The sequence below is a fragment of the Tasmannia lanceolata genome, unplaced genomic scaffold (assembly GCF_043159265.1).
Source record: "Tasmannia lanceolata isolate RefF3 unplaced genomic scaffold, GAP_Taslan_0.1 ptg000012l, whole genome shotgun sequence".
Taxonomy (NCBI): domain Eukaryota; kingdom Viridiplantae; phylum Streptophyta; class Magnoliopsida; order Canellales; family Winteraceae; genus Tasmannia; species Tasmannia lanceolata.
The window spans coordinates 22,760,144-22,832,232 of NW_027518689.1; the positions used below are offsets into that span (position 1 = coordinate 22,760,144).

General features: G+C 39.8%; 1 protein-coding gene across 1 annotated transcript; it reads right to left on the bottom strand.

The window, feature by feature from the left end:
- Window positions 1-36,598: 36,598 nt before the first annotated feature.
- LOC143888638 (uncharacterized) lies at window positions 36,599-57,411 on the bottom strand. The gene is made up of 2 exons (XM_077393076.1): window positions 57,039-57,411; window positions 36,599-36,654 (listed from the first exon to the last, which is right to left on the bottom strand). The coding sequence occupies exons 1-2, from the start codon at window positions 57,409-57,411 to the stop codon at window positions 36,599-36,601; spliced, it is 429 nt and encodes a 142-aa protein (XP_077249191.1).
- Window positions 57,412-72,089: the final 14,678 nt, after the last annotated feature.

Sequence of the window (72,089 nt, forward strand, 5' to 3'; positions counted from 1 at the left end):
ACAATCTCTTGGGGAATTTGTACCCACAAATGTGCACAGATGCCCAAAACCCGACCCTTCTTCTCATTTTGGTCCCACTCCCTCAGGAATTTTTGAGATTAATTTTGGAATATTTTGGGACTCGGAATTTGGGAATTTTATTAGATTTTTGAAGTTCTTATTCGATTTTGGGGATTTTAGGGTCCGGTCAAAATGGGGTGTCTACAGCAGCTTGCGGAAAAGTTCCCAGCTTGCGAATACCCCTGAAGGCTACATCGGGTTAATGATAATCCTAAGAAAGGAGAAAAAATCAAATTGGTTGATTTGAAATTCTTGAAAAATGCCAATTTAGCTATATAGAGCTACAACCTCTTCTTTTGATAACAAGCTCTGCTTGAAAGGATTATCATGTTTTTAAAGTTCTCCCCAGCAGAGTTGCGAGTCTGTGGGAGCCGGTTTTTTCCCGTGTTTGCACAGGACGACAGGGGATCACCACAATCGGGTTTTCAGTAGGGGGTGTTATTTGATCTGCGCTACTTACGAACTCGGGACCGTAGTCCTAACTTCGCAAGTTAGAGAAACTCAGAGTTTCCACCTAGGTTAGGGCCTAGGACCCGTGACTATGCTTCCAAGGAAATGAATAACGACTCGAATTTTGTTGGAAGAATAGTAATCAGGGGTTCCTTGCTCTGGGCCTAAAACCTTATATTTTACTCTGTTTGCTTAAGGCATGGTCCTTACAGATATCCGGGTAAGGGTTGTGGTTAGAATTGGGGAAGGTTTTAGGCACCCCTCTGGCCCGGTTTAATCCGGTCTCTTAACTTAGATTGGCATTTTGGAAGAATTTGAAGTGAAATAATTTGATTTTATTTTCCTTGTTAGGTTATGCTTAATTCCGAATGTAAATGTAATGAATTTACAAAAAAAAAGAAAAGAAGCGATAGTTAACTTGATCGGTATTGTAAGTTGTATACGGCTCCCGAAGGAACTCGCAACTACTCACGATCAGGTTAACTTACATCAAACGGAAAATGACTGTACAGAAAGTAAAGCAAAAGAAAGATAGCAGGGTTTATATAAGTTCGCCGTGGACCGGAGAACTTATTCACCACCACATACCTTACTTTTGTAAAGCAGTAAAGTACAGAAAGTAAAAAGCAAGTCGGAGGGATTTACGTCGCAAGGTATCGGCCGTAGCGGAACCACTCTTGTGACATCACAACCTCGTACCTTACTTGTGCGGAAAGCTGTAAATTGCAGAAAGTAAAAGTAAGTCGGAGAGATTTTTGTCTCGAGCGCTCGGCCGTAGCGGAACAAGTCTCTTTCACATCTCAACCTCGTACCTTACTTGTGCAGAAAGCAGTAAATTGCAGAAAGCAGTAAATGGGGAGGTAGGGGGCTTGATATCAAGATTGATGAAACCCACCCTACCCGATTTGTAAATACCCCAACAGGAAAAGTAAATGTATTACATTTTTTAGATTTGTATCGTAAGTTGCTTTCGGCAGAGCCTGATTTATCAACTTACTTTACGACAGAAAAGTAAATGGATTACATTCTTACCATTGGAGAGTTGGGCAGCGTAACCGCGCTTGTTTGATTAGAGGCCTCCGAGACTGCGGAGAAATCGGCGGCGCAACGGCACTGTATTGATGTGGAAGCTATGGGTTTGCCTAGATTTCGGTAGAACAACGGCGCTGCTATTGAAAAGCAGCTCGTAGTTCTGTGAAATTCGACAGAACAACGGCGCAAAAAGGGGATGTTTTGCGTGTCCTCAAGCAAATAAAAAGAAAATAAACAAAAATTAGAAACTAAACAAAAATGACCTAGCTCACTTTCGTAGGAATCACGATTGCACTTAGCATGTGCAACAAGCCTTTGAACCCTAGGTTACCCTAGTGGACGAGTTGTGTCTCGTGAGTGTTTGCAGTGAATATACACACAAAATTCCAAAAAGAAACTTTTCTTTTCAAAATCCCACTGTGGATAAAGCCAAAAAATTTCTAATTCTTTTTCTTTGATAAATTACTCAAAATAGAAGAACAAGAATACCCCCATACTTAAACTTTGCATCCCATCCCAATTGAAAAAATTAGAAAAATATTTTAATCAAAGAATCCTCTTTTGAATTTATCCTACTCTTCTCCCTTAAATTTGATTCTAATGTAATCATACCATAAAAAAAATTTGATTTCGAAACTTAATAGAAAAGTTGCTAATTTATATGGTCCACCACACTTTCCACTTTTTCCATACTTTCTAAGAATAGAACTCACTTTTTTTTTTGTAATCCTCTACTGCTTTTGGCGTGAATGACATTCAGGGCATGCACCAGACACCTAGGCGACTAAGCAGTGTCCGACTAATATTTGATTTGCATATGTCATAGACATTGATGCATATGAGTTCAAGCTTTACCTTTGATTATGTGCAATGCTTTGATTTATTAAGCTTTCTAATTGACCCATGTATCAAGTTTTCAGTCAGTTGCTCTCAAGCCAGTTGGCTTTAAGGAACTAGGCATAAAAACCCTTCATATTTAATAGCTCAAGTAAAAAAGGTTACAAATCAAAACTATAATCAAAAGGTAAACTTTCTAAAAATATTTCTTTTTTTTAACATTTCTTTCCTTTTTCACCATACCATATAAAAAGCAAGTTTCTATTTCTATTTCTTATTCAAATCCTTTTAAAAGAAAGATTCCAAAAGAAAATGAAACTAAGAAAAGAAAGTATTCTCTCTAAATTTTTCGGATTCTAAAATTGAAATATCTACTAACTTTATTTCTTAAAATAGGAAAACAACTTTCTTTTTAAGAATACCAAGTTCTTTCCAATTTGAGAAAAATTACCAAAAACAAAAAGAAAAGAAACTTTCTAACTTTAAACCATAGAAAAGAATATAAAAGGAAAGTTTCTAAAAGCTACCCCCCATACTTGAATTATGCATTATCCTCAATGCATGCAAAAATAGAAATAAAGACATGAGGACCAAAAATAGAAAGGAGGGTACATACTGTATTTTCTTAGGTAGGATTCGAATAGGAAGGTTCATGGAGATCCATGACCTCTTCCATATCCGGCTTTGACAACTCAATAAACGGCTTTAATCTTTAACCATTAACTTTAAAAATCTCACCATTGCTTTGATTTAGAACCTCGACCGCACCATGAGAGAAAACTTTGTTAACCACATATGGTCCATCCCAACGGGATCTTGACTTACCTGGAAAGATATGCAATCTTGAATTGTAGAGAAGCACTTTTTCACCCTCTTGAAACGATTTTCTCAAAATATGTGTGGGCCCCGATCCCGCGAGAGGGGTGAGGCGCTCAAGCCGCCACGCTCTCTTTTGGTCTCTCGTACCCACGCGAATGGCGTGTGCTTTTTATTATTGATTTTAATTACCCAACCAAACAGGCAGCAACCAAGCCATAGGGTGCAAAACAAACGTGCAACCCAGTACCCATAAGGGCAGGGGTAAGCCACCGAGCCTAGCAAGGTGTGATTTAATTCGTCTTTTCCGTGAACTTGGGATCACTAAGGCAATCTGAATTCCACACAAAAGAGAGTGACAGAGTCGCCACCTAGATGAGGGATCTAGGACCCATAATTGACCAGAAATCTAGACTCGTTACCTGGCTACGAGAATGGAAGGTATGGGGAGTTACCACCACATGCACCATTCCTGCCCGATAATCGGTCTTCAATTTCAAAAGTTAACTCTTTTGAATTTCTTTTAAATGGCTCATTTAACTATATATTAATGTGCGAACTACATGACATGCATCCTAAGATCTAATTTCAATGTAATTCTTAAATGTGTATCTTGATTTTCTTAATTTGTTTGATTTCAATCTAAGTGAAAGTTCTCCTAAAATGCTAATTTGAGGGAAATCCTACATATTTTAATTAAGAATTTATAAGAAAACTAATATACAAAATCCCACCATTTGTGTGTGGGGCGACTCGTGATTGGTATTCCATCAAGCATCCAAGTTGCCTACGTACCCAAGCCTCACTGGGATCAGAGTCGACGTAGTTCGGTGCACCTACACTAAGCTATTTATGCCTAACTTATCTAGGACACTGATCTAGACTGTTTTGACTGTTTCAACAGTTTTAAGAGAAATTATTTAGTTCAAGTTGAATATTTTATTATCCTAAGACTTCATCTAAGATGCTATATGACCCTATCTAAGTGCAAGTTGTCCCTTAGACTAATGTAGGTTAACCTACATCCTAAGTAACTAGGCTTGTCCTATGGGATAAAAGGATAAGTAGTGTAACTAGATCTATGACTCAATTGCTAATAATAGCAATCAGTCGTGATGAGGCTGAACTCCCTAACTTTAGGACACCCTAAAACCTAGAATATAACATGACACAAGTGTTCCTAAATGGGGCTCTAATGGTTCCTACGATGGGAAGCCGTAATCCAACGGTTCCAAAGACATGGAGTGAGTTAGTTCAATTTGTTGAACTTGATGATTTTTGATTTCAAGGATTTTTGATTCCTAAACATCTAAGGAATGCCAAAGGTTCTATGGTTCGCAAGTTTCAGCCTTGAATCGCAACCATGGAAGGGAATCGTGTTCTCGACCCTCGTATAATTTAGCACATAAGTTATAGTATATTATTGCCTGGCATATTTCTCAGGATTTCCGTGGACAGTGGACCTCGGAGCCAATAACATACTATAATTTACCCACTCTAATTATGCTAGATCAATCGCAATTAGTATACGATTATGGTTATGATCTCGCATTCTAAATTATCCTAGCATCTTATTTTACAAAGGAAATCTATTACTCCTAAGATTTCTGTTTCAGATAGCTTAGTGATTGAATACATTATGAAAAATTAGAGTTCTCTGAAAATTTTCAAGGTGCTTTGAATTAATTTGGATTTTTAAATGAATTTATCACAATTGGATCAGATTAATGATTTTAGAAAGAAGCCTATAGCTAATTAAGTTATCTATTCCAGAAATTTTAAAATATGATGTATTCTTGAAAAATATACTCTGCTTTAATTTTCCATGATTTTAAAGATTGAAATTCGATTTTTAATTGATTTTCTACTTTCGGGTCAGATTGATGACATTACACTAACAAATATAGTAAATGAATTCCAAATCCAACCAAACTTTTACTGGACCATTCTCGGACAAATTAAAAATTATGAGAAAACAGTCAGACATTATTTCGATAATTATCTAGTTTTAACAGATATATTCATATTCTGGTGAGAGCAATTAAAAATCAATATAAAATATTAAAATATACCCAAAATTTCCGAGAAATTCATAATATGATTCTGACTGGTCAGTCATCTTTCACCAAATTTCAGCTCTTAAGGAATTTGTTTAATGATATGTCCTTCATATACATGAAAATTAGTGATTTTATCAAAACAATTCCAGTAGAAATAATAAATCAACTCCAAATCTTTTGAAAATTTTTGTATGATATTTAAACATCAAAAATCTATTAAGGACCAAATTTCAATCAGTTTTGAATTGTTTTATTATATGAACGAGTTTTAGAACCATCAAAATCCTATTTTCGGGTATTATTTAAACGAATTTTCGAGCCATCGAAACAAATGAAATCTACTGGAATTTTTAAATCTTTGGTGTTCTTTTAACCTCATTAAGACTCAGAAAACATAGCTTCACGAAGAAAACCTTGGTTTTAAAACACTCACTTTGTAAAAACGATTCAAAAGCCACTAGACATCCAAATCAGTTAAACATCCAATTTTCTCATATAATGATTCATTTTTTTACCAAAATCAATAATCAAATAAACTGACCCACCAAAATCATATTAGATCATTCATGGTAGCTTTTACGAAAATCATGAAAAAAATAAAGAAGAAACGGCCCTAAGCATGCTTTTCAACCTTTGATATTATAAAAATGGAGGAACCTACCGTTGATCGCGCTCCTTGTCTCTAGGGTGCGTAAATCCGAGGTATACGCTTTGTCGCACCCTTTTATATGATCTAAAAAAAAAACCTTTGATGAAGTTGCGAACCGAAGCTATGTACGAAGACCCGCAGAAAGATAGCCGACTTGGCACAATGAAGAGATAACTCCTCCAAGAGAGAATGAGTGAATCTCTTTTTCCTTTATCCACCAAATAATAGAGAAGGTTGCACTAATGAGAGGATTCAAGATGAGAGAATGAGAGAGAGAGAGAGAGAGAGAGAGAGAGAGAGAGAGTGGTAGTAGAATTTGGAGGAAGATGAGAGAGGGTTGGGCAGCCACAAAGAGATGGACGTCCCTCCCTTTCCACCCTCGGTTTCTCTTCTTTTTTCCCTTTTTTTTTCCTCTTTTCTCTGCCCGACCAATCGTCCCTCTTTATAAATCATGATAAAGGAGCCAGAGTTGCTTCTTTCGGATTCCTTCTTGAAGTATTTTTTTCACAACATTCTATTCCCCAAAAATATTACCTTTCCTCTTTCTAGAATGCATAGAAGGTGTGAGTGAAAATTTAGAAAGTTCAATTCGTATCATCCACTCCTCACAAAAAAAGTGACTGAATCCCCTTTTATTATTATTCTGTTTCTTTTAAACACAAACTCTCCTTTTGATACAAAGAAAGATATTTTTAGAGCATTGACCTTGGATCCAATTGGTTAGCTAAAAGAATCCTCTTTCTTTTTCTTGGGAAACGAATCTTTCTTATAAGACAAAAGAGGGATAAGTTGATATTCTTGGGCTCATCAAAAGAGAGAAAGTTGCCTCTTTTATTAACATTAAAGACAGTAACAATGTCATTTTTAGACACCCAAAACATGACATGTTGCTATTGATAGAATACATGGGAATAAGAGAGCATATTTCTAAATATTAAGGATAGCAGGGGGGGTTTCTAATGTTGTTTAAGGAAAGAAGTTGTTATCAATTCCTCAAAGAGAGAGTGACGATTTTTTTTTAGATGGCCAGATGTACTTACAGAAAGCATAAGGGTCGGTTTCTAAATTGCACACTATAAGAATTGAATAGGCCACACTCAGAGTGTTGACCTAATCCCATAAAAGATGAATTTAATCTTTCAACGTAGTGGACCTCATGCCATTTCATAACTTTCCAATAAAGGCCAACTACATGAACGTGAGATAGTATCAGCGGGACCGTACCATGCACATGGTAAGCATAATAACACATGAATCCACCCTATGTAGATCGTTTTCACTGTGGGTTATGTCAAAATAATAGAAAACACAAGTGGCTAACATATGCTAATGAATGATCAATCAGTGGGCCCTCACGTATGAAATAAGTGATCCACCGATCAATGACCACATTGTCGAGCAGCTCATATAAACACAGTCCATCCACATTAAAAAAAATTTATCCGAAACTTTCTTTGTGATTAAAATTTGCACTAGTAGAAAATGATATGCCCCGCTCCATAGGATGATCTAAACTGCACATTTTAGTGGCCTTCAATGTAAATTAGTCATGCCCCCTTAAATCCTTTGCATTGGATGATCCGAATCACCCGATTGACAAGCCTCAATATAAATTGGTTGTACTCCCTAAATTATTTCTATGAGTTGATCCGAACTGTCTAAATGACAGACAACAATGCGAATTGGTTGCACACCCCAAAGTCATTTCTATAAGCAATTCGAATCATTCATTTGCGAGACCACAACGGGATGCCCACAGAAATTAACCCCATATGATCCGAACCATAGATTCATTAGGATACATCAAAGAGAGTTTCCCCCTCACGACCAACTTCAAGTATTGGATCCAAGTAAGCCAAAACTCATTTCTTTCCCAAAACACTGCGCGGGCCCACCCGATTAACTCTGCCCAAAGAAAATTATCCCAAAGCTCTCTCTTATTTAGATTCCCGTGAATAACCCTTCTCAACACCCGACGAAAAAAATGCAAAACACGGCGGAAAAGATTGAAAAGATTGTAAGAGATGGACACGAAAATAAGAACACTAGAAAACAGGTAGAAAGACACTAACCACTTCATTGATTAAAGCGGAGCAAAATGGGGGTGTCTACAATATATTTGTCATGAAAAGCTTTTGTCTTCTCTTTGTAGATTTTTGCATTCTCATAAGCATCATTCCGCAACTCTTCCAACTCGGCAAGTTGAAGTCTTCTATGATTACCTGCATCAGACAAATCAAAATTTAGTTTCTTAATTTGCCAAAAAACTTTATGTTCTAATTCAACCGGGAGGTGACAAGCTTTTCCATATACAAGGCGGTAAGGAGACTGACCAAGATCAGTCTTGAATGCCGTCCTATGAGCCCACAAGGCATCCACTAATCTAATGGACCAATCTTTGTGGTTTGGATTCACTGTCTTCTCCAAAATTTGCTTAATTTGCCTATTTGAAATCTCCACTTGTCCACTCGTTTGAGGATGATAAGGGGTGGCCAACTTATGAGTAATACCATATTTCTTCATAAGAGCTTCAAACGGTATATTACAAAAGTGCTTACCCCTATCACTAATGATGGCACGAGGTATACCGAAGCGCGAAAAAAATATTTTCTTTAAGAAACTTGACCACTACCTTGTGGTCATTGGATTTGCAAGCAATGGCTTCAATCCATTTTGACACGTAATCTACACCTAACAAAATATACAAGTTTCCAAAAGAGTTGGAAAACGGACCCATATAATCAATACCCCACACATCGAAGATTTCTACCACTAAAATCGGGTTGAGGGGCATCATATTTCGCTTTGTAACTCTTCCTAAGGATTGACATGACCTACAAGCTTGACAAAAATCAAAAGAATCCCTAAAGAGACTAGGTCAATAGAAACCACATTGTAAAACTTTGTGCCCGGTTTTCTTTGCACTAAAGTGGCCTCCACAGGCTTGATCATGGCAAAAAGATAGAATCGATTGGTGCTCATCAGGGAAGTTTTCATTAATTGGACCTTTCATTAATCGATTGATCCGAACAAGTTTTGAACAAATAAGGATCATCCCAAAAGAAATACTTTACCTGTGAGTGAAACCGGTATTTGTCTTGGTTGGACCAATGATCCGGTATAGCACCTGTAATCAAGTAATTCACAATATCCGCATACCATGGCTCACTAGAAATAGCAAACAATTGCTCATCAGGGAAGTTTTCATTAATTGGACCTTCGTTATTCTTTGCATTAGGAAGTCGAGACAAGTAATCAGCAGCCAAGTTTTTCGTACCCTTTTTATCTCTAATCTCCAAATCAAACTCTTGAAGAAGTAAAACCCACCTAATGAGGCGAGCTTTAGCATCATTCTTTCCAACAAGATACTTGATTGCCGAATGGTCGGTATAAATTATCACATGCGATCCAATCAAGTAGGACCGAAACTTCTCTAATGCAAACACAACCGCTAAGAATTCTTTTTCCGTCGTGGTGTAGTTGAGTTGTGCATCATTGAGAGTCCTACTTGCATAATAGATTACATGCGGTAATTTATTGAATCTTTGACCCAACACGGCTCCTATTGCAAAGTCGGAAGCATCACACATAATTTCAAATGGTTCGGTCCAATTGGGTGCTTGAATGATGTGAGCCGTAGTTAACTCCTTTTTCAAACACTCAAAAGAATCGAAGCATTCTTTGAAAAACTCAAACTTTTGATCCTTTGCTAACAAATTGGTTAAAGGCCTAGGAATTTTAGAAAAGTCTTTTATGAAGCGTCGGTAAAAACCCGCATGGCCCAAAAATGATCAAATATCCTTCACACTTGTGGGCGGTGGAAGATAGACAATGAGATCCACCTTGGCTTTATCTACCTTAATCCCTTCTTTGGAAATCACATGTTGTAAGACCAATTTTAAGTGATGTAAACACTCGGTATATGTGGAGCCATGAATAGAAAAATCATCCATAAAAACCTCTAAAAAAGTCTCCACCATATCCAAAAAGATACTCATCATGCATCTTTGGAAAGTTGCTGGTGCATTGCATAACCCAAAAGGCATGCGTCTATAAGCAAACGTTCCAAAGAGGCATGTGAATGTTGTTTTCTCTTGATCTTCAGGAGCTATGGAAATTTGGTTATAACCGGAATAGCCATCTAGAAAACAGTAATACTCGTGACCCGTTAACCTTTCTAACATTTGATCAATAAAAGGCAAAGGAAAGTGATCCTTCCAAGTAGCGGTATTAAGCTTTCGGTAGTCAATACAAACCCGCCAACCCATTAGACTGCGAGTAGGTATAAGCTCATTGGTGGCGGATTGTACAATCGTGACTCCCGACTTCTTAGGCACTACTTGGACGGGACTCACCCATTGGCTATCTGAGATGGGATAAATGATCCCGTTATCTAACCATTTTAAGATCTCTTTTTGGATGGCTTCTTTCATCACAGGATTAGCCCTTCTTTGAGGTTCCCTTGAAGGTTTGGAACCCTCAATGAGGTTGATGTGGTGTTGCACAATCGAAGGGCTAATTCCTTTGATGTCGGCCATTGTCCAACCTATGGCTTCCTTGTTATCTATTAGCAATTTAATGAGTTCCTCCTCTTGAGTGGAGGTTAGGTCCATAGAAATTATTACAGGCAAAGTACAATTATCACCCAAAAAAGCATAACGTAAATGAGAAGGCAAGGGCTTCAACTCCAACTGTGGGGCGTCTTCGATTGATGGCTTTGGAAGAGATGTTACTAGTGGTCCAACGGGTTTGGATTTAATTCGATGTCTTCCGCCGTCTATAACCGATTTGCTCTCTCTAATCGATTGGCCGAGTTCCGAACCCAACTTACGGTCATAGACTCAAGAAAACCAAGTTAGAAAGAGAGATTGGCAATAAAACCAAATTAAGAAACTTACTAATTATAAAAAAACTAAAAATAGAAAGAAATAAAAATCACTTCGAATAATATAGAAACTAAAGTAATAACACACTCTTCCCGGGCAGCGGCGCCAAAAACTTGATTGTGATATTAAATAACTGCAAGTGCACGGATCATATGCAGTCACGGGTCGATCTCAGGGAAGGGGATGTAGACTTTCTATCTTTATATTATTTAGAAAATAAAAGTATAATAAGTTATTGCCTGGCATGGGTCTCAGGATTTCCGCGGATTTACCTTGGAGCCAACAACTTACTATAAATTTAGTCCTTAAACAAAACAAAGATCGAAACTAACTTTAATTTGATTATTACTTTATTTATTATATCTAGGTAAAGTGAACAAAAGATTTAATGATTTCATTAAGTGCCTACTAAATAAGAAAAATCAGTTCTAATTAACAAACAAATTAAAACTATTCTAATTAGAAAATCAAAAACTAAAATTTGAATTTTAGAATCTGGAATTAAAAATACTGTTTACTAAAATAGTCATATCTCACTCATATGAACTCAGATTTTAACCCTTGAGTACTCATTTCGAAGAATTTTGAAAGATCTACAACTTTTATGTTTATGAGTTTTCCCTATTTGGTCGTTTACCTGTCCAAAAGTGGCTTCACAAATTGACTAACAGCATTAAAACGAAAAAATCAGATTTGAAATCAAACTTGAATCCTAGAATTAAAAGACAACTAAAACCAAGATTTGTTTAAGAGATAAAAGATAGATTAAAAACTTACTTAGGGGCTGGAATCCATCATGGATTGTGGGTTAGATTGTTGATTAAATTGAAAATATTGCTTTAGCTTGTTATATAACTAATAAACATGGTCGATGGAGGATAAGATCGAAGGATGTCATTCCTCATTAGTTGTTATCGATTATCTAACAAGTTTTAAAGAATATATAGGAGTATATAATCTACTTCATCAACAATCAATCATACGAACGGGGAAAGCCGATGGGATGAATGATTGTGATAAAACAATTATACAACCTATTTATACGTACGTTATATTTGCATCATAAAATATTTTTAATCAAAATTCTTTCCCCTTCCCCATGGTTTCATCTAAACCTCAAGTAAGTGGGTTTAGTTGTTCATGGCGAAGAGAAAAATAAAAGGCATAGAAAATAAAAGAGATGCCATATGAGTATTTGAAAGGAAAAATAAAAGAAAAATAAATAACTTCTCCACTATTTTAGGATAAACTAGACTTATACATCAAATTGGAACTAGAAATAAAGAAAACAAAATAAAAGAAACACTTATTCTTTTTCTTCTCCTTAAAACAATGGTTGAAGCTTCCTTCTTCAATGCCTTGATGTCGCCTTGAGCCTTGAATGATGGTGGATTGGTCCTTGGTCGAGAGAGAAAAGAAAGAGAACTTGAAAAAAAAAGTAAGAGAGAATAAGATAGTAAAAGCTTTAGAGTGGTAGTGAGAAAAAGTAATGTAAGAGACCAAGAGAGGGAGAGAGTATAGAGAGAAAGAGAGAAAAATAGGATCTAGAGAATGTCTTCTTCACTCCAATGTGTAGCTTTCTTCCCCTTCTATTTATATCTCCAAGAAAAGACACAATTTTGGCATCTTTTTGTATTTTTGGAAGCCACTACCTGTAGTTGGTAATTTCTGAAACTCCACCAATTGTTGGTAGCTTTCTCAAACTTCTTCTTTTTGCTTCACAATTTTGGCAACTTTGCACTGTCTTTTGGTAACATTTCTCTTAATTTTTGAATTTTCAACGCGGGAATGGTGGTGATTTTTGGCAAGAAGACAAAACAAAGAATATGAGTGCATGCATATAAGGCCAAATATATAAGACTAGTAAGCAAGTGGGTCCCACAAGTAGTAATGTTTTCCAAAGAAATTATATCCCAAGAATTGTCCAAAACGTGGAGAGCTTTTACCCAATTAGAAATAATCATCACATAATGCCAAAATTTCCAAGGATCTAAAAATAAGAGATCGGTTCTTTCTTTCCCATGCAAAATTTCCATAACACCCATTTCCTTAAGATAAGACAAAACCCCAAGTGAGTCCCACTTTCTATTGTGCATGTATATGCATGGCTTTCCAAAAAACAAAGATCTTATAAGATTGTTTTGCACTAAGGAAAAATTGCAAAATAGCCAAAATCGAAAGCAAATATGGATGGGACCCACTGTGTTGACCGAATATGTGTCCCTTCTTTTTATTTGTGCAACCCAAATTGGTTTTAGCAACTCCCCCAAAAATTCGAAACGTCCATTACTAGCCAAATATATTTTACATGTTATTGGGCAAGTATCTATTCAAATGACAAAATTACCCCTCCACCTCATTCGTACAAAGTTCCCAAATTATCTAATATGATGATCCAACCTTCCATTTGATTGCTATAACATAAATTGACCATCCTTCCCTTTTGTAGCCGATTTGGGAGAGAACTTCCAATTCTAAAATAAAACCTACTTGAATTAGTAAGCTTCACACATTTTCCAATACGTTAAGCCCACTTGTATTCCGTATTCCTGTTAAAATCCAAACACTTGGCGGACCCTACTTCAAAAATAAGAGAGTTTGAGTGTACCACGTGTATGTAGTAAAGAGTGTTAGGTTGCTGTTTTTGCCTCCCTCTCCTTTCCAGCCATACCTTCTAGAATTTTTAATTGAAAAGGACACACTCATCTCACCCTTGTCTCATCAACCGACCCTATTTTCCCGACCAAACCCACTTCAATCCCACAATGATCAAACCCCTATCCTAACCCGAAATACGACCAAGAATCGAAACCCCGACTCCAAATCCCCGACCCGAACCACAACCTGAGTCAACCCAAGTTAGAGCCAAACCCGAACCAAAGTCTAATCCGAGTCTAACCTGAACCGCAACCCGAGTCTAACCCAAGTCCAATCTGGGACCCGAACCGCAATCCGAGCCCAACCCCAAACCTGTCCTTACCCGAGTCCAATACAACCGGTTCATGCCCCAACCGAGTCACACAACGCAATCCAAACTGAGTTGCAACCTTTCCCTCAACCGAGTCACACCCTTTAGCACCGAAACCAAGTCGTACCCTTAGCACCCCAATCAAGTCATACTATGTCATAAACCGAGTCATCTCCAAGCCAAATGCAACCTAAATTTATCCATTTAGATCCAATTTCTCAAAATTCCCAATTTCTAGAACCCAATTCCCAACCCAATTCCATCCCTTACAGAACTACGTGTGGCTTGATCCTCACCGCGAGGTACGTAGGCAACTTGGCACTCCCAAGTTCAGTCACACCTTTCTTCATCTCTTCCATTTCCTTTTCCACCCTTTTCTTTTTCTTAAACCTTTTTTGCATGATAGATGTTTCTTTTTGTCTAGTTGCATGATTAATTACATGTTTAGATTTCTTCAGTATCATATGCTTGTTAGTTGTTTTGCTTTGTTACTTTGCATATTAGTTATTTTACATGATTAGTGGTGTTTGTTAGATTTGGAATTGAAAAGAATTCAAAAATCTTAAAGAATCTAAGAACTCGTAATCACTTAAATTGAAACATCCAAGACATAAAGTTGTAAGGTTCTAAATTTAGAAATCACACTCTAGGTTCCCCAAAATAGAATTCTTGGAATCCATAATTCTCAAATATACTAAGAGTGCAACTAAAATCCATTACATTAGTCTTAGGTGCATGTAACGTAGTTCGCACAATCTAATCCAACTCAAACCAAATGTCATCAATCTCAATAAAATATAAAAAAAGTAGGCATGTAGTTGTATGTAGGATGCACTCCTGGCCCGCATGACTCTAAACTGTGAACGGCTAAACAATTAGAATGCATTTAGGTTAATAAAATCCACATTCACCCCCTAGTTAAAACTTAAACTACTAAAGCATTTAAAAGGTAAAGTCTGACTTTCGTCGGGCAAGATCGATGTTGTACACTTCTTGCGGTACACCTTCCGATCTCGTAACCAGGTAACTTACCCAGAACTCACAACGTAGACCATATATACAGAGTTAATCATGGGTTCTAGATCCCTAATTTAGGTGGCGACTCTGGTCTTGGCTTTTCTCCTAAATTAGGATTTTTATCCCAAATTTACGAGAAAAGCAGGCACTTCAAATTCAACGGACAAATGCGCTATCGTAACACACATCCCCGTGGGCCACCCTCTGGGACGGGATCCACAGATTGACGACTCTGCTGGGGATTGATTACCTAACTTTACAACTTTTAAAAGCTTTAGTCATTTAGGTTATAATTAAAGGGAATAAATTTGAAACAAAACACACACAAAATTCAAAAATTCAAAAAATAAAATAAAAATAAAAAAATAAGAAAAAAGAACCAAAAGATGTGTGCTTACTTGTGTGAAAAAAAAGAACCTTGGTGTTGCTTCATTCATGAACAAAAAGGAAAAAGTGAGAACAATAATCCATGTTCATAAAAACCTTCAAAAGATTAATTAAAGGACTTGAAAGCATTAGATGCGAATCCCCAAACTGCACACATTTACATCACTTGCATTTGCATATCACATACAGACACGTCCTATTTAGGAACCCGGAGTGTTATCTAGCATGGTTGACTGGGAGGTCATGACCCGGTGCCTCTGTGTTAGAGAAGCATTCCACTCTTAGCCTAGTACCTTTATGGTGCATAAACGGATCTGTTAGTTCATGTACTACTACTCTGGACACCGGTAGAGTATATCGAACACGGATTCGCGTTAAGAGAACTCTTGGTCTTACCCCTAGATTACCCCACACATGCATATAGCACTAATATGCGTACATCACGTGTGTGAGCCTAGATTATGATATCCTACCCATTTGTGTCTAGATTAGGCCGTAGTCCATCTTCCAATGGTTACGATCGGTCTTAGGAACACGAACAAAGTCATGAACCAAACCTCTTAGTTTCGCCAGATTAGGGGTTAGGAACTGTGCCTTCCAAGTAAAGCACAAAAAGAGAATGCCATTGAGGTTGGGATAATAATCTCGTTGCTCTTAGATCTAGAAAATCCCATCTCTCATTGATCAACGATTCATTGATCGTGGTTTGAAGTCCTTTAGATTAGGGTTCACTTTCAATGACTCATCTCATAACTCTAGCTTAGGATTTCATCTCCCCTTAAACTAAGGGCATATTCTTCGAGTGCATCCTTAAAACCCCTAAAACGTCATTCCCTTCAAACTAGGGGCATCCCCTTTTGAGGTTCCTTCCTTATCAATTCATTGGTCGCATTTCTTCAATTTTTAAATAAATTAGGTCATCTTTTTCAATGAAAAATCCATCAGTCTCAAATGTGTGTGTGAAATTTGTCCTTCTAGCCAATGCATGTTTTCAATCGAGAACAATATTGTGTCTAAACTCCCAATCTTTTCTTTGTCAGGAGTTCTTGTATTCACCATTGATCATCCAAAAGCAACTTGGATCCGAGTTTCCAATCGTCTTGTGAGAATTTCACCTCTATCTTCTCCCATTGTCGTCTCAATGTCTGAACCAACTGAAAACTCTCAGCCTTCTCGCATTGATGATATGTTGGTCGAACTCACCCGTCAGATGAGCCTACTTCGCGAAGAAAATAAGATCATGAAGGCTTAGTGGGAGGAAAAATCTGGTACTCCCGCTTCAAAAGGAAAGTCTATAGCAACCACATCTGAGGTTCACCCACAACCCAAGTTGTCTCCACTCACCATTGAAGATCAAGAGCAATATGGTCAGGAAAATTGCACTCCAATTCCTTCCCCATAAGAGAAACCCCTTGCTGAGAAATTTGAACTGTTGCTTCAAGAAGTCAAGGACATCAAGAACCGAGAGTCAAGCAATTTTAATCCTGATGACTTGACTCTGTTTCCGAATGTCCATCTCCCTCCAAACTTCCAGATTCCAGAATTCAATAAATACAATGGTACAGGTTGTCCTACTGCTCATTTACAAATGTTCATCATACGGCTACAGTCCCAAGGGTTGAATTCAAAGCAGATGGCTCAGTTGTTTCCCATTTTCTTGACTGACACCGCACGCAAATGGACAAAGGTCAGAACTTGGAATGAGATTACTGAACAATTCATTAAGCAGTTTACTTATGATGACGGATCTGAGGTGACTATCCGTGATCTAGAGGCAACTAAACAGGAGCCCAATGAGACATTTGCTACTTTTGTTAAAAGGTGGAGGAAGCTTGCTGCTTCCATGATGGATCGCCCAACTGAGAAGGAACAATGCGAGATCATGTTAAACAATCTGACCCCAACAATGCTTCAGCATATGTCTGTAGACACCCCCATTTTGCTACGCTTTAAAAAGTAAAAGATTCGGTAGTTTGTCAAGTCTCAAGTCTATATTCCGCAATAGATTAGGCATCAATGCATTTTAGGGTAGATTTCATCTCATTTTAGGTGTTTGGAAGTTGATTCGCAATCCTAAAGGTTTATAGGGTGTTCCAATGGTATCTGGAAAATGAAAGTTCAAGTTTTCAAGCAAGTGAAAAAACCTGCTATTTTTAGAATTTCCAGGGTTTCCCTCATTTTTGCCCATTTTTGCACTTCAGGGGTATTTTGGTCTTTTCCTTTGTTATTCTTTTGATTCTCGAAATGTGTCTGAGAGATTATAGATGATTTCATGAATTTTGGAAAACCTGCTAAATTTAGAATTTCTCAGGGGTTTTACTTAACTTGGAAATTTTATGTGCGAAGGGCATTTTAGATATTTTCAGGGGGTACCAAATGATCATGTTTGATATTGCCCAACAAAAGAAGGAAACTTAAAAACTTTCTATTTTTTAGGTTTGACCATGAAGACTTTCTATTTTTAACTTTCCCCTTTGGGGGCAATCCAATTTAAGGTCATTTTGGTCGCTTTTGGGTGTTTTGATCGAATAATGGTATTTTGGTCCAAAAAATTAATTTTCTACAGGGGATGGTTCGACCATATGTCGAGGGTACACCATGAATGTCATATGGGTTGAGTTTATCAATGAAAAAATTTGAATTTAAAGGATTTTATTGAATTTTTATTGAAAAAAAACCCGAAATACATGTCATATGGCCCATTGGGCTAAAGCCCATGAGGTGGGGGTCCATGTGGGCCCACCCATGTGGGTTGGCCACATAAGTGGGTGCCCCACATGGGGAGGCCACATGCAAAAACTTCCAACATGGGATGAGGTGGTTGGTGACATCATATTTGCTTTAAAAAATAATAAAGAAAAGAAGAGTTATAATTAGAAAGGGCTAGTAAAGTCAGGTTAGTAAAATTGTCATAACTTTTTATCTTCTCATTCAAAAAATTCGTGATTATACTTGTTTCGAACGTCTCAAAAAGATCTACAACTTTCTAGTTTATCACTTTTTCTGAATCAACCCTTAAATAAGTCGAAAATGAGCTCAAACGTGGACAGCCCTCTTTGGATGAAAATCATTCATAAAAGCTAGTTTCCTATATGAGAAGGCTTCTAGATTAATCTTGAAGGATCTATATTGTGTAATTTAGCATGTCTTATTTGACAAGAAATTAAGATTAGAATCTAATTAAATTTGAAAACAAGAAAGAAAGGAAGCAAGAAGAACAAATTGGAAACATGCTAAAGAAAGAAGCTCTCACATTTGAAACTAATAATTTTCTCTCAACCCAAATCTTTTCTATAAAAGCAAGCACACACAACCTTTGGGTTTCTTCTTGAAACTTCATCTAACCCTAGGGGAAGATCTGAAAATTCATCCATCTCTCTTGCTCCTTGCTTGGAATTTTGTTCCATTCTTTTGGTGTTCATCTCTTCTACTTGGTTCTTCAAAAAGAATTCTCATATTTCTTCGACATAATCAACATATTGGAGATATTCTTTGGGGGTTTTCTTTGCTAATTGAAAGGGTAAGACAAAGCGTATATCCGATGATTACTTACCCTAGAGACAAGGAGAGCTAGCAAGGTTGGTATTCCAAAACCCTCTTTCATATATCTTAAACTAGAAGCATGCTAGGATTGAATTTGTGATTTTTTTATAAAGTCATGAATATTAAAGAATTTGAATGTGAAATTTTAAGGAGATTAGATCAAGTTTAAGTTATTTCATAATCTGAAATTTTTCTTGAAAAATCTATTTTTTATATTAAAATTGAATTTTCGGAAAGAAAAGGGTTTAAAATCCAATTTACAAAGCAATTATAACAAACCTTTACAAATTTTTGAATTTTTCAATCTCTGAGTGTTTTGCACATTAATAAGTGTAGAAATTTGGAATTTCGAAGAATTTTGACTTCGTTTTGACCGCGATTTGACCTTTTGAACTTTACCCTCAAAGGGGTAAAATTCTAAAGATTGAATTTAAAAAGATGTCAAAACAGATCCAAAATCAATGAAAATTTAAACATAACATAATTTTAAGATTTTGAATTAGTACGAATTGTTTGATGAATTCTTGATTTGATTTAAAGGGTTTAAAAATTCATTTAACTTTAGGGGTATTTTTGGAAAAAACCAATTTTCGAAAAATCTATAAGGTTTTCAGAAGTGAAATTTGGATGAGAAGCAAATTAAATCTAATCTAATCTCCTGTGAAGTTTTCAATATTTTTGGTTGCTGTTGGATATTTGTTTATGATTTTTTATGTCAAATCATGCATGCTGTATTAAATCTGAGAAAAATAGTAAATTGCAATGAAAACTTCTGAAAATATTTGTTTGATAATTATTACTGGAATTACATGTTTTCATAAAGTTTAAACGGATTTGGATTTGATTTACTATGTGTTTCTTTGTTAATTCATAATCTGGATAGATATTTGTAAAATCGTAAATTAATAGTAAATCATTCTTAAAATTTATGAAACTTTTACAGTAATCCTTTCTGATTGTAATAAAGTTTCTGTAGAAATTTCATATTGTTTTGAATTGATTTGCTATACGTTACTGTGTTAATTTACAATCTGGACAGAAACTTTCAACATTGAAAAACTAATAGCAAAACACATTTAAAATCTATGAAAATTTTATAGTAATCTTATCTAATTAAGGAGAAGTTACTGTAAAAATTTTATCTTGTTCTGAAAAGATTTGCTATATGTTGATGTGTAAATCTACAATCTGAATTGAAACCTTTTAAAATCCTTAAGTAAATCGAATTAAAATCAAATTGTTTTAAAAATTTCCAGATGATCATAATATTCCATCACGTATTCAATCATTAAATTATCAAAATAGAAACCTTAGGAATCACTGATTTCCTTGGTAAAATCCTGATGCTGTGATAGTTTAATGGCTGAAATCGCATTCATAATCGTATACTAATTGTGATCAATCCTTGACAATTTGAGCATGTAAATTATAGTACGATATTGGCTCCGAGGTCTATTGTCCACGAAAATTCTGAGAAACATGCCAGGCAATAACGTACTATAACTTAGATGTTAAATTGTGCGAGGTGAGAGCGCACGATTCCCTTTCATGAATGCGATCTAAGCATGAATTTTATCAAGCCTTAGAGCCTTTGGTATTCCTTAGATGTTAGGAATCAGAAACCTTTTAAAGACCTGAAAATCTTTCATTTCAACAAACTGAATTGATTTAATCCATGTCTTTGGAACCGTTGGATTGCGGTCTCCCATCGTAGGATCCTTTAGAGCCTCTTAGGAACACTCACGTCACGTTGTGTTCTAGGTTTTAGGGAGTCCTAGAGTTAGGAGTTCAGCCTCATCATTGACGCTTGCTATGGATAGCAACCGTGCCATAGGTCTAGTTACACTAGTCACCCAATCTTTCCCTAGGACAAGCCTAGTAAACTAGGATGTAGGCTAACCTGCATTAGTCTAAGGAACAACTTGCATTTAGATAAGAATCATATAGCACCTTAAATGAAATTCTAAGATAATAAAATCCTCAACTTGAATTAAATAACTTCTCCTAAAACTGTTGAAACAATCAATCCCGTCTAGGTCGGTGTCTTAGTTGAGTTAGGCATAAGTAGCTTAGCTTAGGTGCACCGAACTACGTCGACTCTGATCCCAGTGAGGCTTGGGTATGTAGGCAGCTTGGATGTCTGATGGCATACCAACCGCGAGTCGGCACTACAACAAAGGCAATCTATGAACCCTAAGGTTTCTGTTTCAAAAAAGTTAGGGATTGAATTTCTGATGAAAAGTTAAGGTTTTTTTGGAGATTTTTACTGACTTTTGTATTGATTTGCTATTAAATTGTGATTTAATATAATTAAGACCAGATTGCTAGGATTAGACAGTAACCCTAAGCAATCAAACTCCAACTCAGTTGAAACTTTTCTAGTAACAAGATATGGAGGATTGTGGCTTACGGGAAAAATTTCATGAATTATCATTAAGATTTGATATCAATTTCTGATTTTTCAAAATTCAAATCAGATTATAGATTAACACAGTAATCTATATCATATAAATTTTAAATTAATCCAAACTTTTACAGAATAAAGATATAGATGATTAAATCTTACTGAAGAATTTGCACGAATTAGCATTAAGATTAGATATCAATTTTTAATTTTTCAAAATTTAAATCAGATTATAGATTAACACAGCAACCTATAGCATATCAATTTCAAATCAACTTAAACTCTTACAGTCTAAAGATAATCATGAGATTAGACTACTGTATGACTTTCATTGATTTTTATTACGATTTGATGAACATTTAAATTCACACAAAAATAAGATAAAACCAAAGAATTACTTAAAAAGCAAACCTAATGGTATCCTAAAATCAAATAAAAACTTTCAGTATATATATAATAGATTATAAATTTTCTATCAAAATTTCAAAACTTAAAAATCAAATCTCCTCCATAAAATTGGTTTTTTAATATAAGAGATCAATTTGTTTCCTAGGCATTAAAACCCGTTTATTAAAATAAATTTTAAAACCTTATCAAATCTTTGTAAAATTAATTGAAAATATTTCTCTAACATTCCAGTAACCAAAGTTAGTGGTTTGTAAGGAAAAATTTTAAAAATATATTAATTTAATAAGAAAAATAATTATGGCCCCTAAAACGGGGAAGTGATTAGAAAACAGTAAAAACCATGTTTTTTTTAAAATATTTTTCAATAGAAACCTTCATTTATTATTAATATTTAATTCTGAAAATGTTCATCAATTTTTAAAACCATTTAGTATTTATTAAAAATAGCCGAAATTTAAAATAATTAATAATCTGATTAAACAAACTCCAAAAAATATAAAAATTTTTGGGTGATCTAAAAACCTTGTAAAACTAGTATAAAAAAACTTTCACTAAATTTGCATATGATTTGATATACGTTTGGCTCCATTCATCAAGAAATAACCATTTTCGGGGTTATTCTTTGAAAAATAGAATGAAAAATAAAACGTCCGAACCGCGGTTGGAAATTAAGTTTCCAGTAGTTTTGTATTTTATATAAAATCCAGAAAATATCAGTTTTTAAAAAGAACCATGTTTTCAAACACTTGCTTTGATAATCTAATTTAAATCCATATTGAATAAAAACAAAAGAAAACCATTTTTAAATGGAGGAAAATTAATTTTTGGATCAAATTTTGGATTTTGAAAACTCATAATCTATATTATAACATACTGGAATTTCAAAGAAAAATTTGTTAATTTGATCCATCAAAATTAAAACCCTAGCATGCTTTTTCTACTTCACAAAGATGAGGAATCCTTACCGTTGATCGCGATCATTGTCTCTAGGGTTGGTGATCCAAGTTATACGCTTTGTCCAACCCTTTTATACGCTAAAAAAGATCGAAAGAACACTCCAATAATTCTTGATTGTGTGATGCCTTGGAGAAGAAGAAGGAATTCAAGAATTCCTTTTGTGAAGAACACTTGAGAGAGAGATAATAGTTAAAGAGAGAAGAGGTTTTTTTTTTTTTTTTTTCTTGGGAGGAGAGAGAAAAATGACGAATTTGGATTTTTTCAATCCTTTCTAGCATTGTTTGCTTTGATTTTTATACAAAAAAAAGCTAGGGTTAAGAGAGAAATAGTAATTTCCAATGTGAGAGCTCCATTTTTGGCTTGTTTCCAATTTTCCCCTCTTGCTTTCTTTCTTTCTTATTTCCAAATTGGATTTGATTCCAATCTTAATTTCTTAACAATCAAGACATGCTATTCTCATTCCACATTGCTTCTTTGGAAGAAAACTTTTTTAAGTAATCATTCCTCTTTTCTTTCTTTCCTTCTTTTTATTTTTTATTCTTTTTATTTTTTTTTTAACAAATATGATGTCACCATTGTGACATCATCAAGGTTGGGTGCTCAACTCATGTGGGTCAACCATGTGGGCCGCCCACCATGGTGGTTGACCCATATGGGTGAATCCACATGAGCTCCATCTTTGCGGGCTTTAGCCCAATTGGCCATTTCACACGGGTTTCTGATTTTTCCGTAAAAAATCAATAAAATCTTTCTAAATTCAACATTCTATATATGGACCAAACCCCTTTGACATTTATGTGCATCCCTCACACATGATCGGACCATCTTTTTTGGAAAATAACTTTTCGGACCAAAATGCCACTATTTGACCGTTAGACATCCAAACGCGACCAAAATACCCTCAGATTGATTCACCCCTAAAGGGAAAAATTAAAAATGGAAAGTCTTTGTGGTCAAACTTCAAAAATAGAAACTTTTAAAATTGGGTCTTTTTGGTGAGCAATATTAAACAGGATCATTTGGTATCCCCTGAAAATACCCAAAATGCCCTCAACACTTATAATTTCCAAATTATGCGAAACACCTGAGAAATTCTAAATTTAGCAGGTTTTTCAAAAGTCAGGAAATCATTCATAATCTCTCAGACATATTTCGAGGATAAAAAGAATTACACAGGAAAAGACCAAATTACCCCGAGGTGCTAGAATTTGGCGAGACTAGGGAAAATCCTGAGAAATTCTAAAAATAGCAGATTTTCAAAAATTTATGAACGGACTCAAGATTTCTTAGACACATCTTAGGGACCAAATATGATATGTTTGGAAATGTCTAAAATACCCCCGAAGTGCAAGACCAAGAGAAAATCTTGAGAGATCTAAATTTAGCAGGTTTCCCAAATCTTACGAAATTACTCTTAATCCATCAGCTGTACCCTCGAGATGGTTTTGGACATATGAGAAATGATTGAAATATCCATAAGATGATGAAAATGTGGAAGCCCCATGAGTTTCTAAAAATAGCAGCTTTTTCAAAATTTGTAAAATCACTAAAGATTTCTCAAATATAACTCGGGGGTCAAATGAGACATATCGGGAATGACCAAAATACCTCTGCAGTTCAAAATAGGCAAAAATGAAGGAAACCCTGAAAATTCTAAAAAATAGCAGGTTTTTTTATTTGCTTGGAAACTTGAACTTTCATCTTCTAGAGGCCAAAGGAACCCCCTAGAGATCTTCAGGATCATGAATCAACTTCAAAACTCCCATAATGAAATGAAATCTATCATAAAATGCATGGATGCTTAATCTAATGCTGAATACGGATTCAAGACTCGATGATACTACCGAATCTTTTACTTTTTAAAGCGTAGCAAAATGGGGGTCTCTACACCATGGAATCGAAGTATCCCCTCATTTATTCACCTTCATGTCTGCCAAATCTCACTAAAGTTAACAGTCGATGTTCTGTCATAGCAAGAAATGTTCATCCAAATCCTCAACCGAATAAATACCTGTTTAACTCAATCATCCCCAGCAAAACCATTCAACCCTATGTCGTTCATTTCTCTCAAGAAACCCGAATTAGGACTAAATTCGTCTAAGGTCTTTGAGTGGATTAGCCATTCACTCATACCATATCATTGCTTCAGAGTGGACTATTCGTTCACGAATACCGTATTATTGCTTCCGAGTGGACTATTTGTTCACGAAGACCGTATCATTGCTTCCGAGTGGACTATTCGTTCACGAAGACCATATCATTGCTTCCGAGTGGACTATTCGTTCACGAAGACCATATCATTGCTTCCGAGTGGACTATTCGTTCACGAAGACCCTATCATTGCTTCCGAGTGAACTATTCGTTCACGAAGACCCTATCATTGCTCAGAGTGGACTATTCGTTCACGAAGACCGTATCATTGTTTCGAGTGGACTATTCATTCACGAAGACCCTATCATTGCTTCCGAGTGAACTATTCGTTCACGAAGACCCTATCATTGCTTCCGAGTGGACTGTTCGTTCACGAAGACCGTATCATTGCTTCCGAGTGAACTATACGTTCACGAAGACCGTATCATTGCTTCGGAGTGGACTATTCGCTCACAGAGACCGCATCATTGCTTCCGAGTGAACTGTTCGTTCACGGAGACTGCTTCCAAGTGGACTATTCGTTCATGAAGACCGTAACATTGCTTCCGAGTGGACTATTTGTTCACGAAGACCGTATCATTTCTTCCGAGTGGACTATTCATTCATGAAGACCGTATCTCAGCTTTCGAGTGAATTAATCATTCACTTAGACCATTCTGGACTAGCTTCGCTTAGGGCCTTAAGTGAATTATCCATTCGCTTAAATCATTCTGGACTAGATACGTCTATGGCCGCTAAGTGGATTACCCATTCACTTAGTTCATTCTTTATTCATTTGGTTAACCCATTATCTATCCATTGAACTCATTCACTTCCGGACTAGATTCATCTAGGGCCATTAAGTGGGATATCGAATCACTTGATCTGTTCATTTTCTTCTATTCAGTCAATTCTCAAACTATTCATTCTTCACTAATCTTTTTTCGAGGACTAGATTCGTCTAAGGCCATTAAATGGGCTACCCACTCATTTAATCCGTTCGCTATCATTTCAGGACTAGATTTGTCTAGGGCCATTAAATGGGCTACCTATCATTCAGGACTAAATTCGTTTATGGTCATTAAGGGGGTTATCAACTCACTTAATTCGTCCACATCACTTTCGATCTATTTGCTTAATCCATCTACTCTCTTCACCCACTATCTTTTCTGGGCTAGATTTGTTTAGGGCCTCTAAGTGAATTATCATTCACTTGGAACATTTTCCACCATTCGCCATTCGCTCAGATCGTTTCTCATCATATGTCATCGCTCTTTTCTTTTAGTGGTTCCAATCTATGATCTTTCATTAGGTGGCATTGCATGCATTTGCATTTAGGTTGCATTTTCTGTCGTGGACCCTTTGATTGGCAAAAGCTACGCAAAATGTCGTTTTCTCTTCGGCTTTGGCATACAGTCACTACGTGACTTCTGACAAAGAGGGTCATCTGTAGACATCCCCATTCTGCTCCGCTTTATCCAACAAAGGATCTCATTAGTTTTCATCATGTTGGGTCAGTTTCCTGAGTACCTTCATTTTCCAAGTCAATTCCCAGCATTTCCCTCGCTTTCCCTCGCTTTCTATTTTCCATCCAATCTCCATCATTTTCCAAGGGGTTTTTCCGTGAAAAATTTACATTCCAAAGAGGTGCATTTTCGGCTAATTGGAGTGAAGTCCACCATTTTGCATAAGCTCGAATTCTTTAGAGGACTTGGTTAATCTAAAGTGGGCCCACTTACTCAATTCAGTTCAACTCAAGAAATCAATGAATTTGGTCCATAATGAGTGGGACCCGCCAGATGCTATTAGAACTATCTTATTTTGGTATTTAAAGAAATATGGATTTATGGCTATTCATGTAGGGCCTAATTACAATTTTTACATGGTATAAAATTCGAATTTTAGAGGAATGTGAGTCTCGGTCAAAGAAGGGATTGCCCATATATGTGTTAGAAGAGGTCCAATTCAAGTTGTCAATCCTAGGTGGGCCCCATCTTGTCTTGAGAGAGATAAAGCATCTTGTGTGGATCCCATCTCGAACCAAAATGAGAACAAGACTCTTTGAGTTTTGCTTGGTCAAGGAGGAATCGGATGAGGATTTTGGGTTTGGGATTTATTTTATCAATGCATCTTGTGTGGGTCCCACTACGAGCTTATCTAAATCTCAAGAGTGAATAAGATCAAGGGTTTATTGGACATATGAATATCACTCTTTAGATGAGTGGTTGTGATGCAAGCTTACAAAGATCCCACAAATAGCAGACGTAGGGTGGCATTGGCAAAAATTGTTTCTCATCCCTTTTTAGCAACACCAACAAGATCGTGAGCAACTTTTTATTTTCAGCAACTTGTGCCTTCTTTTCTCATATTTCTTAAAGAGGAAAGTTGATTTTTATCTCTTGATTTTCTACTAGAAGCAGGTCACGTTGGATTTTCTAGGAAGAAAAAAAAAAGAAACTCTCTTTATATAGGCAAACGGCTCACACTCACTTAAAAAGCAAGTCATCTTGGGAGATTCATTTCTAAGAAAAGAACAGAGCATATATCTTCACTCCCTATTTTGAGCAAGGAACTTTTGAGGAGCTTTAATCTTGTCCCTCCATTTGTCTCCTAAGCTTGATCTTTAATATTCCCCCTACAACTTTACATGCTCCAAAGTTGGCAACTCTTGGAAATCCTCCCTTATAAATATCTCTCACCATCCCTCATTCCTGGAGAGAAAAACATATTCCCTCCCTCTCCACAGCTAGCCGAACCCCTTTCTTCCCTTTCTTCCCTAGCTATCCGACCACCAAGGCCCAATCCCTCTTACCCCCCAATCGCATTGGTACAGCACTCTCCCTCTCTCTTGCATTGTTGGTGGGCAAGGATCCATGGCCTCCTTATTTGCAATCAAGTTGTATTGAAAGCCTATTGTCATCAACGGAGTAAAAAGAGATCTCATAATCCTACCTGATGGGGTATGAAAAATAGCAGCCAATTAGCTGTCGACACGTGGCCCCAGGATGGCCCACCACAAATCCAGCGTCGGCCCAGGGGTAGTCTTGTAATTACCTAAGAGTAGGTAAACTTAAACCCGTAAGAGGCCGACACCTGTCCTGGGGTAGGTAATCCAACCACCCTAGGTTTCCCTCTATAAATGGCTTTTCAGGGCTTAGAGCAAAGGGTAATAACTTCTCAACCACCACTCTTAAAAACTAGCTCTGCACTCCTGCTCGTACTGACTTGAGTGTCGAAGGGCCTGTCCGGAATAACTACTCCGGGTTGGTCTTCTGACCTCGTGTGCTCTTGTGCAGGACTCAGCTCCTTCACTTCGGCTCCTCGGGTCCTCCAGCTCAGCTCTTACGTCACTGCCGTATCTGTTACCGATTTTAGGCCTAACAGATTGGCGCCATCAGTGGGACTGCGAACTAAAAGCTGTTCAAATCCCCTTATAAAATGGCAGGATGGAAGAGTGCCCGGGTACCAACCGTACTGAATACCCGAGCCGTGCTACCTCGCAGGACCCGGAGCGAGCGAATCGCTTCACAGGTGGTGGCTACTTCTGCTACAGCAGAACAGAGCCCAGCTCGTTCGGAACACCTCAATCCCACGCCCACTCTGGATCAAGTTCAAGCTCTCTTTCAACAGATGACGGCTCTTGTCGGTCAATATCAACAACTAATCCAAGCGCCTCCCCAACATCCTCCAGAAGCTCCACGACCTGTACAGGAAAGGTCGAATCCCCACAGGGGAGAGTCAGCGCTCCACGATGAAGACCGGACTCACCACTCAAGGCAAGTCCATCACTCCAGAACCAGGCATGCCCATACGGAACCTCACCACCGCCGGAGGTCACGGTCCCGCTCCGCGCGAAAGCACCTGGCCTAAGAAAAATCCCTACCTCGTCGAAGGAGTCCGGAAAGTCAGTCCGGCTTCGCCGAGAGCCAATCGATTGAGAAAAACAAATCGTTGGACCAAGCATATAGAAGAGCTGATCCGATGCTGCGGAGGATAGAAGAAATAGATCACCGTATTGAAGAGCTAGCAAAGGATCAGAGCCGGCCTGCTGCGAGGATGTTCTCAATTAGAACGCCGTTCACCGACGATGTTATGAGCGCCCCAGCGCCCAGGGGGTTTAAAATGCCAACCGTCCGGCAATACGACGGGACCTTTGATCTTGTGGGCCATTTGGAAATGTTCAGAACGATGATGCTCCTCCACGGCGCATCCAATGGTTTCCTCTGTAGAGCATTTTCGACCACACTGACTAGTGTGGCCCGTGACTGGTACTCAAGGATCAAACCGAACTCCATCAGCAACTTTGAAGACTTTGGGGACGATCTGGTCCGCCATTTCATGAGTAGCCGTAGGCCAAGGAAAACCACAATATCATTGATGGCCTTGCGATAAGAGGACAACGAACCTCTGGAGGTGTTCGTCAGCCGCTTCAACAGGGAGGCACTCCAAGTGCCGAATTTGGATCCCTCAGCCGCCATGAACGCGCTCCTCGCATGCGCTAGATCCAACGATTTCCGCCGGTCAGTGGGTCGCCAAAACCCACACTCATTGGCGGATCTGATGGCCGGAGCGGAGGAATATATAGCAGTGGAAGAGATGCTAGTGGCCCTAGACTCCAATCAAAGGAGAACCTCTGAAGACAAGAACCCTACCAAGCAGCGTAGGGATGATAAGGCCCTCAGAAGAGAGAAGTCCCCCCAGAGGAGGGAAGAGAACTTTACTCCTCTCAACACCTCCCGGAGACACATACTGGCCGCAATCAGAGGAGAAGAGTTCGTAAGGTGGCCGACCAGAGTGATCTCCAAGGGAAGTAGGAGAGACAAATCGAAGTACTGTCGGCTCCACAGGGACCACGGTCACGACACAGACGAGTGCTGGTAGCTCAAGGAAGAAATCGAGCTGCTGATTGGTCGGGGATACTTGAAAAAGTACGTCCGAGGTGACATCCACAGAAGAGAGCACAGAGAAAAGAGTCCCCAGGGCCAGAACCCTCGACGGTCACAGCTGCCCCCTGCCCGGGATCAATCTCCCCTGCCATCCAGTCCACGATAGGAGCAACGCCGGTCCCAGCCAAAGGGGGTCATCAGCACGATTATGGGCAGACCTGCCGCTGGGGGCACATCATCTACTGCTCGAAAAGCATATGCACCCCGAGCCAACACCGTGCACACATGCAGCAAAAAGATGAAGACGGAGAATGAGATCTCCTTTTCAGATGCGGATCTCGACAACTTGATACTGCCACACGACGATGCCCTAGTCCTAACTATGCTCGTCGCGAACTGGGAAGTGAAGAAAATCCTTGTCGACAACGGGAGTTCGGCAAATATCCTGTACTATCATGCTTTCCAGAAAATGATGATACGTGACGACCGTTTGAGGCCGGCAAACTCCGATCTGTTCGGTTTCTCAGGGAAGGTCGTGAAAGTGGAAGGACAGATTGAACTCCCAGTCCTCGTCGGAGAGCCGCCCTGTCAAGCCTTCGCGATGGTCAACTTCCTGGTAGTGAGGACCACTTCGGTCTATAAAGCTATCTTGGGACGACCCGGCCAGAACTTAATCCGCGCAGTCGCTTCAGCGTATCACTAGAAAATGAAATTCATAACGCCAAACGGCGTGGGAGAAGTCCCGGGAGACCAACCACGGTCCAAGGAGTGCTATGCCATGGCACTCAAGGGCAAAAATGCGGTGGAATCGCTACCGATTGAGCTACTCGATTTGAGGGACGAAGCTCAGGGGACCTAATCCGCCAAAGACCTCATCTCCATCCCTCTGTGCAAAGGCGATAATGAGAAAGTCGTTCAGATCGGCTCCTCTTTAGGCGGCAGCACCCGGCATAGCCTCACTCAGTTTCTTCAGGACAATGCAGACGTCTTTGCATGGGCTCCCATTGACATGCCCGGCATAAACCCGGAGGTCAGCACTCACAGACTTGGTGTTGACCCGACCTGCAGGCCAATGAAAAAAAGAAGAAGACATTTCACCCTCGAAAGGCGGCAGGCGATAAAGGAAGAAGTGGAGAGGCTCTTAAGGGCTGACTTCATTTGAGAAATCCAATACTCGGACTGCCTGGCAAACGTGGTCCTGGTAAAAAAGACAAATGGGAAGTGGAGGACCTGCGTTGATTTCACCGATCTGAACAAAGCCTGTCCCAAGGACAGCTACCCGCTCTCGAAGATCGATCAGCTCATTGATGCCACCGCAGGTCATGAATTGCTGAGCTTCATGGACGCCTTCTCCGGATACAACCAGATCAGAATGTATGAGTCAGATATACCGAAGACTTCCTTTATAACAGATCAGGGGACATACTGCTACCGTGTCATGCCCTTCGGCCTAAAAAATGCCGGGGCCACGTATCAGAGGCTCGTAAACAAGCTCTTCCAGAAATAGATCGGCCGCAACATGGAAGTCTATGTCGATGATATGCTGGTCAAAAGCCGAAGTGCGCAAGATCATGTATCCGACTTGAGAGAAACATTCCAAGTCCTAAGAGAGCATAACATGAAGCTCAACCCCACCAAGTGCACTTTCGGCGTCAGCTCGGGAAAGTTCTTAGGGTTTATGGTAAGCCAAAGAGGGATATAGGCCAATCCAAAGAAGATCAAGGCTGTGGTGGAGCTCACTCCACGGAAAACCATCAGGGAGGTACAACGGCTAACGGGAATGGTGGCGGCACTGGGGCGCTTCATCTCAAAGTCCGTAGAGAGATGCCTGCCTTTCTTCAACGTCGTCAAAGGGATCAAGACAGCACCTTCGACAGAGGAGTGCCAGATCGCATTCGAGGAACTGAAGCGGTACTTATCCTCCCCACCGCTGTTAACAAAGCCGGAACCGGGGGAGGAGCTGCTCCTGTACCTGTCCGTGAGCCCCATGGTTTTGGCAGCCGTCCTAGTTCGAGAAGAGCACAGCTAACAAAAACTGGTCTACTATGTTAGCAAGGTCCTGCACGATGCCGAGATCAGGTACCAGCGGGTCGAGAAATTGGCCTACGCCCTGATCATGGCAGCCAGAAAATTGAGGCCGTATTTTCAAGCCCACACGATAAAGGTCCTGACCGATCAGCCACTCAGGCAACTTCTCCATCGACCAGACACCTCGGGACGACTAGTGAAATGGGTCGTGGAGCTGAGCGAATTCGATATCCAGTACATGCCTAGACCAACGATCAAGGCTCAAGTTTTGGCAGACTTCGTCGTTGAATGCACCGTCCCCCAGCAGAGTACTGAATCGGAAATTGTCCAAACCCCGGCTGTGGAGAAGGAAATTGCAGTGGAGGAGCGAATAGAAGCTGGGACTGAACCAATAAGAGCAAAAATCGTCCCCATATAGGCAGAACAGGATCCATCGACCACCGAACGGCTCTGGGAAGTGTACGTGGACGGATCTTCGAACAAGGGTGGCTGTGGAGCTGGTTTGGTTCTCACCGGGCTTGACAACTTCACTTTACGCCCTAAGGTTCGGATTCAGCGCGTCCAACAATGAGGCAGAATATGAGATCCTCCTCGCCGGTATGAACCTAGCAGTCCAGATCGGCGCCCAAAGGCTGAAAGCGTACTGCGACTCCCAGCTGGTTGCAAACCATATTCAAGGGGTCTATGAGGCCCGCGACGAACGTATGATCAAATACCTCTTCAAGGTCTGCCAGTTAGCCAGCAAGCTCAAAGATTTCGAGGTCATCAGAATCCCTAGAACAAAATATGCAAAAGCGGATGTGCTGTCTAAACTGGCTGCATCCGGATACACCACCCTCTGGAGTATATGTATGGAGTTTATACAGAAATCCAGTATCGAAGATGAGGCCGGCGAAATAATGCAGGTGGAGCACGAGTCCTATTGGATGGACGAAATCATTGAATACCTACGTAGCGGGAGGCTTCCCGAAGCCAAGAAGGAGGCCCGCAAAGTGATACAGAGAGCAGCCTGGTTTTCCCTCGATGGTGAGAGCCTATACAAAAGGTCATACACCCTCCCATACCTAAAGTGCCTCCGGCCCAGCAACGCCGCATACACCCTGGGGCAAGGCCCTGGCAATCAAAGTGCTGCTGAGAGGCCTGTACTGGCCAACCTTAAGGCAAGACGCTCTGGACTTGGTCAAGAAGTGCGAGAGATGCCAAAAGTTCTCTCCCACCATCCACCAACCTGCTGTGTCTATGGCCCCGATCATCAGCCCACTTCCCTTCGCAGTATGGGGGATGGACATCTTGGGCCCCTTTCCACCAGCCTCCGGAAGTAGCGCGTTTGTAGTAGTGGCCATTGACTATTTCACCAAGTGGGTGGAGGCCGAACCTCTAGCCCAGATCACAGAGCAAAACGTGCAGAACTTATTTTGGAAGTCGGTGGTTTGTAGATTCGGGATCCCACGCGTCTTGATAACATACAACGGTAGACAATTCGACTGCCGGTACTTTCGAAAGTTCTGTTCCGACTTGAAGATCGAACAGAGATTCACTTCAGTAGCTCACCCTCAGACGAATGGGCAGACCGAAGTAACGAATAGAATCTTGCTTCAGGGGATTAAAAAGAGGCTGGACGAAAAGGCTGGCCGATGGGCAGATGAACTTTATCATGTCCTATGGGCGTATCGCACCACCCCACGCACACCAACGGGGGAGTCACCATTCAACTTGTCCTTCGGGATGGAGGCCGTAATATCCGTTGATGTGGGCACCCCATCTCCCAGAGTTACCAACTTCAACGAACAGCTCAATGGAGACGGGCTCTGCGCAAATCTCGACTTACTGGAAGAAGCCCGAGAAGAGTCCCGAATTAGGGTCGCTACCTACAAGCAGAAAGTGTCCAACTATCATGATTTGAAGATACGCCACACAGAATTTCGAGCAGGGGATCTAGTCCTAAGGAAAGCTGCTATCTCCCAACCGAAGAAGATCGAAAAACTCTCCCCGACTTGGGAGGGGCCGTACAGAGTAAAAGAGGTGATTCACCCGGGAAGTTATAAGTTGGAGACGCTTGGGGAGCACCTACTACTCCATGCCTGGAACTCGAAGAACCTCCGAAAATACTATCAGTAGTAGACCAGCCGGGGCAAAAGTGATTGTAAATGTATGTATTGAATGTGAATGATAGAGGCTCTTTTGGAAATCTCCTCGCGCTACTTGAAAACCCAGTTCACTAAAACTAGGGTACTCACTGCTTGGTTCGCCTTGGCTCATCTCCGCAAAGACCGGGAGCGCACTCCTGGTCAGGAACAACTTCGGACAGCAAAAACCAAAGCTACTTGGAAACCCAGTTCACTAAAACTAGGGTACTCACTGCTTGGTTCGCCTTGGCTCGTCTCCGCAAAGACCGGGAGCGCACTCCTGGTCAGGAACAAGTCCGGACAGCAAAAACCAAAGCTACTTGGAAACCCAGTTCACTAAAACTAGGGTACACACTGCTTGGTTCACCTCGGCTCGTCTCCGCAAAAGACCGGGAGCGCACTCCTGGTCAGGAACAAGTCCGGACAGCAAAAACCAAAGCTACTTGGAAACCCAGTTCACTAAAACTAGGGTACTCACTGCTTGGTTCGCCTCGGCTCATCTTTGCAAAAGACCGGGAGCGTACTCCTGGTCAGGAACAAGTTCGGACAGCAAAAACCAAAGCTACTTGGAAATCTAGTTCACTAAAACTAGGGTACTCACTGCTTGGTTCGCCTCGGCTCATCTCCGTTAGGACCGGGAGCGTACTCCTGGTCAGGAACAAGTCCGGACAGCAAAAACCAAAGCTACTTGGAAACCCAGTTCACTAAAACTAGGGTACTCAATGCTTGGTTCGCCTCGGCTCGTCTCCGCAAAAGACCTGGAGCGCACTCCTGGTCAGGAACAAGTCCGGATAGCAAAAACCAAAGCTACTTAGGATTAGATTGAATAATTAAACCAATTGTTTGTATTGAATTGTATATTTAATAAATCCGGTCAATGGGAAATAAGATCAATTGATGTCATTGCCCATGAGTGATTGATCAAACATACTACCCAACTTTATAGATTATATAGGAATGATATTTGTTGATCAACAATTATTCATACGAAAGGGGAAAGCCAATGGCATGAATGATTGGGATGTTACAAATACAAGACCCTATACAATATTCAATTAAGTTCATTGATTTCAAATAATAATCTTTCTCCTTCCCCATGCCTTCATCTAAACCCCAAGTAAAGGGGGTTTAGTTACTCATAGAGAAGGGAAAAGAAACAAAGAAAACAAGAAAATAGAGTGCCATCAAGAACTTAAATAGGAAAAGAAATAAAAATAATTCCTTTAATAAGAGTACATCGAATTGAAATTGAAAATAAAAAGAAAAATAATAATTAAAACAAACTTATTCTTTTTCTCCTTCGAGCAATGGTCAATTCTCCCTCCTTCAATGCCTTGATGTCGCCTTGAGTTGAGCCTTGGATCGAATTTTGGATGGTCGGATCGAGCCTCTTGTGATGAAATATGAGATGAAAGAGTGAAATATTAACTAGTGTAAGAAGGTAGGTAGGTGTAAGAGAGCAAAAGAGAAAAAATTGGACAAAATTATGAGAGGGGAGGAAAAATTGGACGAAATTTTTGAAGAGGAATTATTGGACGAAAAATAAAGGAGAGAAAAATGGAGAGAGAGTTGGGCGAAAAAATTAATTAGGGGAAGAGAGCCACAAAGATAGTGTTTTGATGATCTATATAGGAGAGAGAGCTTCCATGTTGCTATTTTCATCCATGCCGTTAATTGAGTGCTTCCACTTGAACTTTTTTTTTTTTTTTGCTACAAATGGCAGCAACCCTCTCTCAAATAATTAGCAAATTTTCATCCATGCCGTTTACATGGTCATCAATTCAATGAAAAATAAAAGAGGAATTCCTTCCAAATTGGGTGAGAAAATATTCTTGCAAGATTGGCAAGTCCATGTGAAAATACCGATTGAATTAATACACCCCATGTGGGTCCTACTAACAGCCATCATTAGATATGAAAAATTCCAATTCTCCAGTCACTTTCCACGTTAAGAGAAATACATGGCTATCATGTGATGATCCAATCGTCCATTTGAAAGCTCATAATTAGATATTTTCTTTTCCCATGTATGTTTCCAACAAATGGTAATATTACCTACCTTGCACTTGCCTTTCGTTAGAATATCTCACATTCCCAAAAAACAAAACGAATTCTTTGCCCCCTTGCATGGTAACCTATTATTAGAAAACTTTCCAAATTGGATGCACATGCCCACGTCCACCACATTCCAGTCCGAATCCGAATGTTAATGAACGGGATCTAAACATATGAATAGGATCCATGGGCATATTTCGGATCATCAAATTTGGGATCTGAAAAATTTTGGATTGTGCATGGGCACGCCACAGCTGCCCATTGGATAGTCACGATCCGAAATGGTTTACAAAAATTCCCTCCAAATTTTGGTCAAAACCTCTCTTATCACTTAATGAATCGGATGTGAATGCGATTTCACCCATTTCAGTCGTTTCATTTCATACTTTCACGAAGGAAAAGAGAGAGGGGTTTTGTTCTTTATGCATCATATTCTTTGATAATAGTTATACATTACATTTGTGTATGTAATTTTGATTAGTTTTATTGTTTACAAGCATTATTATACACATAGATTAAACATAGATAAATTTTTAATTTAGTCGAAGAAAATGCATAGAGACACACTAATAGTAGACTGCCATTAGGGAAAACCCTCCCACCGAAATAGGGAGAAGAGAGAGAAAGAGAAAATCAGTTGGGAAGAGAGAGAGAGAGAGCTAAGTCGATGGTTTTCTCCCTATTTTTCCTCTTGCTTTGTTGTGTGAAACAACCAAATTATCCCCACTTTTCCAATGAATTGCAACCGTGCCACAATTTTTCGCAAATGGCTAATCTACCCCTCCATGCAATATAACATGAACAATTATATTCGTCTCCCCTCTCTTGATTTCGAAGGAACGATCCAAGCCATCCATTGGACGGTCCACTTGTAAATTAGTTGTTCTCACACTTGAATTTTAATTTGGAATTTCATCTCTATAGCTCCATTTTCCATAGAAATTCAAGAATATCCCTAAAACACAAAAAACAAGCAAAATACCTTAGTAGTACCACTCTAAATATGAAATATGCATGCTTTTCCTACCTACAATTCACACATAAATGTGCTCATCAGCGGGATACCATGTAAAGATGGGCTTTTGTTACACCTCTGGGGTAAAGATCTTTTTTGAAAATTTTTCCTAGTTTCATAACCTAGAGAGAGTTTGGAAGAAAGACGACAGGTGCTCTGGGACTCGTCATAAGACTCTTCCTCGTGACAACCTATCATTAGTTCCACATTGACAAAATTAGGTGTCTATACGCTCAAGTCAGCTAATAAGAAAGAAGAGGCCAAAACTGAAAAATAAATGCAAAAAATCTAAACACGACTAAAAAATACCAATAACAAAAAGGTTACATGGAAAAGGCAGATAGGGAGAGAGACGTCGTGTCTTCATTCCCCTTTGTCACGACCCCACATCACCGTAGGAAAAGAGACGTCGCCGGCATTGCTTTTCCCAGGCAGGGGAGGAGGGGTGCGACGACCATCAAGAATTACATGGGGATTTTATTGTGGTGCCTGAGGTTAGTTCTAGGTTTGATTTCAATTATTTTTCCCAGCAAAACCATTCATGTTGCCGATTTGCAAACTGCCATTTAGATTGGTCAAATTTTCTTTGCGTCGTACAACTCCTGGGTTTGGTCGATTCGCCATAGGTGACTTTCCCTGTTGCGCAAACATACTGGCGGCAATGTTATTAGTAACTATCGCAGTCGATGGAAAATTATATCCCAACATCGAATTTTTACTTGTGTCTCACTGGACGGAAGAAGATGGGCTAGCGCATTAGCCTCCTGATATAAAGATTTTATCCTGCAGCATTTAAAATTGATTTAATATTATTCCATCGTTCATCTGGCTACTTGAACTAGGGACAAATCATCCAGTATATGGTAGCTGCTAGATTGATCTATTCTCCTGCTAAGATGGTGGTTGAACTGGCACTGTCAGTGCAATCCTATCAGAAAGTTGACTGAACAGCCTGTTGACCCACTTGGAAAAATTCTCCCTAGAAGACTGAAATGGCCTAATCACTTCACAAATTTGTCAAGCTACCGTTTGGGATAGCTCGTGCGAATTTTTTTTCTATGTGTTATCTAATTGTAGTGGTCACGTCTTTAATCCAAGCAGGTATATTGAAATCTTGCCTCATAGAGAAGTGTTTCTTTGGAGAGATTGCACTAGGATTTTCTTCTAGCGGATTTTCTCTATCTAAAGTCCATTGATCTTGTATCTCAACGTTTCTAAGAATGATAGATTCACCATTTGTACTTCTAATTCTAATATTCGGATCCATTTGGCATCGCGTCAGACTAAGGTCCCATAGGGCGTGCTAAAATGTGTTGACGACTACCCGGATTGTGATACAGTGTCGTGGTGTAGAGTGAGTAGTGTGTGCTGTGTGTTGGATTTGTGTGCATGTCAATTGATATGTTGAGAGTCTAAAATTCAATTCGATGGGTAATCAATTCTGTCCCCTAGGATTGGATTTTAGACGATTGAGAAGAAGAGGGGAATATCACTTCTTCCTTGGGCACTAATGCCTTTTTAGACAAAAGGACTTTTTAAGCACATGGTGCCAAGTGATGGTCATGAGATCGATGTACACAGAATGCAAATGACTCGACGAAGGTTGGCAAGAATCCAGTTAAATTCTTAATAAAAATAATAAAAACATGTCTTAGTGCGATGGATAGAGAATTAAAGTGAAATGCTCACAGAAGATGACGAATCCATTCCTTAAAGTCTTCAATTCTTGCGTTGAAGTACAACTACTAAAAAGTAATAGACAGTGCAAAAAACTAAAAGGTAAATGTAAAGATAAATTAAGACATATTTGATGTTGGTTTTGATACTTATTTCTTGGACGCAGTCATTTCCTTATATAGATTTCTATTACTAGGGTTGCAACTTGGGTTGGGTAAAACTCCACTCGCATCAACTTGATCCAAAAAAACCATGGGCCGAGTTTAGGAGTCTCGAGTTTTTTAAAAAATAAACTGACCCAACCCGTCCCGACCCGAGATTTCTTCTAGGATAGGGCAAGGTTTTGGAAAACCCGACCCGCCCGACCCGAGTTGCAACCCTATTCAGTATTATTGGTGCTTGTAATAGATTTTTTGAATTTTTTTTTGTCAGTTTATGCATGAATTACTTGAAGAGTTTTAAGGGGTGCTTGCTCTCATGTGTCTAAACAGATCCCAGAGGATCCCAATCATTTCCCTGTTAGATGGCTTACTTGCTATGGAAAATGACTTGCAGCCAGATCTGCAGTTAGGCCTTGTTCTGGTTATAAGCATCAACCGATATTGTTCTTATTACAAGCACCTAGAAGGCTTACATCATAGGTGTTCATAGTGGGTTTATGGTGAATTGATCGAGAATGCAAAAAAAAACCGACTGTAAGCCCAATGGTTCTCACATTGGCAATCTTCTATGTTTTGATGATTCCAAACACAAGTTGAAATGTGTTGTATTTCTAACGTGTTTGATGTTTAAGTGCATGTATTGAAGATTCAAGCATTTCAAACACTTAGATCAAGGAAAACGGCATGGATCGAGGCTTGTACATCCTTGAACACCATTTGAAGCCAAAGGATGATGAAGGCTTGGAGCATTCAAGGAGAGATCTTGAAGAGCCAAAGAAATGGAGGTGATCCATGCAAGAGTTCAAGACTTGAAGATGTGCTTCAAAAGTAGAAGATTTGAAGGCTTGAGTCACCAAACAACTGACCCTAATTGGAATAACAATCCCATTTATGTGTAATTTGGAAGCCCATGAAGCCCAAAAATTATCAGCATAAAAAATCTGGAAAATCTGCTGATTTAGGCTTCTCGGAACTCCGAGAAATGGTCCAGGGACTGTTTTCCAACTTCTGTTTCAATTCCCAGAACTCCGAGAACACTGTGTCAGCAAAAACAATTATAGCCGTTGGGAAAATTCACAGAATTACAACTATGCCCCTGTAACGGTCATATTTGAATTTTCTCTATAAATATGTGTTCTCTATGCCTTAGAACATCTCTCTCTCATTCCTAAATATGTTCTAAACATATTAGAGAGTGGTAATCACCCTTGTGCCTCAATTTGGGATATCTAAAGCGATTAGACCTAGGCTTGAATTTGTACATCATTTCAAGAGTGGAATTTGTGTGAGCTTGAGAGCTATCTACCCTTGAAGAGGGAAGTTGTAATTTTTTATTTTCTTTCATTGTATTTGGGCAAGTGTTCGGAGAAGCGTAGCCCTCTCTCCGTGGTGAGGATGGCCACCAAGGTTAAAGCGATTGTAATTGGCACCGGTCTTCGCCAAGGTTAAGAAGATCAACATAGTGAAGCCATCAACGGGTTTGGTTGGTGGAGTGGAGTAGGCCTTGTGTGTTTGAGGACCGAACCACTTTAAATCTCGGGTGCACTCTTTCTTGTCTCTTGCTCCTTTCTTGCATTGCACTTTAGATTTAACTTACTTGCTTAAATTGTTTTATTTTTTTATCTCTTAATCCTTCATTTGAGAGTTTAAATAATTGGGTGAAAATTTCAAAAGGTAAATTTTATTTTTATAAACCTAATCTCCTTTTAGGTTGCCACTTGGTCCTATCATTGGAATTTCACTTGGTATCAGAGCTAGGGCTCTTGTTTCAAAAGCCTTAACCGTTAAGAGTTAAAGATCATTTTTGGCAAAACCCATGAATTTTTAAATTGGTCATGACATCTCTATCCCTCCATCCTTTGATGGAACCAACTATGGGAAATGGAAAACCCGTATGAGATTCTTTTTAGGATCTTTGGATTTAGAGATCTTAAATCTTGTAGAAAATGGTATTTTTAAAAGGGGGGAAATAGGGTCCAAATTGCATGCATTAAATAGTAGAGCTTTGATTGCAATTTGTTGCTCGTTGTCTCCCCATGTTTTTGAGAAAATTTCAACATGTAAAGATGTACATGAGATTTGGATTAAACTTGAAGAAATCTCTAAAAATCATTCTTGTCATCTTTCATTAGAAGATTCTAAGGTTTCTCATTTACATGGTAGTATTGTGAATCCTTGTTTAAACACTTTTGATATTAAAAAGGATTTCAACTCCTCAATTTCCAAACTACAAAATGAGATTGATTCTTTGCACTTGGAAATTGATAATTTCTCGCTCAAGAATGAAGCTTTGAATCAAATAAACAATGACTTGATTAATGTAAACAAAGACTTGATTCAAAGATGTAAGTCATTTGCAAAAGAAAATGAAAAATTGGTTTTTGAAAACAAAAATTTGCAAGAAGAGAAGAAAAATGTTGAAAATCTTAAATCTTCTTGTATTGTTACATGTCCATCTACTTGTTGCACAAAATATCATTTTTGTGGTAGATTAGGACATTTTAAAAATGAATGTGCTCTTAAAACTTTACCTAAGATTAAGATGATTTGGGTTGAAAAGAACATTTTAGGTAAATCTAAATCATTTGGAACCAAATGGATGTGGGTTCCAAAGGCCCCAACTTAATTTTTTATGCTTTTGCATTAGATTATGGGCATATGCTTAATTTGAATATCTCTATGAATTTTGGTTCTTTGTGCCCAAGACTTTTACTTAGATTGTTATATCTTTATCTTGGGAATTTAATTTGGATGATCCCCATTTATTAATGATTGTATTTTGTTTAAGGGGGACATTTGATTTAGGGGGAGCTAGAAAATGAGTTATCTTTCAAAACCCCATATGAGTTTTTAAATTCCTCCTTGTTTTGAATTTTGCTTTTATTAAGGGGGTGTTTTGATTTGATTTATTCCTTGACAAAAGGGGAGCTATACATTGCATAATTTTTCCCTTATGTTTAAAACTTTCGTCCCTTCTTTTTGTGATGACAAAGGGGGAGAAGTTTTATGTTTAGTGTGCTTAAATGTGGCAATCACCTTGTGTGTTGTCATCATCAGAAAAGGGGGAGATTGTAAGCCCAATGGTTCTCACCTTGGCAATCTTCTATGTTTTGATGATTCCAAACACAAGTTGAAATGTGTTGTATTTCTAACGTATTTGATGTTTAAGTGCATGTATTGAAGATTCAAGCATTTCAAACACTTAGATCAAGGAAAACAGCATGGATCGAGGCTTGTACATCCTTGAACACCATTTGAAGCCAAAGGATGATGAAGGCTTGGAGCATTCAAGGAGTGATCTTGAAAAGCCAAAAAAATGGAGGTGATCCATGCAAGAGTTCAAGACTTGAAGATGTGCTTTAAAAGTAGAAGATTTGAAGGCTTAAGTCTTGTGTTAGATTGTACATCTAATCCCTACTAGGTACCCCTCCTTGAGGCATAATGGAGTCACCAAACAACTGACCCTAATTGGAATAACAATCCCATCTATGTGTAATTTGGAAGCCCATGAAGCCCAAAAATTATCAGCATAAAAAATCTGGAAAATCTGCTGATTCAGGCTTCTCGGAACTCCGAGAATATTCTCGGAGCTCCGAGTTCGGAACTCCGAGAAAGTTCTCGGAGCTCCGAGAAAGTTCTCGGAGCTCCGAGAAAGTTCTCGGAACTCCGAGAAATGGTCCAAGGACTATTTTCCAACTTCTGTTTCAATTCCCGGAACTCCGAGAAAATATCTCGGAACTTCGAGAACACTGTGTTGGCAAAAACAATTATAGCCGTTGGGAAATTTACAGAATTACGACTATGCCCCTGTAACGGTCATATTTGGGTTTTCTCTATAAATATGTGTTCTCTATGCCTTAAAACATCTCTCTCTCATTCCTAAACCTGCTCTAAACATATTAGAGAGTGGTAATCACCCTTGTGCCTCAATTTGGGATATCTAAAGGGATTTGACCTAGGCTTGAATTTGTACATCATTTTAAGAGTGGAATTTGTGTGAGCTTGAGAGCTATCTACCCTTGAAGAGGGAAGTTGTAATTTTCTATTTTCTTTCATTGTATTTGGGCAAGTGTTCGGAGAAGCGTAGCCCTCTCTCCGTGGTGAGGATTGCCACCAAGGTTAAAGCGATTGTAATTGGCACCGGTCTTCGCCAAGGTTAAGAAGATCAACATAGTGAAGCCATCAACGAGATTGGTTGGTGGAGTGGAGTAGGCCTGGTGTGTTTGAGGACCGAACAACTTTAAATCTCGGGTGAACTCTTTCTTATCTCTTGCTCCTTTCTTGCATTGCACTTTAGATTTAACTTACTTGCTTAAATTGTTTCCATTTTTTGATCTCTTAATCCTTCATTTGAGAGTTTAAATAATTGGGTTAAAATTTCAAAAGGTAAATTTTATTTTTATAAACCTAATCTCCTTTTAGGTTGCCACTTGGGCCTATCATTGGAATTTCACCGACCCGACCCGACTCGACCTAGCCCGAGAAACTATCTCGGGTATTGCTGTGTTTATGAATCTCGGGTTTTGCTTAAGGAAAACTGATCCGACCTTATCAGAGATAATTTCTTGGGTAGCGTAGGGTTTTGGAAAATCCGACCCGCCCGACCTGAGTTGTAACTCTATCTATTATAACTGTTTACAACTGCTCCAAGCCTTTGGGAGGGAAAAACCTTTAATTTGTTGAGAATAACTGCCGCTGTTATCTTTTTAGAAAAACCACCATTGTGTAAACAAATATGTGTGTAAAAACGTACTTCAAAGCCCTAACTAGAACCCAAAAAAATAACCCTAACTAGAACCACACAACTACTCTCTAGTAGGACCTAGAATTCTCCAATGGAGATCCGATATGGATCATGACCCAAACTCAAAATGTAGGATTCAAAAAAGTACTCCCCAAAGGATCCTAGCAATAGGATGGGACCAGATCATCAACAAGATATTAGTGGATTTGATCTGAAGTGGATTCGTTGACATTGGTAGCACTTATCACTGTGATCCCTAAAAAATTGATGGGTCCCTAGCGAACTATATAATTAAATCTCATAAAATTGTCCATTATTGTTGGCTGAAATGACTAGTGTACAGTTTTAAATTGGCCACTCAAACTGCATTTTGGATAATTTAGTTAAGGGAAATGACTAAAAAAAGGGCTTCGTACTGACTATGACGTGGCAGGGGGTGTTTTCTAAATTACCAATTTGAAGTGATGTTGACAGGTTTGCATGGGTTTCGGACGAAAATGCCCTCATTTTGAAAACTCAAACATTTTTACTTTTTTATGGCGTGTTTCTCAACCTTTTTACTTGTCTCTCTCTCCCTCTCTCTCTCTCCCTCTCTCTCTCTCCAACGGGAACAATTGGTGGGCCCAACAAGAAACGTGCCCTGCCATACTTTTCAAAATGAACGCCACACCATAGGACGATCCAAACCGTCCATTTGATAGGCTACAACGTAAATAGGTTGCGTCCCAAGATATAATTTCCAGAGGCTGATCCTAGCCCTCCGATCTAAATATAGAAACTACATATTATGCAACCTCTATAGATTGGAGGGTTGCGATCATCCTATGGAAATGATTTTTTGGGCACAACCTATTTACGTTGTAGCCCATCAAATGGATCGTTTGGATCATCCTATGGAGTTGGTCGTACAGTAACATTATGGCCCAATCGTAGGCCCCACCCATATTTTTCAAAATAAAGTGTACGGTCCACACCATAGGATGATCCAACCCGTCCATGGTTTGGATCATCCTATAGTGTGGTTCGTACAGTAACATTAAGGCCCAATTGTAGGCCCCACCCATATTTTTGAAAATGACGTGTATGGTCCAGACCATAGGATGATCCAAACCATCCATTTGATGGGCCACAATGTAAATAGGTAGCGCCCAAAAATATCATTTGCATAGGATGATCGCAACCCTCGAATCTATAGAGGTTTCCATAATAAGCAGTTTCTCTTTATATCAGAGGGTTAGGATCATCATATGGAAATGGTTTTTTGGGACACAATCTATTTAAGATGTGGCCTATCAAATGGATTGCTTGGATCATCCTATGGTGTGGGCCATAGTTCATTTTGAAAAAACTAGATGGAGAGAGAGAGAGAGAGGATGCATAATATGTAGTTTCTATTTAGATTGCAGGGCTAGGACAGCCTACGAAAATGATATTTTGGGATGCAACCTTTGCGGCCCATCAAAGGGACGGTTTGGATCATCCTATGGAGTTGCGTTCATTTTAAAAACTATATTAAAAACTTATAAACACTCTAAACCACTGCTTACCATAAATTAAATACTTATAAACACTCTAAATCACTACTTACCCGATATAAACCACTTATAAACACTCTCAACTACTGCTAGGCTTATATAAACCACTTATAAACACTCTAAACCATTGTTTAACCTATATAAACCACTTATAAACACTCTAAACCACTGTTTACCATCTATAAACCACTTATAAACACTCTAAACCACTGCTTACCCTATATTAAACACTTATAAACACTCTAAACCACTGCTTACCCTATATAAATGTGGACTCCGATCCCGAGGACGGTGGGCGAGGGACACGAGATCCCACGCCGATCCTCTAAGATCTCCACAATGTGGAGAGCTCTACCAAGGAACTCTCTAAATGGTGCCACTCACAGCATGGGTGGCGATGTAAATGAGATACCTCTCGATTCAAGGACCAGCCCGGAACCAAGATGTACCTATAACAAAGAAGAGTCGCCATCCAAGCAAGTAGGCCCTGAATCCCATGAAATACTCAGTTGCAACGGATAACCAGAGATACAAAAGTCCGTGCCTGATGACGAATGGGGAAGGTATTAAGCGCCCCCAATTCACCCAAGTGCAAGCACCTGGTCTCTTATGCCATTTTTAATTAATTTTGAAGAGTTTTGGGCTAAAATCATGTGAAATGGGAACGAGTATCCCCGAAGAAACGTCTATCTAACATGCATGACCTGGGGATGGGCAAAATAAACATCCAAATCCTAACTTACTGCATCTACTCCTAACCCATCACATCTAGGAAAGCAATAACATCCGCATGCACAGCTACAGCTAAGCAAGTAATAGCAGATATGATAAGTAGAAAAGCAGTAAATATCTACAGCTAAGCATGTGAAACTAAACGCACAAGGAATAAGCAAGCTGAAAGTAAACACACAAGGAACCAAAGACAAACACACGATAAACTAAAAGATACAAGGAAATAAAGGAATCAGAGAATAGACGGTATGCACAAACCCAAAATGCCAGGGAAAAGAAAATGGGACATACGATAGACTCAGGGAGCGATTCTAAAGGAATCGAGCTCAGTGATCCTGATCCGCTCAAAATCGGACAAGTCTGGCGATCGTCATAGCCTATCGTTGGGCTCAGCGAGGACAATCCCTGTAAAGGGGCCACGCTACGTCGTCGCCCATCCCAAAATCCGATAAAACATTGGAAAACCGATAAAACCGGCAAACCACGATCAAAGTCGGAAATGAAATGAAAAGAAGGCTCCAAGTGACCTGGCAATCACCATCCTTGCCCATTTTGGTTTTTGTATTTTTGGGAAAAGCTTGAAAGATATTTTTAGATGCTGAAGTGATTTTTTTGAAGGGTTTAAATGATTTTATTGAAAAGTTTGACTGAACTTGGGACGAAAATCCCAAGCTGCCTACGTACCCTGTGGAAAGGGATCAAGCCAACCTAGTTCGAAACAGCTTTTTGAAAAACGCTTCTGTTGTTTTTTTTATCTTTTTGTTGCTTTGTATTTTTTTTTTATGTATTTTTATCCTTTTTGATTGAAAGGAGGTTTTGGCTCAAGAGGTTGCCGTCCGTCATCGCCTAAACCCGACGAGTGTTCCCAAAATCGATGGGGATCCTGAAATGCAAGGACAACCCTAAGGAACGTGTGAAAAGATGAACCCGAAGAAGGAAAGAAATTAATCCCTAACCCTATAGAAAATTATCATCTCGGAGAGGAAGGAACCCTTGAGTTCTGTAAGAAAGGACGGCCTCCAAGAAGGGAAAATCCCTAAGCCTATGAGAAATGATGGGATAAGCAAAGAGACATGAGGGGCGAAGGGATGGCTCAAGAAACATCCCGTCATCGCCTCAACCCGACAGAGAACTCTTGAAAGCCATTGAAGATATCAAACATTGAAATTAACTCCAAATTTCAATGAACTTCCTTTTGGGCTTATAAAACAAACCAGTCATGCCCCGACATCCGTAATTCCCCATGGTCAAAATCAGCTGCTATAAAATAGGATAAAGGTCAAATTAAATGATCTAAAACCTTTCTGCGAACTTTCAACCTCATCCCAACAGCCACAACAGATCCCATCCATTTTATAGCACCCAAAAACCCATTTATCAATTCACCTTGATCTATGCTCTAAATGCAAGCTAAAAATGGGGATAGATGTTACCTGAATCGCTGTCCGAGATAGAATCAAGATCCATTCTGTGAAATCCCCTCCCCGTTGCCGCAAGAAATAAATGAACAAATGACAAGAGTTTCAGCTACAGTGGGGTGGTTAGATCCAAGGTAATTGGGTTTAATGATGATAGGGAATAAAGATGGTGGTTGGATTTAACGAAAAAGAAGGTTTATAACCATGGGGATAGCTGCAAATGGGAGAAATATTGGGAAAGAGAGATGATGATGCTAGAGGTTTTGAAATGGGTTTCCAAGATATGTTGGAGAATATGAAGGTGTGAGATGGGTTTCAAGAGGGAAAAGATGGGTTGGAATCAATGGAGGGTTAGAGGAGGTAGGACACATGTGCAATGGGTTTGGGGATTTAAAAAAATGAAAATCTGTTGAGAGATGCTCATGGAAGTGGAGATGGCCGGCCGGATTCAGGGTGGAGGCGACGGGGAGGTTGGGGAAGATGATCGGCCTTCCCTCTCTCTCTCTCTCTCTCTCTCTCTCTCTCTCTTTCTCTCCCTCTGGATTTTCTCTCTGTTTCTCTTTTTTTTAGATGAAAAGGAAAAGGGGTTTAAGGGTGGCTGAGATGTAGGATGGTGGAGATGGAGATGCAAATGAGGGTGGGTTGCAGAGATTGGAAATGGAGATGGGTTTTGGGTTTTGGACTTGGGTTTTCGAAGTGGGTTTGGGGTGGAAATGGGTTTCGGTTCTGGAGGTGGTGGTTGGAGAAGATGAGGGTGGAAGAGGGTTTTCGAAGTGGGTTTGTGGTAGTCAGTGGTGGCTGGTGGTCAGAGAAGATGGGAGTGGTGGAGGGTTTGTAAATAAAAAGAAAAATGGGTTTGATGGTGGCGGCAATGGAGGGGTCGGCTGGAGGAGGAGTGGCCGGAGGAGAGGGGTTGGTCGGAGAAGAGGGGTTGGTCGGCGATGGAGAATCCCGATGGGTTTTGAAGAAGGGTTTGGGGTAGATTTGATCGGAGGTTGTAGATGTGGGTTATGGGTTTTAGAAACAAAATCTGCAAAAAGGGTGAGAAGGATGGTGAATAGAGGCGATGGTGGTGGTGGTTGTCGGAGTTGCAGAGGTGGTGGTGGGATGTAGTTAGTGGCTGTGGAATGGGATTATGGTGGCCGGTGGTGGCTGGAGGAGGAGTGGCGAAAGATGGACGGAAGATGGACGCTCCCCTCTCCCTCTCTATTCTCTCTTGCGGCTGCAGAAAATGAGGTCCCCCTCTTTTTAGAAAATCAGATCTCCCTAAACCCTAATTTGATGGGGGTGTTGTAAAGGAAAGTGATAAATTTGCACCCCTCCCATTCTCCCTGGTACAGCCCTTCTCAAGTGCATTATGACCACTCTTTTACACAACTAGGGGGTGGCTTAGGGTAGAGAAAATGGTTTCTTCTTTTCTTTTCTTTGCAAATGAGAACTGTTACTAGCACTCCCTTTCTTGCTAATTCACCCCCTTTGCTTGCCTAACTAGGGAAATGATATTGACACATCCATGCTTAATTTTTGTGCAAACTCGACTTGTCTTTTTTTCATGTTATCCTCTTACAGGGCACCTTGGGAACATTGATGACCATTGACGATTTTTTTTTAAACACCGAGACGAGAAACAAGATGGGCTAGCGAAGATGCTATTTGGAGCTTAGTGGTATAAATGGGAGAGTGTTAATACCAAAACTCACGGGTATCGCGTTTTAAGGCTCAATTCTTTGGGAATTTGGGGTTCAGTTTAGGAACGTGATATTTGATTATGGGAAACTCTAAATTTGGTTTCAGAACTCAGATTTTGGGATTTATTCAAAATTTTTCTGGAAATACGGACTAGGTGTAGACACCCCATTTTGCTCCGCTCTAATCAACAAAGAAAGTAATGTTTTGCTATCAGTCTTTTTCAGTGTTTTCTATTCCCGTGTCCACTTCCTATGTTTCCTCGATCTTTCCGATCATTTCTGCCATGTTTCGCATTTTTTTGCTGAGTGTTGAGAAGGGTTATTCACGAGAATCCGAGCAAGGGAGAATTTGAACCCGTTTGGTGGGCCCGCATTGAACATTTTGGTTAGATTTGGATCAAGCAAGTTGGCCCACACAAGAAACATTCGAGTCATTTGTAGGGTTTACTATGGTTTTCAAAGGTCAAATACAAGAAAAAAATAAGTTCGTCCAACCTGGGATAGGATTCACTAAGTTAAAGAGAGCAGGCCCGCTAAAATTTTGATGAACGGATCTCATGGGAAACTCGGCCAAGGGATGGGCCTAGCATTTTGTTGTGGGATTTAAAATCGAGTGGCCCGCTAAATATGTGTCGAGCTCACCCAAAGCGATTCAATTTTATTTTTCTGGGTCCATATTTAAAAGTATTGAAATCTAACGGAAGAGATTTGTGGGCCACCAATTAAGCAATGTGGAGGCAATTCGAAGGGTGTAACCAATCTACAATGTGAGGCCTATCGCTTGGACGGTTTGGATCCTGATTATGAAATTGGTTTTGAGCGGTGGATCATCAAAGCGATAGTCGAGATCATTGTAATAAAAATTAATTTTGAGAGGCACAACCAATTTACATAGTGGATCATCGTTTCAATGGCACAGATCATTCTGCTAAAGCAATTCGTGGGGTGCAACCGGTTTACATAGTCGCCCATCGAATCGATGGTTTGGATCGGCCTATGTAAATAGTTTGGTGGGCACCGTCAATTTACATCAAAGCTCGTTGATTGAGTGGTTCCAATTACCCCATTAAATGAACGGTTGAGATCATCTAACGGAACGGATTTGAATGCAAGTAGTACAATGCAAGAACAATTCACCTAAGGTAGGGGCCCACCATTATTTGAAATTTTCGACCATTCCATTTATTCCAAACGACCCTTTTGGAAGTCTAGAATGTACCAAGCTGTTTTGCCAAATTCCCTTCACTTGCTACATATGTCTTTGCCATGCTTTTAGAATATTTCTTTCTTAGGTGTATGAGCGGTGAAGGCAAATAGCTCAATCGTGGGATGTTAATTGAGGCTAAAAATATCAACTGCCTGATTGGGAGAGGTTACAGAAGAAGGCAATAAAAAAGATTCGTCTGGCTTTCAAAGGAAAGGAGAGGAGAAAATACGGCAACTCTCGGATCCTTGGGAGGGCAGAGATCACTCCCCTTCTTCAACCAGGAGATCTCCTCACAGAAGAAGGAGAGATCTCTCTAAAAAAAAAAAAAAAAAAAGATCTTTCGAGACAGCGGCTGGTATTTCTCTCTCCCGGGACGATTCAGAGTTTTCTTAGAGTCACAGCTTGAAGAAAAGGAGGAGAACACAGCAACCTCTGGGGGACCGATTCTTCTTATTTCTCTCCCTCTATTCTTTCTCTCAGATCGAACCACTCTCCGTAGATCTCTCCCTCCGCATCTCACTCCATCTTCTCCACTCTCTGCTTTCTCACCTCCCCTCACACAGCGAACAGCTATTACCTTCAAAAGAGAAGGAGAACAGCACCCATCTCCCTCCCGTTTTTTGTTTTCTTACACAGGAGCCTACCCCATTCTCTGACCCTCTTCGATCCCTCTCTAGATCTCTCTCTCGGTTCTTCACAACCATTCTTCATCTCCCACGCTCAACAGAGGATCGATCTTTTTGCGTCTTCTCCCTAACAACAACAGCCGTTTCTATTTTAACTCCACAAAAGCAGAGCATTGTTTTTGAACTCCTCCCTGACCCATTATCACCTCTCTACCTCATTCTCAACCTCACACGGCTCTAAAACCTCACCTCTCACATAGCAACTTACCCCACTCCCAACCTTCTATCTCCCATACTCTGTTTCATCCCCTCTCATCTCCTTACCCTCTGTGTTCCCCTCTCATCTCTCCACACATCTCACGGCCCACTCTCACCTCTCTCCTCTCTCAAACAGCCCATTCCTCCTCTCACCCAACTCTATCCCTCCCTCTAAGCTCCCCTTTACAACAACTCACCAAAAAAAAAAACAAAAAAAAAAACCAACGTGAAGAAGAAAAAAAAAACAGAGTTTCTAGTACTCTGTTTTTTCTTTTTTCTCTTCTTTCACTATCCTTCTCTCTCTCTCTCTCTCTCTCTCTCTCTCTCTCTCTCTCTCTCTCTCTCTCTCTTCCTCGCGTCTCTCACCACCTCTGTGTCTCTCCCTCGCGTCTCTCACCACCTCTGTGTCTCTCCCTCTTGTCTCTCATTCGGTCTCTCAAACTCGCCTTGCCTCTCTCTATCTCTCTCAAACTCTCCTTGCCTCTCTCTATATCTCTTTTACTCTCACATTCTCTTAATCTATCTCTCCCAATCACTCCCTCTCTCTGCCGTGAGAAAAACAAGAAAAACAAGAAAAAAAGAGAAAAGAAAAAAGAAGAAAGCGGAGTGGATTGTGCGTTGGCGAGGTATTTCCGGATTTTCGGCTTTTGGATTCGGCGTGGAACTCGATCACAGGTCGGTACCTTACTCTCGGATTTTTCCCGAATTATTTGGCATTTATTATGAATTTTGCATGATTTTTAGCCTTTAATTGAATTTAATTGAATATTAAATGTGTATGCTAAAAATCATGATCTACATGGGTATTTCGATTCCGTTTCGTCCCGAAATTTAATACAACGATCTATCTAAATAGAGTAAGATAATCATCGGATCAGATCAGACATTGGATCAACGGTTTTCGAAAATTTCAGTAAAGAGGGGTATTTTATTTAAAATAATGGCTGAGTAATTACGGAATTCGAAAAAATAGCCATCTCAGGATGATCTATTTTTTAGAATTTAAAATTTTTCTTGTGTTCATCATATCAAAACAAGATTAAAGGATGTTTTCCGGAGTCGTAATTTTCTCGAAAATCGTGTTTAAAAAATAGAAAACTCTTCAAAAATATCTTTTCGATGAAGAAAAATAAAATATATACTAAACGAATTCCAAAATTAATGAAATTTCGTAGGAAAATAATATAATGCTGATAGATTCTACCATGAATTTTTGGGAATTTTTGGAATTGGTTTGGTATATCATTTTATACTTTCTTTGAAACTTATCAGATTTTGGGAGAATTTTTACTGACATCAGATCACGGATAAAATTCTCAAAATTTTTACAGTATTCTTATATTCCATATTTCTAGTTTCTGTAAAAGTTTCAAGTGATTTAGATCTTATTTCATATGGGATGTAGTGTTAATTCATAATCTGGGCTGAAAATTGAAAAATCCGAAACTGATAGTAAATAGTTTCCAAAATTTATGAAAATCTCACCGCATGCTATATTTACTCATATCTTATTTCTGTATAAATTTCACTGAATTTAGATTTCTATTTCTAGTAGTTTCTGTGTTATTTTTGCAATATGGTCAATTAATTGTTAAATCAAAATTAAATATGAGCTTAATGTAAAAATCTGTAAAAATCTCTCAATAAGCTACATCTCATCATATCTTGCTGCTGTAGAAGTTTCAACTCATTTCGAATTCATTTGCAACGGTTTCCCCTGTAAAATCACTCATATGGTTTAAAATTGATAAAATTCATTGAAAATCCGAAATTAATTAAAAATCATCTGAAAATCTCTAAAGAACCTTAAATCTCTGTCACATATTAACTCCTTAATCCATTGAAACAGCAATCTTAGGATCTTTAGATTTTCCTGGAAAAATGGCCAGTGCATCCATAATCGTATCCCTATTGCACTCGATCTTTGACAATTTGAATATTTAAGCTATAGCACGTTGTTGGCTCCGAGGTTACTGTCCACGGAAATCCTGAGATATGCCAGGCAATAAGGTGCTATAACCTAAGTATTAAATTGCGCAAGGAAAGAGCGCACGATTCCCTTCCTTGGATGCTATTCTGGGCCGAAATTGGTAAATCCTAGAGCCATTGGTAATCCTTTAATGTCCAAGAACTGAAAATCCTTGAAATTTGAAATTAACTAACTTCAAGAGCTTAAATCGATTTGTCTCGAGTCTTCCGGAACCATTGGATTATGGTTTCCGATATAAGAACCATTAGAGCCCAATTTAGGAACACTGGTGTCGTGTCGTGTCGTGTCCTAAGTTTTAGGGAGTCTTAGGTTTTAGGGAGTCCTAGAGTTAGGAGTCCAGCCTCATCACGGACGCTTGCTATGGATAGCAACCGTGCCATAGGTCTAGTTACACTAGTCACCCAATCTTTCCCTAGAACAAGCCTAGTAAACTAGGATGTAGGCTAACCTGCATTAGTCTAAGGAACAACTTGCATTTAGATAAGAATCATATAGCATCTTAGATGAAATCCTAAGATAATAAAATTTTTAACTTGAATTAAATAACTTCTCCTAAAACTGTTGAAACAGTCAATCCCGTCTACGTCGGTGTCTTAGTTGAGTTAGGCATAAGTAGCTTAGCTTAGGTGCACCGAACTACGTCGACTCTGATCCCAGTGAGGCTTGGGTACGTAGGCAGCTTGGATGTCTGATGGCATACCAACCGCGAGTCGGCACCGCAACAAATTGTGGTGTTTTGTATATTAATTTTCTTGTAAATGCTTAATTAAATCACTTAGGACTTTCCATGAAATTAGAATTTTAGGAGAACTTTCACTTAGATTGAATCCAGACAAATTAAGAAATCAAGATACACATTTAGGATTCACATTGAAATTAGATCATAGGATGCATGTCACATAGCTCGCACATTAACAAAGAGTTGAATGAGCCATTTAAAATAAATTTAAAAGAGTTAGCTTTTGGAATTGAAGACCGATTATCGGGCAGGAATGGTGCATGTGGTGGATAAATTCCCATACCTTCCATTCTTGCAACCAGGTAGCGAGTCTAGATTTCTGGTTAATTACGGGTCCTAGATCTCACATCTAGGTGGCGACTCTGTCAGTCTCTTTTGTGTGGAATTCGGATTGCCTTTGTGATCCCAAGTTCACATAAAAGATGAATTAAAATCAATAATTAAAATGCACACGCCAATCGCGTGGGTACGAGAGACCAAGAGAGTGCGTGGCGGCTCGCGCCTCACCCCTCTCGCGGGATTGGGTCCCACACTAGGTCAAAATGGGGTGTCTACAGATGCCCCTCTTTGGCAGAGGGTGCTCGTCACACGAATGTCAAAGCCAAAAGGACAACGCGTTTTGACCTGCCCCGAAAATTGGTTTAAAGAAGGAAAGAATTAATGAAAATGATTTTGCGAAGGTTGAATTCTTAAAGGGGTCAGATGCCTCCAGGGTCTTACTCAGAGTGGATGCCTCAGGGGACTTTGGAAAGGATGCCGAAGGAGACTTTGGAAAGAATGCCTCAGGATGGCGGATGCCGTACGAGAACGGGCTTAGATGCCGTATGAGAACGGGCTTAGATGCCGTATAAGAACGAGCTTAGGTGCCGTATGAGAACGGGCTTGGATGTCGTATGAGAACGGGCTTAGATGCCGTGTAGAAACGAGCTTGGATGCCGTATGATAACGGGCTTAGATGCCGTATGAGAACGGGCTTGGATGCCGTATGAGAACGGGCTTAGATGCCGTGTAGAAACGAGCTTGGATGCCGTATGATAACGGGCTTAGATGCCGTGTGAGAACGGGCTTAGATGCCGTGTAGAAAAGGGCTTGGATGCAGTGTGAGAATGGGCTTAGATGCCGTGTAGAAACGGGCTTGGATGCCGTATGAGAACGGGCTTAGATGCCGAGTGAGAACGGGCTTAGATGCCGTGTAGAAACGGGCGTGGATGCCGTGTGAGAACGGGCTTAGATGCCGTGTAGAAACGGGCTCGGATGCCGTGTGAGAACGGGCTTAGATGCCGTGTGAGAACGGGCTTAGATGCCGTGTAGAAACGGGCTTGGATGCCGTGTGAGAACGGGCTTAGATGCCGTGTAGAAATGGGCTTGGACCCTCTCATAGTAACAAAAGGTGGAATTTAATTAGGCGGAACCCTCACGCACTAATCAAAAGGGAAAGTTTTGTTATGCGGAACCCTCACGGAGTAAAAAGCGATGGAAATTTGTTATGTGGAACCCTCACACAGTAACAAAAGGTGGAATTTTAATTAGGCGGAACCCTTGCGCACTAATCAAAAGGGAAAGTGTTGTTATGCGGAACCCTCACGCAATAACAAGCGATGAAAATTTGTTATGTGGAACCCTCACACAGTAACAAAAGGTGGAATTTTAATTAGGCGGAACCCTCACGCACTAATCAAAAGGGAAAGCATTGTTATGCGGAACCCTCACGCAGTAACAAGCGATGGAAATTTGATCGAGGAGTAAAATTCTTATGAAAAGATTGATACTCTCACATTTTTGATTGATTGATTGATTTGAATTGATTGATTTGGATTGATTCTTTTGGAAATTACTTTGTCTCTTGCCGAGAAAATGGGAGTGCGAGTTCCTTGCTGAGGACCGGACTCACATGATTTGCTGGGATTTTGGGTACTGACCCATTTTTGAAAGAATTATATTTTTGCTGGGAATTGAATACTTTGAGCAATTGCCAGCGGACTCTCTGGGAAATAGATGTTAGACTCCATTGGGGACTAGCTTCGCTGATGAGCTGACTATGGAGTAGGCTTAGTCGGGGGATTTGGAGGTTTGACTCGAAATGTGCTCGTAACCTCTCTTATCTCAACTTGCTGGAGACATTGGCATTGATTGCCTTTGTGGATTTGACAGCTTTTATGACTTGGCGTGATTTGCCAAGTCATAAAAGATGTCCCTAGTTATTTCATACTTCCATGACTAGAGTTTTAATAAAGCAAATACAAATGCAGGGAAACAAATATTTCATTTCATGAATATTGGATTTACGAAGCCCTCTGTGTAGAGAAAACATGACAACAATGAGATCATTTCTGCCTGAAAGAACTCTTTCAAATCTGCCAGCTAACAAAATTTCAATAGGCCTGATAGCTTGCTATTCTTCTGAACCTCGTTATGATTTAATCTGTCTTCCGGAGAAGAGACTTCTTGCTTTGGTGCCTGTCACCCCAGCTCTGGGAAAGGTACAGACCATGCAAGACCTTGGATATTTTGATTTGACACGCGACAAACTTTGACAAGTGACAAGTAAAAGACATTGACAAACACAGGACTTGGATTTCAAGAAAGACTCAACTTGCTTCTTGACCTGACAAATATTTTAAATTGTGAAGGTTAACCACTCTTAGAGTGACTCGAATACCATGCTTAAAAGTGATTCATTCCCTGTTCGGTATTACCGTCATGGTCATTGCACCCCTTCGATTGCTTAGTCTTAAGTGACCCTAATTTAGAGAAAGACCAAAGCAAGTCATGCTGGCACTACTCAGACTTTGATGATGCCATTACTGGGTTACAAGTCTTGTCTGCCTCTGCTGTTCAGCTTCTTTAGAAATCACTGCCACTGACCAGATCGCCTTTTCAGGTTTTCAATCTAGCAGACCGCTTGCCTTAATTTTTGCCTGAATTGCTCTTGCGAGTTTTCAATCCAGCAGGCTCACACCTTGATTTTTGCCTAAGCCGCCCTTTCGGGTTTTCAACTTAACAGGTGAATGACCCTAACTTTTGCTTAGATCGCCCTTGCGGGTTTTCAACTAACGGGTCTTCAGACTCCATTTTTTTTTTTTTTTAGCCACAAACATTTGCCTATTGCACCAAAAGGACTTTTTAGGTAGGTTAGGGTTTGAAAGACCGGAGTTTTGATAAGTTTTCCAAGGTTTCGACCGAATCCGGACTAGCCAGACTGCCTACGTACCCCCAAAGGATGAGGATCAGGTCACGCGTAGTTCAAGGCACAAATGCCCTTAGTTTATGGGTTTTCAAAGAGAATGGATTTGATTTTGTGTAAGCTCAACAGGGTTTTGCAACGGATTCTTTTGATATGTTTTTTTTTTTTTTACGAAATGATATTTGGTTTGAAGCTCTGGTCGGCCAAGGAAGGCCTTCTGGTGCTTTAAGCATAGTATTTCTTGAGTTGGTCAAGGTTTGTTGGCTTTGTTAACTTTTCTCCATTTTCATCGAGGAGTCTGACGGCTTTTCCTGGCAGTACTTCATCAACAATGTATGGACCTGGCCATTTTGGCTTGAATTTACCCCTGGGATCAAATACCGGTGCCCGGAAGGATTTCAGAACAAGATCTCCTTTCTTGAGGTCTCGAATTCGAACCTTTTTGTTGAAGGCTCTCTCGACGCGGCGATGATACCCCTGAACATGGTACAATGCTTTCAGCCTCTTTTCGTCAATCATTTGTAACTCTTGATATCTGGCTTGAGCCCAAACAGATTCTGGCAACCCAGCTTCCATCATCACTCTCAAGGAGGGAATTCGCAATTCAACAGGCAAGACCGCTTCCATTCCGTACACCAAAGAATACGGAGTTGCACCTGTGGAGGACCTGATCGACGTCCTATAGGCCCACAAAGCATACGGGAGTTTGCTCGACCAATCTTTGTAACTCTCGGTCATCTTGCTGATGATTACTTTGATGTTTTTATTAGCAGCTTCTACAGCTCCGTTCGTTTGAGGACTATAGGGTGAAGACTTATGATGCTTGATCTTAAACTCTTCACACAGATGCGCCACCTCCTTCTTGAAATGGGACCCATTGATTACTTTGTGAAGTAATCAATGGTAACCAAGATATACTCATGCCCACTAGAAGACTTCGGACTTATCTTCCCGATGATATCTATTCCCCATACTGAGAACGGCCATGGTGAAGTAAGAGAATGTAACTGAGAAGGCGGCACATGGATGAGATTGGCATAGACCTGACATTTGTGACATTTCTTCACATAGGCGTAGCAGTCTGCTTCCATTGTCGGCCAGTAATATCCAAGTCTGAGAATCTTCCTTGACAGCATCTTTCCGTTCATATGCGGTCCACAGACCCCTTCGTGTGTCCGCTCTATGAGTTCAGCGGCTTGATCTTCATCTATACACAAAAGTTTGATTCCATGGAACAACCTTCTGTACAACTCTTCACCACAGATGATAAAGTTAGAGGCCAATTTCTGAAGAGACCTTCGCTCTTTTCCTGAAGCTTCCGGCGGATGTCCTTTGCCTGAGATGAAGTTTTTGATATCTGTGTACCAAGGCTTGCCATCTGAACACCTCCCTGCTATTTCAATAGCATTAACATGTGCCGGGGCCCATTGAAGCCTTACTTCTAATGGTTGAACCTCCATTGTCGCAGAAATGTCAAGCATCGAAACCAGAGTAGCTAATACATCCGCAAAATGATTCTTCGTTCTGGACAAATGAGTGAATGTGATATTTCTGAATTTTCTGACCAGAGACTCTAGATACGTATTATACGGGATCAACTTATCGTCTCTTGTTTTCCAGTTTCCGTTGGTCTGACAGATAATCAGAATTGAGTCCCCGAATACATCTAGGTCCTGAATGTGCAAGGCCATGGCTGCTTCCAAACCTGCAATACATGCCTCGTATTCTGCCATATTGTTTGTGCACTTGAACTGAAGTTTGATGGATATAGGGATATACTCTTTTCTTGGTGACACCAACACCGCCCCTACACCTTGGCCTCGATTGTTGACTGCTCCATCAAAGTACATCAACCACTTTGTGTCTGGAACTTCATCTTCCACGGTCATTATCTCCTCATCTGGAAACTCTGCTTTCAAAAGTTCATTATTTTCTGCTGGTGAATCAGCTAGCTGCTCAGCTATCACGCGCCCCTTAATTGACTTATGCGTGACATAAGTGATATCGAACTCAGACAATAACAACAACCACCTGGCAGTTCTTCCGGTGAGGACTGGCTTCTCGAACAAGTATTTCAATGGGTCCATCCGTGAGAGTAGAAGAACCCTATTCGATAACAAATAATGCCTCTGCTTCTGAGTAGTCCAAACCAGTGCTAGACAAGTCTTTTCGAGGATGGTGTACTTCTGCTCGTACTCCAACATTTTCTTGCTAATGTAGTAAATGGTTCTCGCTTTGACTCCGGGTCTTGCTGCGCTAACATACACCCCATCGCTGTGTCAGTAACAAACAAGTACAGCAACATCGGTTGTCCTGGTATGATTGGTGACAAAACTGGTGGTAAAGCCAAACATTGCTTGACTTTCTCGAAAGCTTCTTGACACTCTTCGTTCCATTTCTTTGAAGCATTCTTCTTTAAGAGCTTGAAAATCGGTTCACAAGTCGTTGTCAACTGTGCAATGAACCTTCTCAAGTATTGGACCTTGCCTAAGAACCCACGAATCTGTTTCTCGGTCTTTGGAGGCGCCATTTCTTGGATAGCTTTGATTTTCTGCGGATCTACTTCAATCTCTCTTTGGCTAACCAAGAATCCCAGGAGCTTTCCTGATGTAACCCCGAATACACATTTACTCGGGTTGAGACGGAGCTTGAACTTTTGGATTCGCTGGAAGAACTTTCTCAATGCCCCTGCATGCTCTTCCCTGGTCTTCGCTTTAATGATCTTGTCATCAACATATACTTTGACCTCTTTGTGTATCATGTCATGCAGTAAAGTGGTAGCAGCTCTCTGATATGTTGCTCCAGCATTTTTGAGTCCAAATGGCATAACTCTGTAACAATATGTCCCCCATTGAGTGATGAAGGCTGTCTTGATCATGTCTTCAGGAGCCATCTTGATCTGGTTGTATCCTAAGAATCCATCCATAAATGAAAGCAGAGCATGGCCCGTTGTGTTGTCCACCAAGATGTCAATGTGTGGCAAAGGAAAATCATCTTTCGGACTTGCTTTGTTCAGATCCCTGAAGTCCACACACATCCTGACTTTACCGTCCTTCTTGGGCACTGGTACTATGTTGGCTAGCCATTCAGGGTATTCAACAACTTGTATGAAGCCAACATCCAATTGTTTCTGAACTTCATCTCTGACTAGCAAGTCCCACTCTGGTTTCATTTTTCGAAGTTTTTGCTTTTTCGGCCTGACACCTGGGATTAGGGGAAGCCTATGTTGAACAATGTCTTCACTTAACCCCAGCATGTCATCATAGGACCAAGCGAAAACTTCTTTGAATTCCTTTAATAGGGCAACTAATTCTGCACGCTCTTCGGGAGTTAATGTTTTGCCAATTTGAATTTCCCGAATTAGGGTTTCATCACCAATATTGATGGTCTCGATTTCCTCTTCGGATGGTTTTGCTCGACGCTGCTCCTCCTGCCTAATCATGTGTTTGATTTCAGGGGGAGTTTCGTCGGCATCCTCATTAGAGGGGAAGTCTTTATTATTATTATCAATTTGATCAGATAGAGAAGCAGAAATTGAAGTAGAGACAGGCGAATAAAAAGAAGAGTCTTTCATTTCATTCCAAAGAATCGAAGTTACATCTGTTGACGCGCCTTCAATGGGCTTAGTATTGAAATCTTTAGAACTCTTTACAGACTCATCATCAGACTGGACTATCGTATTAGCAGACTTAACAGACTCGGTAGACTCAACGGAAGATGCGACGGACTCCGCATCAGACTGAAAAATGGCATCAAAAGACTCCTCATCAACGGGCTCGATCACAACTGTACCTGCATCAAAAGAAACATCAGATATAGCAAACTCTATTTTTTGACTCGGAAATGGACATATAGCTAGAGACAACGGACTTTTTGATAGAAACAGGACTGTATTGGATGACGACTTTGGGTATGACCTGGGAACTCCAGTTCGTGAGAGGTCCCTCGGCTGGGGTGATAAGGCTTTCAGGATCAAGGATCACCGCATCTCCTCCGATCATGGCTACAATCGGTAACTCAACCTGGAACAGGGAATTCAGAAGACACGGCCCGAGGATATCAGCCCAATCCACCTCTGGTTCGATCTCATGAATCTGCAAACTCAGGTACTCATCTGGAAGCTCCATATCAAAAAATATCTCAAACCCCAGCAGCTCTTGCCCTGTTAGCTCATCAACTCACGGCTCTGCGAACCCACAGAATGCAAAGTCATCTCCCTCTCTGCGGTACTTACCATTCCTGATCAGACTAAATGATTTCATCGGCAGCTGTAGACCCTGGCGACGGAGCTCGGACAATTTCCACATGTAATTTCTCATTTCTCTAATCTCATCACGAGAAGGTTCATATCCGAGTCCGAACAACCCTTCATTCTTTCTCATTACAAGCCATTCGACTATCCCCTGATGATTGCGACCCAGACCTCCACCGGGAAGGTACCACTGTCTACGCATCATCTTTACAATCTGGGGATTAGTGCTGGTGAGGAACAAAATCTCTTCATTCTTTGCTTTCTCAAATGATATGGTTGTGACTTCTACAGAGAAGCCGGTCAGACTAACATCACCTTTCTTTTCTGAGGTACCCTCTTGCGAAATCTGGCCTACCTCTACATCAGGATCACCCTTGACTGTTATCATCCTGTTGTTTCTGATGAACTTCAGCTTCTGGTGGAGTGAAGAAGGGATAACTCCAACCTTATGGAGCCAAGGTCGGCCAAGCAAGAGAAGGAAAGACGCTTTGATATCGAGCACTTGGAACTCTACTTCAAAGATTTCTCCTCCTACCAAAATTTCGGTCGCTACTGTTCCAATAACATCACGTCTTGTACCGTCATACGCCCAAATTCCTTGCTCAGAAGGGATAAAGTCATTTGGCCCAAATCCCAGGACAGTAGCAGTGGCTAACGGACATACGTTCAGTGCGGACCCGTTGTCAACTAATACATCTGGGACCTTCTTACCATTACAGATAACAGTGATTTTCAGTGGACGTGTATGATTGCAACCCTCAGATGTCAGATCTTCATCAGTGAGAGAAAGAGTCTTGGACACCCTAGCCATCGCTACTAAACCAGCCACCTCATCAGATGTAATATCTACAGATACCTGTGCAGCATTCAACTCTCTTAGTACAACTTGACGGTGCTTTGGGGAAGCCATAAGCGAACCCCAGATCGAAATATTTGCCTGAGTTTTCTTTAACTGCCGGAGAAGTTTTCGTCTTCTTCATCTGACCTCGACTTAAACAACTTTGATGCTCTGGCCAACTCAGCGAGATTCTCAACCCTTAACTCGGCTGGTTTAAAGACACGCCCGCCGCGAGTAACATGGTGGACCTCATCACAAACAATCTCCAGATCCTCTTCATCAGGCTGAAAAATAGAAGGACGAACTTCATGATCTCCTTCATCAGGCTGGAAAACATAAGGAATTTGGGCTTCCTGATCTTCCTCATCGGGTTGGAAAACATATGGAGTCCGTGCTACTTGATGGACAATGGATTCAACATTCTGATAGACACATGGGTAAATCACCTGGTCTTCCTCATTAGGCTGGAAAACATAAGGAATTCGGGCAGGGCGATTGATAATAAGCTCAGCAAGACATTCTTCTTCCTCTTCTTCGAAATTTAAGACATAGGGAGTTGCAGGAGTTATGGCACAAATAAGAGAGGTCGGATCAACAAAGGGCTTGTCATCAGAGATGGCTCCTATCCCAGGTGGAGGGGGGGGCGGTATGTCTAGGTAAGGGATTTCAAGTAACGTTAGGTTCGGGTAAAACCAGATCACCCACCGCTAGCAGTTTCTCAATTCTGTATCTCAGGGCTATACAACGATCAGTATGGCGTCCAGGACCTTGGTGGTACTGACAGAACTGGTCTTCTTTGAAACCTCTGGGAGGAGGGTTTGGGGGAGGTCTTAGCGGTAAGAGTTCAATTACACCATCTCTGACAAGATTTCTCATGATTGAAGATGGGGTGTAAGGCAACGGAGTGAACTCTTTCTTTGGCCTTTGAATGGGTTTTTCTCCTCCCATTACTATATTTCTTGGAGGCGGGCGAGAAGTCCCCAATTGATTCACTTCTTTGGGAGCAGTGATAGGTCTTTTACCCTCCTTCAGATTCACGTAATTCTTCAGAATTACACCTTGTGCTAAAGCATCTTCTGTCATGTTCCCAGTGTGGATGAAATGCTTAAAATCCGGATAGTACTGAGTAGCCATATACTGCGCATAAGGGCCGGAGAGATTTTTGACAATAATGCTGAGCTGGTCTTCTTCAGATGGGCGGTTAGTCATTTGAGCTGCCTTTCTCCTCCACTTCTTAACAAAAGTAGTGAACAACTCATGGATTTGTTGCTTGAGCATTTTCAGATCTCGACGAGTGACCTCAACCCCGTCATCGTAAGAGAATTGTTCAATAAACTTTTCAACAATGTCCTCCCAAGTCGTGGTATAAGCTAAATCCAAAGTCAGCAACCATTTACACGCCACGCCTGATAGAGACATTTGGAACAACTTAGCCATCTGCTGAGAATTCAGACCGTACTGCTCAAGCGCATTGATGTACATCTTCAGATGACTTCTAGAACTCCCAGATCCGTCATATTTGGCAAAGTCAGGGATTTTGAACTTGGGAGGGAGAGTGACGCCAGGGACGATTGAGAATTCAGACATGTCTATTTTCCTTGGATTGTGATTTTTCAAATTCAGAAGCTCGAGGGCCAACTAGTCTACTTTCTCGGATAACTCCTTCTCTTTTCCAGCTCTAGCAGGAGATGGCGGAAGATTTTCCTCGGCGTACTGCTCATCATCGTAATCAAAGGCAGGAACTTGCATGGACCTGACTGGGATATGGATTCCAGTTGGAGGATTCTGGACTGCAGGGTCCTTCGAGGTTGAAGACTTCTCATTTGCTTGACCCTCCGGACGTGTCACTTTTTCAGTAAGGGTTGACATCTGTCTGGTAAGGTTCATCATCATTTCTCTCATTTAATCATGAAACTACTCTCGGTAGACTCAGCCATTAGGTCAGGATTAGAAGATTCTGGTGAAGTAGAATAACGACTTAGTCTCGATGTTTGACGAAATCAAACAGGCTTAGAAGCGGTAACTTTTCGGGGAGCGATGTTTAAACGATCGGGCAAGACTCCTGTCATGGACATCACAAACACTAGGTTTTAATAAGGGGTAATCATATGATAATATTTCATGCAAATTGAAACAAAAGATTATACAAATGCATCCCTTCCCTGGGTAAAGCCAGCAGCATAGCAATCGTGAGAAGGGTCACGACGGCCTATCACACCTAAAAGAATTGCCATTACACTCAAGGTGTGTCGGATAAAAAGAAAAATTCGACAGCATAACGGTCTTACAAAAGGATCATGGCATGGCAAACTCATGGTTTATCAATACCCCAAAGGATAGTGATTACCCTCAAAGTTTTTAGCTAAAATTCGACAGCATAATGACAGTACATGGAGACAGGGTAACATAAGCACATGATTTGTTAACAAGCCTAAAAGGGTGATGACCACACTCAAGGTATTTAGAGAAAATTCGGTAACATGACGGCCATACTAGGAGATGTGGTACGATAAGCACATGGTTTGTCAACAAACCTAAAAGAATAATGATCACTCCAAGATTTTTAACGAAAATCCGACAGCATAACGACTATACTAGGAGGGTCTCAGCAACTAAACATGAAGAGTACGCTGTCATGGTCAATATAAAGTAGCGCTCTCAACAAGACCACACACTCTGGTAGCAATAATGGCAAGATAGACTCACAATCGACATGTGGAATGGGATTTAATGAGGATCGAACAAAGGATCAGGCTCATAGAAGATTGAAAATCCAAGGGTGGTCCCGAGATGACAACTATGAGGAGTGAAAATTATTAGGTTGCTTAGCAAGTTTTAACCTTTTGAAAACTCAAACCTAATTTAGATGATTAAAAGATCAACAATGAAATTCAAACTCACAAGGTAAATCTAAAGGTGCAATGCTAATAAAGAGCAAGAGTTTAAGAGAGAGTGCACCCGAGATTTAAAGTGGTTCGGTCCTCAAAACGCGAGGCCTACTCCACTCCACCAACCAAACACGTTGATGGCTTCACTATGTGATCTTCTTAACTTCGGCGAAGTTCAATGCCGATTACAAAATTCCAACCGCCTTTAACCTTGGTGGCGATCTTCACCACGGAGAGTGGGCTACGCTTCTCCGAACACTCACCCGATACAAAGTTCTTGAATAAGAAAGAAAGAACAAAAAAATCCCTCACAAGGGTTTACAAGAAGTAGAAGATGTACAAATTTAGCCTATGATCCAAATCCTAATCTTAGAAGATGAGAGGCATAAATAAGCTTTGATTCACTCTTTGAATGTTCAAGTAAAGTTTAAGAATGTTAGGATTGATGGTCTTGAAGTTTAGAAAGCCCATATATATAGGAAAACCCAAATATGACCGTTCAAGGGCATTGTCGTAATTCTAGTGAAAATTACCAAGGGTTCTTTTTCCGACTGTTATAGTGTTCTCGGAGTTCCGAGAATATTTCTCGGAGTTCCGAGAAAAAATCTCGGAGTTCCGGGAATACAAACAGAAGTTGGAAAATGTCTACTGGAGCTCCGAGGATTTCTCGGAGTTCCAAGCTCGGAGCTCCGAGAATTCTCTCGGAGTTCCGAGAAGCCTATCAGCAGCAGATTTTCAACTCTTGTTTCTGGGCTTCCAATATTTCACCAACTTGGGATTGTTATGAGGGTTCCAAAGTGTTGGAACACCACAAGGACAATCACTTATACATTTTAGGGGTGTGTGAGATTAACTAATTTATGCCTCTTAAGATCTAAAACTAAGATTGGATCTTATACAATCTAAATTGACTTCGATCTTCAATGCGATTCTTCAAGTCTTCGTTCGTCTTGGATCTCCGATGACTTTGGCCTTCATAATGTGGTTCAATGAGAGCTTCTTGGGCCTTAATCCAAGCAATGTTGTCTTAGCACCAATGTGATCTACAACTTAGACAATCAAACACATTAAATATCATAAATCACTTGTGTATTGGAATCATCAAAATAAAATGGGAATGCCAAGGTGGAAACCATTGGGCTTACAATCTCCCCCTTTTTATGATGACAAGCACAAGAGATTTTCCAATAAAAGCATGCATGTATTTCCTTACACTAGATTTCTCTCCCCCTTTGGCATCAATCAAAAAGATTGGGGTAAAAGAAAAACAAAGGGATAAAATTTTCAAATTTTAAGCTCCCCCTTTTTCAAGGAAAAAGACAAACCTAGAACTCCCCCTATTTGGAAAACAAATTCAATACAAGAGGGGATATTAAATTAACCATAAAAAGATATTCAATATTAAGCATAAGCCCCTAATCTAAGCACATATGAAGAGGATCATATGGGAGCTTTTGGAACCCAAGATTTCTTGGTTCCACCACAATCCCTAATTTTAGATGCACATTGAAATTGGTAATGATCATTTATTCCACAATAATGGCATCTAACATGAGGGTTAGATAAGCTAGTCCTATCATAAAATGCATAATTAGGTCTTTGACTAGCTTTCTTTAAGATTATGGCAATTATTTTATCTCCATTTAGGAATCCATGGAGACATAATCTTAACCTTTCATTTTCATTATGAAGATGTGTTATTTGATTTAAAGAATCATTAAATTCGTCTTCATAAGATTTGGAAGAGCTTGCCACATCTTGAAATTGTGCTAATTGGCAAGTTTTCTCATCCAAACAACCCTTAAGGGTTTCAATCTCAAGTTTAAAATTTTCAAGTTAAGCTTGAGATTTGGAAGAAGATTCATTTATCAAACAATTAAGTTCATTTTCTAATTTTGGAATAGATTTCTTTTGAACTTTATTTTTAGAAATTTGAGAATGCAAGGTTGAGGACAATTCATCATATGATATTTTTTCACTATCACTACTAGATGAATAACAAGAGGGGTTAGAACTTACCTCAACTTCATGGGAGAGTACCATGAGGCAAAGATCATCTTTTTTATCTTCCCCTTTGCTTGAACTCTTGCCCGACGTGCTAGTAGCATCCCATCCGGCGGCAAGAGCCTTATGCTTCTTCCAATCCTTCTTCTTACCGTTGTACTTTGATGAGGATGAGTTGAGAAGAGGGCATTCCGGTCTTTTGTGTCCGGTTTTCTTGCAATTATAACATCTTATAGCTCCGTCAACTTCACTTTCTTCTTTCTTCTTCTTTTTGTCCTTTTTATGCTTCTTTCTCCATAAGCTTTTAAATTTTCTTAAAGCTTCTTCTTCATCACTATCCGCCTCACTAAAGGATGATGAGTCCGCTTTTACCTCGGAGACCTTTAGAGCTAGAGGTCGACTTTCTTTTTCTTTCTCTTTTTGGCTTCTTCTCCTCTTGTTGGCTAGTGAGGAGCATCTCATGGGTGATGAGAGATCCTACGAGCTCCTCCATGGTTAGCGTCTTGAGATTCTTTGATTCTTGGATGGCTGTGACTTTTGGGTTCCAATAAGGAGGAGAGACCTAAGCAATTTACTCACAAGCTCATCGGTAGGATAAGATTTACCAAGATTTGCTAATTCATTAGAAATTTTTGAAAATCGGATATATATATCGGAAATACTTTCGTTTTGATCCATTCTAAACATTTCATATTTGTTCTTTAACAAGTTTATTTTGGAGTCCTTGACTTGAGATGTTCTCTCTTGGGTAACGGCAAGTGTATCCCAAATAATCTTGGCGGAATCAAAAAGAGCAACTCGATTAAACTCCTCGGTAGATAAGGCGCAAAACAAGGAATTTATAGCTTTGTAATTCAAATTAGCATGCCTTTTTTCTATCGTATTCCATTCTTCAAATGGTGTGGAAGGCAAAATGTATCCATTTTCAACAATATGCCAAAGTTCCACATCTATCGAAAGAAGATAAATGCGAATCCTTGTCTTCCAATGTCCATAGTTGGACCCATTAAAGAAGGGAGGTCTAGTTGTGGAATGGCCCTCCGGAAGTCCGGTTCCATTTTTGCCTGTCATTTCACCATGAGAAAGTTGCCAAAGATCTTATGATCTTTCCCTTGTTGAAATTTAAAGAAAAATTTACCAAAGATTTTTAAGAAAAGAAAATCTTTTAAGAGCCAAGGCTCTGATACCAAGTGAAAATCCAAGGGTGGTCCTGAGATGACAACTATGAGGAGTGAAAATTATTAGGTTGCTTAGCAAGTTTTAACCTTTTGAAAACTCAAATCTAATTTAGATGATTAAGAGATCAACAATGAAATTCAAACACACAAGTTAAATCTAAAGGTGCAATGCAAATAAAGAGCAAGAGTTTAAGAGAGAGTGCACCTGAGATTTAAAGTGGTTCGGTCCTCAAAACGCGAGGCCTACTCCACTCCACCAACCAAACACGTTGATGGCTTCACTATGTGATCTTCTTAACTTCGGTGAAGTTCAATGCCGATTACAAAATTCCAACCGCCTTTAACCTTGGTGGCGATCTTCACCACGGAGAGTGGGCTACGCTTCTCCGAACACTCGCCCGATACAAAGTTCTTGAATAAGAAAGAAAGAACAAAAAAATCCCTCACAAGGGTTTACAAGAAGTAGAAGATGTACAAATTTAGCCTATGATCCAAATCCTAATCTTAGAAGATGAGAGGCATAAATAAGCTTTGATTCACTCTTTGAATGTTCAAGTAAAGTTTAAGAGTGTTAGGATTGATGGTCTTGAAGTTTAGAAAGCCCATACATATAGGAAAACCCAAATATGACCGTTCAAGGGCATTGTCGTAATTCCAGCGAAAATTACCAACGGCTCTTTTTCCGACCGTTATAGTGTTCTCAGAATTCCGAGAAATTCTCGGAGTTCCGAGAAAAAATCTCGGAGTTCCAGGAATACAAACAGAAGTTGGAAAATGTCTACTGGACCATTTCTCGGAGTTCCGAGAAGCCTATCAGCAGTAGATTTTCAACTCTTGTTTCTGGGCTTCCAATATTTCACCAACTTGGGATTGTTATGAGGGTTCCAAAGTGTTGGAACACCACAAGGACAATCACTTATACATTTTAGGGGTGTGTGAGATTAACTAATTTATGCCTCTTAAAATCTAAAACTAAGATTGGATCTTATACAATCTAAATTGACTTTGATCTTCAATGCGATTCTTCAAGTCTTCATTCGTCTTGGATCTCCGATGACTTTGGCCTTCATAATGTGGTTCAATGAGAGCTTCTTGGGCCTTAATCCAAGCAATGTTGTCTTAGCACCAATGTGATCTACAACTTAGACAAACACATTAGTGATCATAAATCACTTGTGTATTGGAATCATCAAAATAAGATAGGAATGCCAAGGTGGAAACCATTGGGCTTACAATAGATCGGGCTCTAAAGATGATGAAGTGAAACTAATGATCTAATCATAATCCGAAAGACGGATAGATAGAGATAGCAGATTAGGTTAGGAAGGAAAATCTAACGTAAAAAACATACCTTAATCTAAAAATAAATACACATATACATATACATATATATACATCCTAACCAGGGCACCTGTCTAGTCTGCTCTAACGGAGTCAATGAGGTCTCAACTGATGACAGACTGATGAGTGTACTAGAATCGTGTTGTAGCCACGCAAGGTGAGCTACCCTAGTCTACAAATGGGACAAGGTTCCTAACTCTAGGCTTCACATGTGTAAGCAACACATGTTCGTCCTTATGTGAATGCAATATCTATAAACACGGGTACTTCCTAGTGGGGTTTCACTAAGTCAGTAAGTATATACATAATATATAAAACAAAGTATGGCTCCGGACTCAATCTATCGGGCACTATGCATATGAACCATACTTAATATGTATAACAAAAGTATGCCCAATGTTATACATAGTATGCTTCATTGATCATCGGCTGCTGTAGACAAAAGTACACCTAATGTCTACGGCTGCGGCACCGGCGCATAGCTTGGAAATAGATTCAACCGCACCATCAGGGAATGACATCCCAGTCAGGCACGCATTGAATCTATCCCGCTGTGGGACCCGATCCCGCGAGAGGTGTGGGGCGCGAGCCGCCACGCCTTCTCTTGGTCTCTCGTACCCACGCGATTGGCGTGTGCATTTTATTATTGATTCGTCTTTCCTGTGAACTTGGGATCACTAAGGCAATCTGAATTCCACACGAAAGAGACTGATAGAGTCGCCACCTAGATGTGGGATCTAGGACCCATCATTAACCAGAAATCTAGACTCGCTACCTGGTTACAAGAATGGAAGGTATGGGGAGTTATCTACCACATGCACCATTCCTGCCCGATAATCGGTCTTCAATTCCAAAAGCTAACTCTTTTAAATTTATTTTAAATGGCTCATTCAACTCTATGTTAATGTGCGAACTAAGTGACATGCATCCTATGATCTAATTTCAATGTGAATCCTAGATGTGTATCTTGATTTATTAATTTGTCTGGATTCATTCTAAGTGAAAGTTCTCCTAGAATTCTAATTTCATGGAAAGCCCTAAATGATTTGATTAAGTATTTACAAGAAAATTAATATATAAAACACCACAATTTGTTGTGGTGCCGACTCGCGGTTGGTATGCCATCAGACATCCAAGCTGCCTACGTACCCAAGCCTCACTGGGATCAGAGTCGACGTAGTTCGGTGCACCTAAGCTAAGTTACATATGCCTAACTCAACTAAGACACCGACCTGGACGGGATTGACTGTTTCAACAGTTTTAGGAGAAGTTATTTAATTCAAGTTGAGGATTTTATTATCTTAGGATTTCATCAAAGATGCTATATGATTCTTATCTAAATGCAAGTTGTCCCTTAGACTAATGCAGGTTTGCCTACATCCTAGTTTCTAGGCATGTCCTAAGGAAAGATTGGGTGACTAGTGTAACTAGACCTATAGCACGGTTGCTATTCATAGCAACCGTCCGTGATGAGGCAGGACTCCTAACTCTAGGACTCCTTAAAACCTAGGACACGGCACGACACCAGTGTTCCTAAATTGGGCTCTAATGGTTCTTAGATTGGAAACCATAATCCAATGGTTCCGGAAGACTCGAGACAAATCGATTCAAATTCTTGAAGTTAATTAATTTCAGATTTCATGGATTTTCGGTTTCTGGACATTTAAGGAATACCAATGGTTCTAGGGTTCACCAATTTCGGCCCAGAATGACATCCAAGGGAGGGAATCGTGCGCTCTTTCCTTGTGCAATTTAATACTTAGGTTATAGCATCTTATTGCCTGGCAGATCTCAGGATTTCCGTGGACAGTAACCTCGGAGCTAACAACATGCTATAGCTTAAATATTCAAATTGTCAAAGATCGGTTGCAATTGGGATACGATTATGGATGCACTGGCCATTTTTCCAGGAAAATCTAAAGATCCTAAAATTTCTGTTTCAATGGATTAAGGAGTGAACATGTGACAGAATTTAAGGTTCTTTGGAAATTTTCACAATGACTTTTAATTAATTTCGAATTTTCAATGGATTTTATCAATTTTAAGCATATGAGTGATTTTACAAGTGAAATTATTGCAAACGAATTCAAAATGAGTTGAAATTTCTACAACAGCAAGATGGGAATGTATGTAGCTTACTGGATGAGTTTTGTAGATTTTTACGTTAAATTAATATTTAATTTCGATTTAACAATTAATTGACCAGATTGCAAAATAACACAAAAACTACTAGCAATAGAAATCTAAATTCATGGAAATTTCTACAGAAATAAGATATGAATAAAAATAGCATGCTGTGAGATTTGTATGAATTTTGAAAACCATTTACTATCAATTTCGGATTTTTCAATTTTCAGACCAGATTATGAATTAACACTACATCCCATATGCAAACAGATCCAAATCACTTGAAAATTTTACAGTAACAATCAATATGGAATATAAGACTACTGTAAAAATTTTAAGAATTTTAATGGTGATCTGGTGTCAGTAATAATTCTCACAAAATTTGATAATTTTCAAAGAAAAATAAAATAATATATCAAACAAAATCCAACAATTCTCAAAAATTCATGGTAGAATGTGTCAGTATCATATTATTTTTCCACGAAATTTCATTAAGTTTGGAATCTGTTTAGTATATAATTTATTTTTCTTCGTCAAAAAATATTTTTTTTGAAGAGTTTTCGATATTCAGAAAAATTCGAAAAAATTTCGAGAGCAGTGTACCTACCTGTGGTGAAGATTTCCGCCCAATCCAAGAGTAAAAAAAATCTGAAAAATCCTGTTGCCGCCGATCCGCTCTGCCGTCTTTCGCTTTCTCTGGAGTGATTGGAAGAGATAATGGAAAAAGAATATCTTTTAGAGTGATATGGATGGCAAGGAGAGGGAGTGATTGGAAGAGATAATGGAAG

Bases quoted from the DNA above. Each gene is read 5' to 3' on its own strand.
- LOC143888638 (XM_077393076.1), bottom strand. From the start codon at position 57,411: ATGACCGAGAGTTACAAAGATTGGTCGAGCAAACTCCCGTATGCTTTG. The intron at 36,655-57,038 runs GTAAATTCAAGC...TTTGTGTTTTAG, and splicing joins ACCGGTATTTGATCCCAGGG to GGATATTCTTGAATTTCTAT.